This window comes from Clytia hemisphaerica, unplaced genomic scaffold (assembly GCF_902728285.1).
Source record: "Clytia hemisphaerica strain Z4C2 unplaced genomic scaffold, Clytia hemisphaerica genome assembly, whole genome shotgun sequence".
Taxonomy (NCBI): domain Eukaryota; kingdom Metazoa; phylum Cnidaria; class Hydrozoa; order Leptothecata; family Clytiidae; genus Clytia; species Clytia hemisphaerica.
The window spans coordinates 425,912-496,649 of NW_027104477.1; the positions used below are offsets into that span (position 1 = coordinate 425,912).

Here is a 70,738-nt window from a genome sequence, read left to right on the forward strand (position 1 = left end):
TTTTTAACTGTAAATATTTGACCCAAACATTTTTAACTCTGTAAATTTGTATTATATAGTTAGCCTTATTACACCAGTTTAAAACGATGTACTGGTAAATATATTCTTGAAACAAATATATGAAGGGTGGGATTTGATAAACAGCTGCAAAGGAGCGCTGGGAAGCAATCAGTAGAAGAGACCACTTTCGTTTTTGTTGCAGATTTCTATAAGAACTTCTCTCAGGGATTACTTTATCAATGTACATGTACATATGTGATGTGTCAACTTGTCAGCATTGTATGTAAAGGAAAAAATAAAAGAGGTAAGACTAACCTAGTTTCTAATCCTGATATAGGAGTTTAAGTTTAGACTGTCAGGGGCCCTCATTTTTAACAATGTAGATTCTTCTTCACTAGCCCTACAAGCTTGCAAAATATGAAATCCCAACAAAGTCGGGAGCTTAGGCTATCTAGTTAGCTAGCAGCTACTTTTTCCCACGCTTTTTATCAAAAAAAAAATATGGGTCACCAGAGAAGAAAAAAATTTCGCTACCATGTTTGTTTACATCTAAAAGTCGTTGGAACTTGGCCATGGACGTGTAAAACAAAGATCAACATGTTTTTGATCATTTTCATGATTTTATCATTCAAATTTACAATATAATTTTGTTTTATAAAAGCAAATATATCATAAAGTTTTGAGTAATATTTTTGTCTTTCTTCTGAAGATTTCATTATTTCACATGGTCTTTTACACGCTCTATAGTTCAAACGCGTTAAATTTAGAAAGATAAACCCGTTTCACACGCGCTTTGATAAACAAAAGAAATGTCCTAATTTGCTGATTCGGCGTTCGTCCGACGTAATTTTTAAATTTTAGCTCAGCAAAGATGGTTGTAATAACACACTTTCAATGGAAGTGTAAAGTTCAGAAACCGTTGACGCACCAATCTAAAGATACTTACACTTTAATTTTGTTGTCCCTTAATTTAGGGACAGTGTCCTTTAGTTTAGGGACTGTCCCTTAATTTAGTATAATCCTAGACTGACTGGTTCCTCGTTCGCGGACTGGGTACGAATAGCGCTCGCTTTAACGACTTATTATTCCAAGAAGAAGCTTTCAAATAAAGTGAAAATAAAGTGAAAGAAGGACTTCAAGCTCATCTACGACGAGATGGTCTAAAAGGATTTATGTAAAAACCAAAACCAAGTGAGAAAAGTGAAAAATGAGTTTGGCGTTCATGCACAGGACCCTGCCGACGCACCGGACTGTCCGGTGTATTTGTCTGGTGGCAAAAAGTATACTTTCAATACACCGGACGCAATAAGTCCGGTGTCAGTCCGGTGTTGCATACAGGGAATTTTGGACGCCGGACATTTATGAAACAAAAAATTAAGTAACACCGCATGGTGTTTTGATTGTCCGGTGGAAAAAAATTACCTTCTCCGACACCGGACATCCGACTTCCTTAAGTCCGGTGTAGAGATTGTCCGATGGTAAAAAAAATTCTCATTTTACACCGGAATTTCGTCTGTCCGGTGTTCGTTAAGTCCGGTGCGTCGACAGGGTCCTTCATGCACAGACAATCGAACCAGTCGAACCAAATCAAACACAGTTGACCGATTGAAATTCGATTGTCGAACGCAATCGAATCTCAATCGAACGTCAAAATTCTGGGTAATATTCGATTGGTTCGATTGTTGTTCGACTAGTTTGATCGTTCATTCCGTTCAATTGAGATCATCTGGCTTTATTCTTGCAGCTTCCCAACATCCAAGCTCTCAAACACCAGGCGGTGTCAATCGAACTGTTCGATTATCGAACTAATCGAACTTAATCGAACCCTAGCGAACGATAGCTGTTCGATTACCGAACCCAATCGAACACCTATCGAACCGGGAAAACTTTCGTAAAGTTCGTTGACTGTTCGATTATACGATTTATAGTTCCATCGCAGTTTGATGAATACCCAGTGGCGTAGCCAGGATTTTCAAGGGGTGTCGCAAATTTCAATTTTCAAATGGGCGGTTAGAGGGCGCTTGTTAATTTCATTAGGGCGGTGTTAAAATATAACGCCCAAATACTTCCAAACAACCGGGGGACGTTATGGGCTGCAGATCCCAATACCTGTGAACCCCAAACACAGGCCACGTTGCACGTGGTTAACCGGCAACTCACCATTAAACGAGTTTACCATTTGTTGAATGGGTGGCAGAGCCACACATTGGATCGAAAATATTCAAAGAGTGAGTGTCTCGTTCGTAATAATAGATTGTGGTTTCTAAAAGAATGATATTGCCCTTTGGGAAATTCCTTTTGTCCTAGGGAAATTCCCGGATAAACAAACTCTCCGTCTTACAGTTTATGCGCTCCTTTTGTAAAATATAAAATGAAATTCTATTGTAAAGTGTGCCGATGGAGAGTGAAGAAAAAATTTGTTCATTTTTTTCAAAAAGTTATGTTATGTTCGTGTTATATAGAAAAGTCAACAAGAGAAAAATTCGTTTCTTGAGTGATAATTTTGTGATTTGACATAAAAGTATTTTGTATGATTTTTACAACGCTCATCATAAAAATAACCTTCAACAAAATAAATAAAAATTACTTTAGACTAGCAGGCTAAAATACCGTATACAAAACAATGTAATCAATCCCCCCCCCAAAAAAAACATTTTCTTGAGTCTTGAGTCTTGATCTCGTATAGCTGTCACTGAAAATAAGCTCCGACAATTTTATATTCTTCGAAAACGAAAGATGTCATTGTCTGTAAAATCGAGCATAAAGTCTCAAATTCATAAAACAACAAGAAACCACAACCAGTCAAAAACCAAGAACTGTCTATATTCTATCCATTACAGTATAATACAATATCATGTCATGCAATCCAATCAGAATACAGAACTACAGCATAGGATATGTACAAGTACTCTCTCTTATATATTGCCACATACGATAGTCAATGTTCAATCACAAATCTTTACTTTATTATTTGCCATTCTGGAAACAAGCAACTTTTGCTGTCTTTACGACGAATAGCATTCTTTTTTCTTCATCAGTACAATTCTTCCCAAAAACAAGAGAAGCACTATCAGTTCGGGATCAGGTCTTGAAAACTTTTTTCTGATACAGTATTCCAAATATATCTCTCGGCTCTCTCATGGTAATAGTCTCACATCATAATATAATCGAAGAAAGATCTTGCTTTCAATGAGTCCCCTCCTCTTCTACTCGTTTTCTGATAAAATAATTATAATTTACGGTCACCGACGAGACCTTTTTTGTTCTGCTAACAATTTAACAAAGAGGATAACAATAAATATTAAAGTCGGTAGCCGTGTCATTGTTTTTGTGCAGACGATGAAGGCCAAAGTGAAGAAAAATTTCTTATTTTACGGTCCCGGAGCTGTCTTCATTTCTACCGAGCTCTACTAAGCTAAGGAATCGCAATACTGAATTTTGATTCGGTGCCGTAAATTTATTAAAATCTAAATATCCCCGCCAATTTAAAACATCGCCGCCAATTGAAAACCGCCCATTGAAGGCGACGTGATTTTCTAAAAAAGCCGCACGCCGCGCGTGTCCGTACGAGCGCTAGTCGCCGCGCGTCGTCCTCTTACCAGCGCTTTTTATTTCTTGTCTTTCAAAAACTTTTGTTTGTCAAAAAAGGGCGTCGCTGAGTCTTCAGGAGCGACACCCTAGTGACGCCACTGAATACCGTAGAGTCGTTTAATATCGACATGCGTCTTGTTATTTCGACATAAAAAATCAAACATAAACAAATACATACCAAAGAAATGTAAGAAACGTGAAGTAGGTTTTTTTCGAAAAGAAAACTTTAACGATGTAGTCACTAAAAACTAATTAGCATGCTTTTATTCAACAGAACGAAGATATCCAAATCAAAACAACATTTTGCACGCAAGGAATTTTTTAGTAGACCTATTTACCGTGAATAATAAAAAGAACCTGGTTTCCTTTTGAATTTAATGTTTACTGCCGGCCGTGATGGTCTCTTAGCACCTAGAGCGTGTGTTTTTAATAAATAAGGAAGGGGAAACCAGGCTAAGCGCGCAAATTATTTTTATCACGTGACTTGAAGCATAATAAAGTTGTAAAATTTTAATGATGAACACGAGAAAGTTACGAGGAAGTTTGCATGCGTTTCGTGTGCTGTGTAAAACTGCTTATAATTTGGCTGTTGTTTAATTGAAAGGATTGCAACGTTTATTGAACTTTTAGTTTGATGGATTCTACGGTACGATTGAGGTTTGATCAGTTTGATTAAGATCGATGAAGTTCGATTGGTTCGATTAAATCGATTTATCGACCTTGCCGCCCAATTTTTTATTTAAATTCAGAGGGCGTATTGGCGGCCGCCCACAGACCATTCTCGCGGGCCATCCTATATCCATCCCATCGGATGGGACAAGCTGGAGCCTTTACAAGCTCTTTGGTCGTTTAATTTGTAAGAAAAAGATTTTAATCTCTATTACTTTCTTTAAAGAAAGAAGAATTCGGTGCCTGTGTTTTGATTAAACAACCTCGTAATTTTCTGAAAGGTAAAGAAAAGTAGAATTAATCCGACACAACCATCGAACTTAAATCAAACTCATCGAACATCAATCAAACTTCATCGAACAAAGAAAACTCATCGAACTAAATCGAACTTATCAAGAAATTTTCGTAAAGTTCGATAGCTGTTCGATCGGGTTCGGTAATTGAACAGCTATCGTTCGATTTTGTTTGATAAAGTTCGATGGTTTGATAACGAAAATCGGTTCGATAGGGTTTGGTTGACACCGCCTGGCAAACATCACAAGCCGAATGAAATTACTTTCAATTTCCCATAGAAATTATGCGATGAACAATCCGGGGGTCAATGAATCGACAATCGAACATCAATCGAAAGCAATCGAACATCAATTGAACGCAATCGAACATAAGCGAGCAAAGCGAGCAAAAGCAAATTTAGCCAAATGAAAGCTAAAAATCAATGGATGGATTACGGAGTCATTCACGCCGAGCTGGAATTATTACTTTAAGCCATCTAAAAATCAAACTATCTTTGTAAGTACCCTTACGCCAATGCGCCACAAACGTTTCAGTTGTACGCCGAAGATCTTCGGCGTTAGTTACACAAAATCCATACTGGTGAGATCGTCCTGACCTGGTCATCATGGCACTGGGGCACTGGGCACCCCCCTCTACACGGTTTAACAATAGTCAGCCAGTTTTGTCTCTCTAAAAGTTATATTACAAAAAGAATCACTAGATAAGTTCGGCATTCCAAAACATATATTCAGGATAAGATACTGTTGCTAAAAAGAGAAACAGAAGAAATACAAAAGAAAACAAAAGTACCCTCATAAAAGTCCAAAAAGTTTTTGTTTTGATTTTTGCTGGGTGTCGGTTAAATTGTAAATGACTACCAAGGCGAAAAATTTTTCAAACTGCGGAAACGTTTAGACGGGGGTATGGTGGTTCCATTTAGACGGGGGTTCTGTTATTATCAGTTAGGTAGGGTCAGGGTTGCTAGTAACGGCTTGTCACTGTGCCGGGTGCATACTCGGCGCCTTGGGCCCCGCAGGGTTGCTAGTAACGGCTCGAATTTCAGTCAGGTTAAAAAAGGGGTACTTTTACCCATATTATAATAACATTACCCCCGTCCTTTTTGTCATTCTATAAGTATTTACAAATTTTGTTTTCTGCTGTGCGAGTGTGGCTCAACGGATAGCGCGCTGGGTTTCTGATCAGAGATACTTTCATTTGGTGGGTTCGAAACCCGGTCGGGTCGATATTTGGAGAAAGTTTGAAATATAGAAAAGTTAGTAGAAATCAGCAGAAAACAAGTCTCAGAAAGTCAGAAAATGGAAAAGACTAGGAGATAGAATGGAAGATAGGAAGTAGAGAAAGTAGAAAAAATCCTGGAGAGTCATTTACAATCTACACACGACCATCAATTTGCTGTGACTCGCTGCCGAGATTCCTCGTAACTAAAGACGCTTTCGTTCGGTAAATTACACAATTCATATAAATAAAAATACAGACTAAAATTTAATTTCTTAAACTTTGTAATAACTCAATAAAAATAATTAAAGGGGATTTTTAAGTATTTTCTGAAAATAAAAAGTATATCCTAAACAGTTACATTGAATTTCATTACAAAAGTTCTTTTACAAAAAATTAAATCAAAAGTATGGTCATTATTTTTAAATGAGCGCTGCACGGATATTTTTTAACATCTTTGGATCGAGCATCTTTTTTACTATTAAAAATATGTACTCTAGTGAAAAAATAGAGCAGGACTTTGAGTAGGCTACGTCATATCTCCCTCGCTCCGTGCGTTAAACCTTCTTCTCTTCGGGATATGAGCTTTTGTTACAACTCCAATATTTCGAGAAATCTTTTCCCGCACATGCGCACTGAGTACACGCATAATCAAGAAAACATAACAAACGGCCTGCTAACAAAATCAAAACAAGATGGCTACTTTTACTCGTGATGAAACTGTTAAATTTTTGGAAGAATATGTGTTTGGAATTGAGAAGTTTCACCCAAAACAAATCGAATTGATAGAGGAATTTTGTTTGGGTAAAAACATATATCTTAGTGCACACACAGGCTTTGGAAAGTCCATAATTTATCAAGGCATTCCTTGGTTTTTTGATTGTGTCAATGAGCAATGTCTTGGGGTCTCGACACTCATTGTTGTTTCCCCATTAATCTCCTTAATGGAAGACCAGGTCAAATACCTTAAAGAGAAAACCCCTATAACAGCTGTAGCCATCCACCAGAAAACCGAGAATCTTGGCTCTGTCCTGGATGATGTTGAACAAGGATTTTATTCTTTAGTCTTCACCTCGCCAGAAAGTATGCTATCGAAGGTAAAACTGAGACAGCTACTTTCCTCGTCTTCTTTCCAAGAACACTGCATTGGTGTTGCAATAGACGAGGCCCATGTAATGGCAGAGTGGTTAGTGTCAAGTATTAATTAAATTCACTGCAGCATTGATTCAAATTTTGAAAAGTGCTGGCAATTTTCTCTTTAAAGTTTTCCATTATTTATGTGTTTGCTATATATACTCTGAGTAGACCTTTTTCAGATCACGATGTCATGTTGAATTAATTAAAAACTCCAGCATCAAAACAATGACAAGAAGAAATTTCTTATGATATTTTGTTAACTTGTTGCTGTTTTGTCAATGTTTTTAAAAGTGAAAAGATTGTTAATAGTATATATTTTCAAAAAAACTTATATATATTTTCATACTATATATATAAGGGCAAAATGCATATGCTGCTCTGTCACCCAAATCTCCTGAATGAATTATATAACTCATGTTTAGCAAAATCATCTTCCATTTTCCTACCTTTTTGTCCTTGTTCTCTTCAGGGGATTTGCTGATTTCAAAAAGAAAGTTTTCCGGAAGTATTATGCCAATCTTGTTCAATTGAGGACCTTGCTAGGTGACAACATTTCGTTTGCGCTTTTCACTGCAACTGCTTCACGGTTAATGGAGTTGAAAATTTTTGAGTCACTTGGGCTGACACCAGATGATTTTACAAGAGTCCTTCTTGATCCTGACCGAAAGAACATTTATTATCAGGTACAAATGGTCCCTAAAGTCAGTCTGTCCATTATTTTTGCCTTCGTAATTCAAGATATTGTGAACAATGGTGATTCCTCCAAACGTCGCTTGATCTACTGTCAAACACGTAAACGTTGTGCACTTTTGTTCAACATGTTTACCTTAAATCTTGGCCAAAATTTGTACAGTGGTGCTGTTCCAGATCCAAGATTGAGAAGGGTAGACATGTTCCATGGGGGGACACCTGATTCCGTGAAGAGTCATATTCTTGATCAGGTGACCAAGCAGGATACACACTTGCGTGTTGTGATCTGCACCATAGCTTTTGGTATGGGTGTGAATTGCAGAGGTGTGAATGAGTCTATCCATTTTGGTCCTTCAAAGTCAATTACCTCATTTGTGCAGGAAAGTGGGCGTATCGGTAGAAATGGTGAGCCAAGTATAAGTCGCCTATTTTATACCAGTGCGCTTACAAGCAAAGTTGATGCTAAAATGAGAGACTTTGTACAAGAATCATCTAAATGCCGAAGAAATATGATCTTATCAAATTTTTCAGCATCCAATCAGTCTGAGTTTGCATGTGGTTGTGAGTGCTGCGATGTCTGTGCCCTTAAGTGTGAATGTCCTGAAAAGAAGTGGAACCCTATTGAGTTTGCACTACAGAGCCAGAATAGCAGCCCAACCAAACAACGTGTGATTTTAGATTCTAACCTCGATCTATTAAGGGAGAGACTTATAACTTACAAAAACACTTTTTTAGAGGTTGATATCAAACCTGTTGGTATTCCTTCCCCATACATGGAATTTGATGATTTCCAAATTAGGTCAATCATTAAGAATGCCACTAAAGTTTTTACTGTTGCAGATGTGTATTTTTTTGGATTTGTTTGGAGAAGAGAACAAGCCATTCAAATATTAAAAATTTTTGGGGAGTTATTTGAGGACATTGAGATGGACTCATTGTTTTTAAACAATACAACAGATTTTTATACCTCAACAAGTGTCATTGGTGATGAGTGGTATGAAATTGCAAACGATCCATCATTGGCTGACACACTTAGTGACTCTATCATGTTAAAGCAACTGGATGATTCACAAGATTCTGATTGACCCTTTTTTAAATTTTTCTACAATATATAATATATATATATATATACATTGACAAAACAAAGTATAACAAAATTAAATTGAAATTTAATGAGTAATTTTTTTTTGTAAACTGGGAAATTTACTCAATTGCTAACAAAAGAAGTCTGAAGAAATGCTTTATAACATAACAAGATGTGTTACAAAATTAGTTTAAAAAATATTTTCAACATAGAATGTTTCTACTAACGTACAGTTTTTTGAGTTGCAATCTGGTTTTTATGATCACTTATCCATTTGTAGTAGTCACTGATATCAAAGTTTTTCAGGAGACTGTCTTGGCATTTGCGGAAGTTGGAATATTTTCTCTCTTTTTTTTTCTTGAGTGCTTCTTGTCTCAATAGTTCATCTACAATTTTGAGCTTGTCCTTTAAGTTCGAAGCTTTCTTGTGCTCTCCAGATCTTTTATAAATTCCTGACTGTTTATCAAAGTTTTCCAACAGCGCTTTGTTGTAGGGTAGTGCTTTGAGATATTTGTCCAATATTTTCTCGTCCTTTTGATGGGGTCCAAGCCTTTTTTTCAGCATTTTCACAACTTTAATCAGGTGTTCTAGGCCCATGTCTAATGCAACATTACCACCTGAAGTAACAAAAGAAATCTCATTAAATCTTTCAGTTGCCTTTAGGGTCATCCATATAGTACGTCTATACATCTGTACGCAAGAATTTTCCAAATATTTGACACTCCTCCCCCCTTGTACGCAGAGAACAATAGAAATGACGTCATTCCAACAATAGACACTTTGGCTAAACCTCATCTCCCCCTTCACTACGTACGTACTATATGGACGGCCCCTTATTATATCTTAATAGGCCTGTATCTTAAGTTAACAAGATCTTGTTATTTTTTATAGGGTTAGATTTTAGAAGTTTTTACTTCCAATATAATTTTATCATCAATAATAATTTCCTACCGTGTCCATCTTTCTTCTTGAGGGTTCGGTTCCAAATCAGTCTGTAAGCATCTTGCTCGGACAGCAAACAAGTCACCTGGCAAAGTAGGTGAAATCCTTCCACTGCATACTTCCTGCTTCCTGCCCCGTCAACCTTCAAATAGGGAAGCATGAATTTCCATGTACGAATAATACGATCACCATCACCTTCACTTATTGCATCTTTGAAGTTTCTGATGAGCATCATAAACTCCATAACGTTGCATTGATAATTAAACATATCATCATCAGTTTTGTTGTCACTTATTTTTGAATTTGGGCATTTTGATTCAATTGGCTCTAAACCATGTTTCTTAAAATGAGAAAAAGGCATTGTTTGATAAACAAGACTGTTTAAAGTTTGATTCGCAATTTTATCCATTCGATAGCAAAAATTGACTTGTAAAGATCTTCATTTGTGATTCGTGAGGGAGTCACAAGTCATTTAAAAATTCAAACCCTGTTACAACTATCCAACTTTGATTGAAATTTCAAAAGAACAACCAAGCCATGAATTCAAAATTTTTCCTATTTCAAAAAGAAATACTAGTAACATTTTCTGGCACTCCTTACCTTCAACTCATGGTCCCTCTTCAATTTTCCATTATGCTGGTAAGTCTGTTTGCATCCGGGTAAACGACACTTGAAACGTCCATTCTCTGTTTGCTCGTCTGATGTGTCACTTTGCTGAAAAATGCAGAGATATTTTTTATTTTATAGAATTTCTCAATATTTAGTTTTGTAAGTTTTTACTTCACTCTACTTTTCAAAAATGTTATGCTCTTAAAATAATAAATTTATCACTTAATCAATAATACAATTTTGAAATTATTACTTGTGATTGTGATTGTGAATTTTTCATCTTCAGAAATTCAGCCAACTGGTCCGACTTAAGAAAATATTTATCCACAATTCTTTCCGACAGTATTTTGAGAAATTTTTTCTTTGACTGGTTTGACTCCAAGGCATCAGGTGGAAGGTTTTTATCATCAGGAATATCATTTACACTTTTGATTGACAATTCAACCAGTGCAGCTGCTATTATTCTTGCTTCTAATTCAACATCAAGAAATTGACGACAAGCAGCATAATTTCTCTTGACTTCAGTCACAACGTTTCTCCGATTTATGAGGACTTTATCACTTCCAAGAGTACACTTGTCAGAAGTGTCAGTAAGGTAGAAGTTGTTGAAGCATAGCTTAAATGACAAAATAAAATATTTATTTTTGCAAGTGTTCTGCAACAGAATATTTCCTCAATTATTTGGGTTGATTGAAAGAAAATTTTGCTTTTACTTTCACATCTGATTTTTCAGGATTTTTCAAAATTAAAACTTTTAGAAGAAAAGTAAAAATTACCTGCATGAATTTCATCTCAGTATGGAAATCAGCAATTTCAAAATGCATTCCATCCAACCTTTCTTCTGGAGTGAAACCATTAGCTGATTGGAACTGAGAATTGATAGCACGTTCAACAGACAGTTGGTCCCCAACAACAGCTAGCGTACCAAGGTATGTTTCGTTATTTATGACACTTTTTGGTTGATACTGTTGAAAGTCTTCTAATATTCGTGCAATTCCATCATTATCATTCTCATTTTCAAAAATCATACCAAGGAGGTTCTAAATATGATTAAAAAGAAAATATATTTGTGCCATTCAATCCATTGATATTGAGACTAGTTTCTATTTTAGGAACTACTTTGAGAAACTTTTGCTGAAAAGTTTTATGAAAATTAATTTAGGGATAACCACAATAAACTTACCATTTGACTTTTTTTAGACATTTCCTTCGAGTGTTTATGTGGAATATGCTGAACAACGCAATCCTTCATTTTTGTTAAGCATTGGATATCTTCAACAATGACTCGTTGAACCAAAGTGATATAATCAGATCGTTGTTTCTTGTGATCATCTTTATCAAAAAGGAACTCTCCATTTGGAACATCATTCAGCTTTCTTCTTGGAGAATCAGTGCTCAAATCATTACCACCAACTCTATTCATCACATACGCCTTAACACAATCATGTGAGTCAACATTTTGATTTTCTTCAGTCATATCACTGACTTTGATGACAACATCAACATTGTCAAATATCACCTGAAATATATTGCAAGATCATTCAATATTATAGGGTTTAAGAATTTTATGCTCTAATAATACTAAATAAATACTAAATGTGAAATTTTGTAATGTGATTTTGGTCACTATAGACTAATAGATTAGTTTGCACATAAAAGCAGACTGGTATTTTACCAAGCACAGAATTTTATGTTTTTGGCAAAACCAAACAATCTTATAGAAAATTTTAGGCAATTTTAACCTTGGCACCATTCTTATGTTCTTCACTGTCTTCATCTTCATCCTCATCTTCTCCATCTTCATCGTTGACTTGATTGTCGTGATTTCCCTTAATCGGACTCAGTGGATCTAAAAAAGCAAATAATGTGTTGATTTTTTTCTCTTTTTTACTTGTTCTTTTGTAAAATAGTTGCTATAATTTTTGAAATATAGTTGATTGTCTTTTCTGAATAAAAACAATTATTACCGTCTCCAGAGATCACATCATCCTGATTTCGTCTTCCTTGCTTTTTTGTTGGACTAGAACCTAGTTATGAAAAAAATTTAAGTATTAATATTATCAGTAATTGTTGGATTGCTGGTTAGGTAAAGACTGTTATTGGAAAGCATTTTGAAAAATGACACTTCAAGAATTCAGCAGGCAATTTTTGGTTGATAAGAAATAATCTTTATCTTACATTTGACATCATCAAAATCTTTCTTTCCGCTCTTCTCTTGACCTTCCAATAGTGATTTCTAAACAAATTAAACAAATGGCATATATAATTTGATATTTCCCCTTCAGTTAGTGTAGTTAAACCTCCCCCTGCAAAAAAAATTATCAATTCGCCAAATACTGATTTAATTATTATGATTTTGTTATAGATTTACCTCGTCACCAGTTAGTGTACATTCTTCAAGATGTTTCTGATGGAGCTTCTTGCTTTCAAAATTGATGCTCCTCTTTAATGGACTATCGTGACCTTTACCATACTCAACAAGTTTACGATAATGTGTACGATGAGAAACAGCAAGCCGAAGTGTCTTCAGTCTGATTATCGAGCTCTTAAAAAGAAAGGTGAGTTAATTTTTGAATTTATGTACCTTTAAAAATTATTGATATTGAGTGTCTATTTGCAGCACCAGGTAGCACCCACCTGCATCCACATCAATTGTCAAGATAATTATTGGTATAGCAAAAGTGAACTAAGCAATGTTGGTTTTATGAAAGCACATTTTAGTTTTGTTCACACTGTTTACCCCTTTAAATTATTTGTTTACCGTGTAAGAGGAATGTTGCACCATCGAAGTTATAATTTGTTGTAGTGCAGTCATTCTATTGCTCCTGTTTTTGAAACAGACTGCCGCAGCGGTAACAATTGTAGATTGCCAATACAAATCCTTTTCCTCTGATCTCCCTGTTCGGAGTGATACTGTTTTCAAGATTTCTCGAAATAGAGGACACCTTTGTTTCATTTCCTCATCAGCACCATTAAATGTAAAATTTAATAGATCTTCCTTTGAAGTTTTCTTGAAAATGCTCTTATTCTCCACTTTTTCCATTTTTTCTACTGAAAATGTTCGATTTTGGCACATTGTTGTAGATTCTTTTTCAATTTCTTTTAAAAAATGAGGGATGAGTTGTTCACGGACATTCTTGTTGCTCCAAGCTGATTTGGCAATTGATTTGGGATTTTCCTTAAGTAAAGCAAGAGCAATCGGGTTCAAAGAAGAGTCAATTTTACGGTCCTTTATCTGTCCAGAAGGCCAAAAAACTTTTAAATTGATTTCAGTGGATGCTTGATTGTCTAATTTCACTTTTTTGTTATTAGGAACCTCAGGAGGGGGTGAGATGAGATGCATTCTTGATAATGGAGTGGATGGTGGAGACATTAAACAGATGGTTGTTTCATTTCCACTGGTTGCATTTTCCATCGGTCGTGGCGATGTTATGGAGGATAATGTTACATCAGATGGTGATAGTGGAATCTTTGATAATGGAGTTGATTGAGGTGACATTAAGCTGGTAGCTGTTTTTCCATTTGCATTGGTACCATTTCTCAACGGTGGTGGTGATGCTATCGGTGATGGTGATTTCAAAGGCAAAAATGATCCGTCAGAAGGTGATTGTGATACTGAAAGTGATTGTGATGGGAAAACTGGCATTGGTGGCAAATGATGATTGGGGATGACTTTACTATTTGCTTTAATGAGTTCATCAAGTTTTTTGTTAGCATCTGCTAGTGTAAATCTACATTGTTGTCTTTTTTGAAGCAATTTTTTGCAAGTTAGGCAGATATAAGGACTTGAATTGATAATTTTGATTCCCAGAGAATTAAGTTCCTCACGTGGCGAGAATTTCTTTGAGTCTGAATCTATATAATTGAAATCTTGTTTTGATGTAATATTCTTTCGACAAATGTGACAAGATTTTAACATTTTGGACATTTTTCATCTAAAATAAATAATGTAAAAGAAATTGTTATTGGCTATATATAAATAACACAGAGATTCATCATTAAATAGGTACATATAATATTCACACCTTTCAAGGGTATCAATTTTAACCATTCCAACAAACTTCCACCAAAATCGCCAAAATCTACCTTTAAGAATCTAAGTTTCTTGGGAATTTAAAAATCTTAATTTATTTCATTTTTTCTTTCTGTTGTATATACCATAAAACACCCTAGAAAAGAATAATCTGATATTTGAATTTTTTATATTTTATATTTTAATTGATCAGATTATAGACTCTGAGTAAAACCGCTTTGTAATCTGACTGCATATTTCAAATTTTCCTCTCATGGACAATAAAGACAGATACCCATTTTATCCTCAAAATATTTCCTTTTTGTTTTTACTTTATTTGGCGGTAATTTGTCAAATTGAAATTTTTTATCATGAAAATAGTTTGATTCCTTTTTTCATTCAAGGCTATTACTATTTTAGAGACTTTCTGCTGCTGCATTCTATGACAATTTATATTTTGCATGTATATTCAATTTTTGATAATTTAGGGGGAAAATTAAAAAATTGAATTTTTGCATTGGGTTTGGATCTTTGGATTTCAGTTCTAATTTTCCTTTGAAGTGAATAAATCTGACTGTGTTCCTTCTCTCGCAATTTAAAGGTTTTCCACCATAAAGGCATACTAGCACTTAAATTGCAAATCATTGAAGGAGTGGTGCGCCCAGTCACGCAAGGATTTGATCCATAGCTCGTGCTGCACACTTTACCTATAGAAACTGGTTTGATTTAAGGGTTGATTATTGTTTTATTTGAGTAATTTATTATAAAGATAACATGTACAGTAAAATCTTTATGTGAACAAGCAATAACCAAATCCAAATTGTGTCATTAATTAGAAATACTTACTGAACGCTAATTTTAGCATACTTTAAGTAATACTGATGTTTTTTGTTTGTCAAAATATTCTGTCTTTAAAAAGTTATCACACAACACAACAGCAGACAGAGAGAGCAGCATAAACAGGGGATAAACAGCCTCTTGCATTTTGGTTGCAGTATTTGTCTCATAATAAGAAAAGCCCACAAATTATTTTTTTTGTAAACCCTGGCTTCTTAACACATATAAATAAACTACATATGCAGGAATGTAATAAACGTATAAACAAAAAAAAAGCATAACATAACCAGCAAAACATCACACATGTTTCTTCTTCTCTCACTTCTTTTTTTGCGCACTGCCTATCTACCATTATTAAAAAGCAAGAACGGCCTTTGCAATGAAATAAATTACGTAATTTATGAAAATTTATGCGTACACCATATTTTGATTTCCGGGGTAACTAATATTAGTAAACCATACAAATGCTCATAGACCAAGAGGAGAGCCTAAAGCTCGGAGCGGTCTGATACAGTAGACTAGACTTTGAGCTCAAAGCCGGACCAAGTGGACCGACCTAAACAATCGAGGTAGCAGCAGTCAGTCAGGAGTAATATAATACCTTAAACAAGGGGTATACCTTGTTCAAGTGAGAATTCCAAATTTCTATTGTTTGATACTTCCTATTTAGGAAGTAGTGGGAATATTTTCCAAACTAGGAAAAAGGGCACTCTCTCGTCTATACCATTGGAAAGAGCACGAGAAACTGAATTCCCATGGTGATTTTTAGTCTAGAAAATTCCACAGCCGGAATTGATCACAATCTTCAATTTTAAAACAACCTTAAAGTCTAGTCTACATGAAACGAAATCGGCTTTTTTAAAGGGTGTAGAAAGAGCTTTACACAAAAAATACAAAACAATTTAAAATGGTACCCGACGTTTTTTCAAGAAATCTTAAAAAATACCTTGAACAAGGTACCCCTACCTTAAACAAGGTATATACATACCTTGTTTAAGGTACATCCTAAACAAGGTATACACCTTGTTTAAGATATTATTAACTATTCTTCTTTGCTTCCTGTCTTCTTCCCCTGAATTTATGGTTCCAAACCTACCTTATTGGAACTAATTTTCGCGGGATTTAATTTTAGCGTTTTTCGCGGTTTTTCGTCAAAATCGCGAAAATTTGATCCCGCGAAAAACTTTGAGAGTTGAAAACCGCGAAAATTAATTCCCGCGAAATGCAATTTTTTTCCAATTTTATCGAAAATCTTGAAAAATCCCTAGGAAAATGAAAGAAATTTGTCCAAAAAAGGGCAAAAACCGCGAAAATTAAAACCCGCGAAAATTCCAGAATGGAAAAACCGCCAAAATTAGAACCCGTGAAATGCAATTTTTCGGATATTTTTTTTCGACCGCGAAAATTAGTTCCCGCGAAAATTAGTTCCAATAAGGTAGTTCCAAAGTGCAAAGATAAAACAAAGATGAAAAAGATTCCGTCTGTAGATTTTGATAATTTTTTCACTACTTGGTCAATCTAGGACTCCTCTTTCCTTTGTGCTAAAATTCAACATGCCCTTTTTCCTTAACACATTTAAAATCTATGTTTTTTGAGGAAATCTTAAAAAATACCTTGAACAAGGTACCCCTACCTTAAACAAGGTATATACATGTACCTTGTTTAAGGTACATCCTAAACAAGGTATACGCCTTGTTTAAGGTATTACTCCTGACTGGCAGTGTTGAATGAAGATCAGACAGTCAGAGATATAAATTAACTAAGATTTTCATCACTTTCGTTTCATAAATTCTGTTATTATCTTTGGTAAAGTAAGTATTTCTATTAGCTACATTTTAAACAGTCATGAACTTAGCCAAAAATTTGACTCTTTGGTTTATATATACCGTAACGCGTAAGTTGGTCTATGATAAGATAAGATAAGATAAGTCTCTTCTCGTTTTTAAGATATGTACAGTGAATAAAAAACTAAGAACGATTAGCTAATAAATACTAAGCTTTCAAAGCCGTTCATTAGTACAAAGGAAAATCAATCTAGATAGCTATAATATATGGATCATATAAATCGACATCCCTCGTCTAATTTCGACACCCCTCTTTAGGGACAGGAATAATATGAAAGCTTGAATCACTGATTGAAAAAGGATTATTCCTCTCTGACCACCAAGCAAAGAAAAACAGTTTCAACCTTTTTATCAATTTTAGCTGATAAAAAGGGTGTCAGAATTAGAGGAGGGATGTCGACATTAGACCAAGTTACGGTAGTTGTTATGGAGAACAGCCAGTTTTCAAAGTATGGCAGAAATCATCGAGATCTCGAGGGCAGAGATTGCTCACTTTCTGCACTTTTCAAAGGGGCAAAATTCTGATAATATCTACAGTTTCAGGGGCAAAATCATTGAAAACTGGCTATATCCAGGCGGTGTCAACCGAACCCTATCGAACCGATTTTCGTTATCGAACCATCGAACTTTATCGAACAAAATCGAACGATAGCTGTTTGATTACCGAACCCGATCGAACAGCTATCGAACTTTACGAAAATTTCTTGATAAGTTCGATTTAGTTCGATGAGTTCGATTTAAGTTCGATGTGGTTCGATGGTTGTGTCGGATTGATTCTACCAACCTTTCAGAAAATAAATTACGAGGTTGTTTAATCAAAACACAGGCACCGAATGCTTCTATGGCCCGCGAGAATGGCCCGTGGGCGGCCGCCAATACGCCCTCGGAATATAAATAAAAAATTGGGCGGCAAGGTATAAATCGATTTAATCGAACCAATCGAACTTCATCGATCTTAATCGAACTGATCGAAGCTCAATCGTATTCATCGAACTGCGATCAAACTATAATCGTATAATCGAACAGTCATCGAACTTTACGAAAGTTTTCCCGGTTCGATAGGTGTTCGATTGGGTTCGGTAATCGAACAGCTATCGTTCGATAGGGTTCGATTAAGTTCGATTAGTTCGATAATCGAACAGTTCGATTGACACCGCCTGGCTATATTTACCTGTTTTTTTGGCTTTTTTTGTGGGGGAAGCAGATCTTAGTAGTGCATCACAAAGTGGGATATACACAAAACTCAACATCCTTACAAAAGTTGTCTTTTTGATTTCCCAAACATTCGTTTCAAGCGTTCACTTCCACAATTTATGTAAGTAAGTACTCTTTTGGTCATTCAGGTTCAACATAATACCAGTCAGGACCTCCTTTCACTTTATCAATATTACGCAAACGGCAGTGTGTGCTAAATAATCTTGGTTTCGCTTTCGATTTCAAGCAAAGGTCTTAGCAACAGGGCGCGCTTACATAGCAACGGGACTGGGTAAAAAAATCTAAACATAGAATTCAAAAAAAATAGCGATCATCGTATAATGCACTAAAAAATACTCCCTTTCTATGTTTAGTTTGTTCTACCTTGGATTATAACTGAAAATATCTTCAAAAAAACCTTCGTCCGCTATCAGCCGCGCGGTAATCTTTGCCCGCTTCAATTCTTAGATAATGAATAAGAGATGTGCGCTTAGCTAAGCCGTGCTCGCGGGCGATAAATTTATGTTTACTTATCTTGTATATTTTAGTGGTATTTATCCAATGAAAAGGATGTTGACAAAATATGCACGGCGCTGCTGACAAAATATGCACGGCATTGATTATGACATCATTAAATATGTCAATGTCGATTCAACGGCCGTTAAAGAAAATAATTCGTAGATAGTTCTTTTTATCTTGAAATTTAGAAATACGAGCAAAAAAAGATAAAATTTAATATTTGTTTCCTATCTAGATTATATTAGCGTTAGAATATGGTAAATTTTCACGAAAAATATTTCGCGATGGCGGTACGCCCAATCGCGCCCACGGGAAAGTTCCAATTTTTAATTATCGGGAAAACGGGGAAACCGGTTCACCACGTGGATAAAAAACGTACGGAATGAAACCTGGTTTTCAACCAGATTTATTCAGATAAAGCTATAAGAGGTTCATTACTTGTGGATTTTAAAACCTACATAAGCAAAAACGAAAGTTGTTGTGAAGGAAAGAGTAAACGCGCAAGACAGAAGGTTTGGTTGTGTTGATCAGGTATGTTTTTATTCTATCCGAACTAATGTTAAAAAAGTCCAAAGAGGTCCTGACTGCATAATACCGTCAACTGCTCCTCCGACTTGGGACTATCTGACACAACATGGGACGGCAATTCGGCCACCATTTCACCGAACCTCCAAAGTCATTTGATTTGAGTTAATGAACAGCGTATTAAAAAATACACGATTTCTCTTTCGCACCGAGTACCGTAGGTTTGTCTAATGTCGACATCCCTCTTCTAATTTCGTCACCCTTTGAAGATATGAATGATAGGAAGGTCGGAATCGCTGATTGAAACTTATTTTTTTTTGCTGAGCAATCAGTTGAGGAGTCCAACAGTGATTCCGACCTTCCTATTATTCCTATCTCTAAAGAAGGATGTCGAAATTAGAAGAGGGATGTCGACATTAGACCAAGTTACGGTAGGCTTTTAAATCAAAATATGAAAACAATCCATAGTGGACCAGACGGTACTAATCGAACGTTCGATTGTGATCGAAGTAATCATTTCTATTTCTATTATTTCTATTATTTGATTAGCAAAAACTTTATACAAAGTTATTCTCGCCAATGTAACAAAAAATATGATTAATAAAATGAAAAATATTAAGAATGTAGCCTAAATTTATAACATATAAAATATAGAAATAATAAAATAATGAGTAATAAATAGTAAAAATCAATTTATTATGTACATATAAAGATCTAGATAAAAATATTAGCCACTAATCTAAAAACATTACCTCCGTGGCTCAGTATATTGGAAAGGGTGTAATCTGGCATTGATAGTTAGTCGAAGGAAAGTAAACTCGAGAAGTTGAGAAAAGCTGAAGTGAGTTGTGAATTTGTTAGAGCTTGACAAAGGTTTATATTCGCAAATGTGGGTAAAAATAAATAAGATAATGTTTAAAATTTTGAATATTTTAATAGGATTAAAAATCGCTAATTGATATTTTATCCATTTCTTTCTAAAAACATCCAGGTCTTTTATGTTTGTCAATTTTGTTGGTATTTGTTCCAGAGCCCACCGTATTTGGTGTAAAAGAGTTTGCGTATATCTTTATCCTGCTTTGGATAGGGTTAAACTTTGTATTAGCACATCTTTGCTTTATTGGTATCATTTCTCTATTTACTTGTTTTGTTGAATGATATATTTCGTGTAGCATTTTTACCCGAGCTCTGCATCTACGTTCGTCTAGAGTTTCAAGGTCAGCTTTTCTTCTTAACATTGTTGGGCTTACAGTCTGTTGCCACGAGCTGTAGATCCAGCGCAAACTCTTTCTCTGAACCATTTCAATTTTAGCTTTTAAAGTTTCATTTCCAGCTGGGTCCCAAACAGTTGATGCATACTCTAATGTTGGTCTTACGAAGATTTTAAAGCATTTAAGCCGCATTTCTGGGTTACTCTTGACAAGATTTCGCTGTAGGAAGAACCTGGTATTGTTTGCTTTTGCACAGATATTTGATTCTTTTAAGATCCTTGTTGATATTCCATCTGGTCCGCTCGCTTTATTTGGATCAAGGTCTTTTAAGAGTTTGGTGATGCCATTTTTGGTAAAGGTAATTTTTCCAATTGGAGGGCCTTGTGGATCGTTAATTTCGGGTGATATTCCATCATCGACAGAGAAAACACTAGAAAACTGTTTATTCAGTGTCTCTGCAATGCTAAGATCTTCTGTTTGAATTTGCCCGTTATTGTCTAGCAGCGGACTGACTCCAACAATGTTTGTCTTTTTTGCTTTTATAAAGGAGAAGAATCTTTTAGTGTTCTTTTTATCGCTGAGTACTTTGTCTCGGATGTAATTGTTGTAGGCGTTGTCGCATGTCTTTCTAGCTTCCTTTTCTGCAAGAATGTATTTATCATAGTCCTTATCAAGTTTTGTACGTTTTGTACGTTTGTCAATAATGATCGATAACAATTGAAGGTGATTAGTGACCACTTATCGATTCTATCGGTGATCGAATACTCACTCAACTCCAAATTATGGCATTTTTATCGACCATTTTCGATTCGTTCGATCGTTTCGATTACTGTTCGATTACTTTCAATCACTTTCGATCATATTGAATACCTTCAATTTTATCAAATATGTTTCCAGAAGCAGCGCGTCAAAATAATCTGAAACCAAGTTTATTTTGACTAATTAAAACATGCGATTCACAAGCGAAAACCACTTTCGTTTTCTCCGACCAATCAGAACGCGCGAAAACCACTTTTGTTTTCTCCGACCAATCAGATCGCGCGATATGAGTCACTTGAGGAAACCCAGGGCGAAGGCACACAAAATGGCTCACAATTTTTGTGAAATTTTGGTATTCAAATTCAATTTTTAATCATTAAATGGTCGTTCAATTACTTCGATCATTTTCGATTACTTCGATAATCGAATTTATCGATTAGTACCGTCTGGAGTGGAACACACGCGAGTGTCTGGAACGAAGAAGAGCAAATTAGTGGCAAAACGATGGAGCGTTTGACATCACTCGCGCGGCAAGTTACACACTCGCTATTTGTTAATCCCATCAGGCGGTAGGTGGTTAGGCGGCGAGCGTTCTCTAATTCTCCATTTGGCATCCGGTCATTTTGAATGAAAACAAAAGTTAAAAAGGGCGCGTTATAAGTGAAAGTTGTTGTCAAAGAGATTTAACAGTAAGTGAAAATACAGGCCAGATATCAACAAGTCCCATGTTGCGACCACTCGTCCCAAGTTGGAGAAGTTGACGGTACACAGTTTTTAGTCACGTGACTTAAGTGCCACTAAAACAATCCGGGGGTAAGTGTCGAAGCTAACACCAGGTTATCAGAAATGTCGTATGGCATTGACAATCGAATATAATATATTACATTATATTTCCTTAATTGTCCTTTGACCTTCAAAATATAGTATTTAAAAAAACTATGAATTTATGATAATTACAAAAAACAAAACGTTTGATGCTTTATTAGTGAAATATTCAATAAATTCCTAGTTTCAATTTTCAGTGGGTGTTTTTCTAGCGCTGCGTTTATGGCCCAATCTTTGCGTCACACAAATTTTCTCGGCCGTTCGTAATAATTATGCATTGCCAAATTTGGTTCTCCATTGTTCTTACTGTCAATTCAGGGTCGATGGTGACGTCACCTAAGAATGAAAAAGAAAGGGATTTGTCAGTTTTATGCATATATTAATTTGCGAGATATTCTATTCGCTGCGCGCGAGCACATTTTCGTAGACTAGTCGAAATACCTCCTTTTACTTGCTGGATCAATGGTAACTTTTCAGCTTCGTTATTTTTAAAATGAAGCACGACCGAAAAAAAAATTGAATTTCCGAAAGTTGCGTATTTCCAGTGAGTAAACGATTATGATATTTAACGAAATTGATGATGATGATTTTTTTTTCGGTCAGGCAAATGTCTCTTTTTGGGGGTTCTAGTCTTGACCCCTAAGCCTACGCGATATTGAAGCGTTTGGGTAATCGAGACAAAACTCCAAAAAAGCTGGTGTTTTGAAGCGCTTCCGTGCGATCGAAATATCGCTCTTTGTGACGCACTGCTTAGGGGCAGAGTTTTATGTTGACAATTTTCCTTGGGGGCAACCTCAGTTTAGACTATAAAAACTCCTATCAAGATAAGATTACGGGAATTGGAGTGCGGGCCAATTTCACTTTCGTTTTCAGTGGTTTCATTTTCGTTCTTCCGAGACAATGATTCTGATGATTCACCATCAGGACAGTGTCTACCTATTGCTATATTATGCTGATATAAGCATGCTTTTTCTTTTTCTCTTTCTGGCCAATCTTGCTCCACATCCATGTCAATCCGATGTGAAAAAGCTTGTGTGAATTAAAATTGATGAGTAAGCAAACAATATCACTCTTATATAAAAACAAAACCTTTAAATTTCGTTTCGATTTTCGACATCAACACAGGTATTAAAAACTAACTCTATCTGGGTCAAATGAAATAGACAAAATTCAAATGGGGCAATCACGAGATGAAAAAGATGGCAGCATGAGTAAAAGAAAATTGTGTTTAAAGTAAGACTTTGTTTGAAGAATTTTGCCCGTTAAGAGCAAAGGGGGAGGGGGTTTGAAACTTATTGGCAAAATGCCCAGGGGGGCACTCATATGATGTGGCCTACGTCATCTGCCGCGCTTAAGGGTGGGGTTTTTCATCACCCCAACATGCACTGTAAGGGTGTGTTTCTGTGAGATTGCACTGCAAGGGTTGAATTTCAAAACAAATTAAAAATAATTGAAAAAAAGAAAGGTTTTTACTTCTCGTTTGTTTGGAAAAATTTTAAATGTCTAAAATTGATATTGAACTGCACTGTAAGCAGGGGGTACAGACACAGGGTACTGACCCATAGCCAGGTGGTGGTGTCTATTTTGGCATTTCAAAAAATTTAGTACCCCACGGTATTACTTTGGGGGTGGGGTGTGTATTTTTCACTCTTCAAGCAAGTGCAGGATACTATTTGGGTACTTTTTCACAGAATTTTGCTGTTTTTCAATAAAAAAAGTAGTTTGTTGTAATATTTTGACTTTTTTCAAATTAAATATTAATTTTTTTGATTTGAAATTTTTTTAATCGATAAATTTTTTTTACTCTTTTGAGAAAGTTTTTGATTTTTTTGAAGACGAAACTTCCAAAATGGTCAAGAAGGGTGTGATGAAAATCAAAGGACAAAAGCTTCTGACTCCATCATTGATAGTTTGCTTGAATTATCTGTCAATTTTTAGTCTGAAAAACTAACAATAGTACCCCTCTCTTGGTCTTATCTGTAAAATTTAAAATTTCAGGGGTGGTGTCCCTATTATTTAAAGCAAAAGTGAAGTAGTACCCACTACTAAATATGGGTGGGTGGTACTAAACAAAAGTTTAGTAAAAAATCAAGTTAGTACCCTATGGGTTAGTACCCTGCCTCTGTACCCCCCCCCTTGCTGTAAGGGTACGATTTTGAAATGCAGATTTTGCCCATCGTTTCGAAATCGAGTTACCCCTCCGTGGCCAAATGCTGATAAAAAATTCGAAAATCTTTTGTCTATGACCCCTAATTGTTGTGATCAAAGTAATCACCTATCTATTTTATGGCGGATCAAAATACTCACTCATTCAACAAATTATTGAGTTTCAACTTTTCCGGAATATTTGGTCTAATTTTCAACTACCCATATTCTTTGTCTTTGCCAAAAGAAAACTGTCAGTGGAATCTTAGTCAAGGAATTGTTTCAATTGTTTGGATAGGCCCCTGGGTATTGGCACTTTTTTGTTTATTTCATCTATCCTTATCTTACCTGTTATCAATGTTATTCTATTCCTATGTGCATTTATTGCTCATTAAGCTTTTTAGTTATCATTTTGCTGCTGTACAGTTTTTTATAATAAAAGTTGATTTCAAAATGTATTTTTATAATTGATAAACTTGATAAACCAGTTGCGATTTTCATTTTAGGATTTCTGTGCCAATTGTAAGCCTTATTAAAAGAAGGAAATTTTGTAAATTTTCTAATGTTGTAGACAGTAATTATCATAAATACTTTTTTAACAAAAACCTATTTTGTACCATTTCCAAAATTTTCTATTTATTTCCTTTGCTTGAATTTCTAATCACATCAAACTCGTGTAAATTCTCAAACTTATTTTTGGACCTACCTGGAGGTCCTATGTATCCTTTGTTCGTCCATCTGTTACCAACTTTTCTCGGGATTGAACATAGGAATCTTTTGATTTTTGGTACAAAGGTGCAAAATGGTAGTGGTCAAAATGTGACGGAGCCCGATTTTCGAAAAAAAAATTTTTTGGGCAAATTTGGGCCAAAAAACAGCTAAAAAACAGGTTTTTTTTTGGACTTTGTGTAAAATTGGATCATTAATTTTTTCTGATTTTTTGCATGAAAGTAGGGTACCATCATAGGTAAAAGCGGAAAAGATGGCTCAAGCATATTTTTGCAAAAAAATTTTGTTGGCTCAAAAAATGCATGTTTATCTATAAGAACCACTGTTAATAAGCATACATCAATGTTCTTAGTCAAATAACTCACTTTTTTTGCTCACAAAGTCTTTAATATGAAAGAATATTTCAAGAACATGCACGTTATTTTTATAAGAAACAAACGACTAATTTTAATAGATCGTCACTATTTGTGTTTTGAATTATTGTTTAATGGTCACGTCACGTAGATTTCAATTATAAATGTGTTAAATGCATAACCAGGTAGGTCCATAAAAGTATCACTTGTTTTGTGTTAGTTCATTCATCATCCCTTTAAAAAAGTATTGGGAAAATTGTGGCTGGGTATTTTTGTCAATGTATAATCTTTTCATTGGGTTTTAGAATTTGACAACCCTGTTAATTGCTATGCTGTAATTGTTGTCATTTTAACTTTACATGGTCTTTTGTCATTCTAATGAATCTTTCATAAAAATTTCAGAAAAGAAAGATTATAATCTAGCTGAATATTTTTATAAACTGTTACATTCAAATTTATAATCTATTTTTATGAAAGGTCTTAATGTGATTTATAATCACTTTTTAATCAGTTTTCAATTTTTTTCTCTCTGTCAGACTGTTTTCTCCAGATGTTATAGACAGAAGATTATTATAAACACTTTTTTGACAAAACGAGTTTTTTTTGCTGTTATCTTTTTTGGACATAATAGGTTCAGAGTAACAAATTAAATCCATCCTTGTTGGTATCCAGGTTAGAACTTATGTTTGAGTTTTTCAATCGGCTTTCACTAAATCGATTATGGTTTCTTTGAAATGGTGCATGATTGATTATGATCATTGCAGAGAGATGATTATTGATTATATTGTAGTATATCCTGTTACCTTGCAAATTGTATGGTGTAAATTTCAAATCTTTTTTTGGGTAACACATCTCTTTTATTTAACCTCATCCTTGATGAATATATTATTTTTAAGATGTCATGAAAATGAAATTAAAAAATAGTAGAATGGACACAAATCATACCTGTGGTATATTACTGCTGTTGTTTTTCTTGGCATGTTTCAACATAGATCAGGGTAAGTAACATTTCAAATATACACATTATTACCTTTTTTGAGTCCCTTTTCGACTCAATCTAGCTTAGTTTCTGAACTTCAAGCGGGAATCCCTTCGCGGGGAGTTTCCCGCTCTAGCCTAGTTTCGCAGCATCGGGCAATCAAGCCTACTCACTGCTAGACTAGGCTCCTATTTTTTTATAAGTACTCTTTAACATTTAAAAAGAAAAATAGTATTATATAATATTTTTAACTGTAAATATCAAAAAGACGGTTTGGATTTATATACCATTTTTATTGGTGATAAAAGAGATGTCATTAAGAAAAAATCTTTTCTCTAAGAATGATTCTATAAAGATTTTCGAAAATGAAGCTCAATAGCCCTGTTCACGGTCGAAAGGAACTATGGGTAATCAGGGCTACTGCTCTCTCTCATGACAACTTTCTGTTGGTCTAAATTATTTTGTCTTCTTTCCCGCTTTTTCTCATCTATATCTCATCCCTTGCATTGAAATATGACATAACCTATTTGGATTTTTTCACATAGCTTGCTGGGTTCGATATTTATCTTGGTCGCAAAAAGATCTTTTCCCTTTGTACTCCGACAGCATAACATTTTGCGAAAGTACGTGGATTTTCATCGAAATTTCCCACCATCACTGGAGAAAAATATATATTTTCCGAGGCTAGAAACAAATTTAAATTTAATTTTAAAAAAAATTTTCTGGAATGGCCCATTCCTTGATAAAGTATATAAATTTCATTTCATTACATAGGCGTGAAAGCTGTAAAATGCAATGGTGCAACTTGTCCCATTTACAGTTATTGTGACATGCAAACAAAGAATTGTACGTGCATCGACGTGGTGACGCCCCAACGCCCGCAGTGTGGTAGTGACGGACAGACGTATTCCAGTTTGCAAGCGTTACAGAAACATGCTTGTGAAATGAATAAGACCATCACGCCAAGTAAAGAAGGACCTTGTTACAGTAAGTATGTGGTTTTCTACCGAATTCGGGCCCTGGTTAAAAGAGGGTTGAGTTTAGTAAATTAATAACCCTTTAACTGCCGATCCTTTTTTTCCACACCTCGACCTAATTGTCGAGGCATATGCCGACATGGGCAAAAGGTAGCGATTTTGACTTCATTTTCTGAGTAAGATAGGAAGTATCAGCTAAAGGACTATAATTTTGAGTTGAACATTGTAGAATAGTTATTTTTCAACATCAAAAAGTTTGTAACTATTCATTTTTTTACATTTCAAACCATTTAATGCAAAATCTTTGTAGAAAATGATACGATAAAGTTCTAGCAAATATGTCAGCGAGATTTCGCATGTCGGAATATGGCGACATCGGCAAAGAAATCGAAAATGCTCAATGTATATACCGACATTGGCACGGAAAGGGATAATTTACCATCTTGAATTTACATCGATTTAAAGTGAACGCTTCCATGTGACAGAATATGCCCTACCCAAGGCAGCTATCTTAAAATCTATCTTCAAAGGACTTGCTAGACTCTAACATTCTTCCATTTTTTCTGAATTCGGGCAGCCCCAGTTGAAGGAGGTTTGGGTTCAAGCTGGTTTACAATGTTTTAAAGAGGCTGGTTAACAATGTTTCGAAAACTTTCTGTTCACATCCTTTGACGAAAAGTCTCAAAATTCTTTCTGCATTCGAACGAATCACCTTCTATTGCGTTCCACGAAAGATGTTATAGAACCTATGGGTTGTCCCCTTGTTTTTCTACGACGCAGATGGTAAGCTTCTATTTTGTCTACATCCTTACTGACTGAGAACGTCGGTAAATCAACATTTTTATTGTCCTCGATTTTGTGGGTCAGAACTGCGGGTTTTTTCCTAATCGCTTCAGAAACTCCGTTGTCCTCAAAAGTGAAAAAACATAAACTCGCTAATGATTCTCATTTTATTTTTTTCAAGATTGCACTGACACAAGATGTCATCCATACACGACCTGTGACGCTAAAACAAATGTCTGCGTCTGCAAACCAGTACTGGAATTATATGCCCCTGTCTGTGGGAGTGATGGGCAGTCCTTGCAAACTTATGATAGTATATACCACCTGAACCACACAGCTTGTATGGAAGAACGAAATATTTTGAAATTATACGATGGATTCTGTAAAGGTATGCATTCGTGTCTTTGCTTAAACTGTTAAAGGTTTTATTTTTACTAAGTGATTCCGTTTCATATCCGACACATATTTCATATCAGGACAGCGTCATACTATATAAGATATGATATAAGCAAAAAAAAATGTTTTTCTTATTCTCTTTCTGACCAATCTTGCTCCACATCCGTGTCAATCCATTGTGAAAAAGCTTGTGAATTAAAATTGACGAGTAAGCAAACGATATCACTCTTATTTAAAAACAAAACTTTTAAAGAAATCCGATTGCTTTTGAGATAGCCACCATTAAAAGTTTCATGTGTCAATCGCTGAGCTTTATATAAACACTAGAAGCATTCTCTCAATCACAATTAAAATGGCGATGTTGAGGAGTTAAAAGTCAAAAATATTCGCAAATTTTATGTGTTTTATCAAACCCTAACCGTTTTATACCCCGACAAGGAGGTTTAGCGAACCCAAAACTTGGAAACAAATCTTCAAATCAGACCCCATAACATTCATATTTAAGCGCTTAGCAACGCTAATGTGTCAACTAAAAAAACATTAATATATTTTTATTTTTTTAGGGCCTGGTACATGCGGTCATTCATCATGTCCGATTTATAGTGAGTGTGACCGCGTCACGAATAAATGTGAATGTCGAAAGATGGTGAATTTGACCATAGCTGAGGTTTGTGGGTCAGATAATGTGACTTACCAGAATGAAGATGCGCTGAAAGGTACTGCATGTCATCAAAATGAAACAATAACAATTCAACACCGTGGTGCATGCTCTATAGGTGAGTCCTTTGACGTTGCATTTTTCAGCGTTGTATAACATAAGATATATCTTATATCGTTCGGATAGATACTTCAAGTGAACATAAAAAACACAGTTGTGTATGGGACGTTTTGACGGTTTTTCTTTATCAATTTTAGATACCTCATGTACTACGCCTGTACCACTTTTAAATATTTTGATATGGCCCAGTCAGGGATTGAACCCATGATTTTGTGCACCATAGCCGAACGCACTACCTCTGCATTGCGTACTGAGTCTGACCAATGAGAAGAGACACTTGTTTTACACAGAAAAAGTCGAGATCGAACATGCGTTTCTTTTTATAAATACAAACTTAAGGCTTCGATAGCTAAAGTATTAAGAATAAGTTAAGAATATTTTAAGGCTTCGTGGACTCTAACACACCCATCGTCCTAAGGAAAATGGAGTAAAATACTCACAGAATGGTAAAATCAAGAACATTTTAAAAACATTTTTAGGCTTAAAACTCAAAAAAGTTAAGAACATCTGAAGGCTCCAAAATTTTTAGATGCTCTTATAAAAAACGTGTAACATTATTTTATATCTTTCAGTTTTCACAAATTGTGCCGGTGAAACGTGTTTACAGTACCAACAATGTGACATCACAACCGACACGTGCAAGTGTGTCCAAGGGAACAACGTGACGTCGGAGGTGTGCGGAGATGACGGCGTGACGTATAAGAATGAAGACCATTTGATATACGCTATGTGTAAAGGCGAAACTCACGGTACCGGGCAGAAACACGAAGGGAAGTGTAAACAAGGTATTACTTGTTATAATTTATGGCACCGTTTACACATTACGGTTTCGAATTATGCCGAAACAAAATGAAACTACTGTTGGAAAAGACCGACATTCCTAACGGGTAAAACGGCTCGTAGAGAACCGTAATATATGTAAACGTAGTCTTAAAAAGGGTCATTTTACATTGAATACAAAGCCAGCATACCGGGTGACCCACGAAAAAGTTCAGATGTTTCCCGAGGTCTTGAGGCCGAACAAATTTCCCAAAGTGCTTGGAGTTTTGATATTTAGAAAGTAGATATCCTAACTTTAAATTTGAGCCATCCCTTTTTAAATTTGACGAACTTGTTCTCTACTTATGAGCTTTTAAAGTCAAAATTCACCTTTCGAAAAGTGTAAAAAACACGTAAAAAGAGGTATTAAATTCATGCAATCAATTAGAAAATCACTTACAAATTGACTTATTTAACGAGTTTAATGACATTAATAGTTAATAAAAACACCTTTGAAAGTAATTTTTGTTTAAAACAAGACAAGTTTTTATAAAAATTGGCGCTTTCATAGATTTTTTTCAAAAACTGTATATCAAAAACGCGGTTAGTGTAAAACGCAGGTCACAGGTCGCAGGTCACAGGTCACAGGTCGCAGGTCACAGGTCGCAGGTCACAGGTCAACAAAGTGCTGACCGGAAAAAAAAATAAGATCATTACAGATACATAACATAACATCAATACATAGCGCATTAAATTACAAAAAAGTAATACATGCTATTTAGATATTATAAAATGACAATTGAATAGAATAACAACCTATTTTGACATAGTGACACTTACTTACAAAAATAATGACAAAATCATAAAATATGATGCTAGCAAGACAAAAGCACGAAAAATATTTATTATACAAAATGTGATGTGGATGGTGTGAAGGATATAAAATGGCACCAACAGAAGCTTGCCAGGACCCTAAGAGAGTGGTTTTAGAAGGGATGGAAATAATTAATTATTCAGTTATTATTTTAATGTCTTAATGACAATTTTTGACAAAAATATTAACAGAATCATAAAATATGATGCAAGAACAGACAAAAAAACGAAAAATATTTATAATACAGAATGTGATGTAGATAGTGTGAATGGATATAAAACGGCACCAATCAGAAGCTTGTGAGGTCCCTAAGAGAGTGGTTTTAGAAGGATGAAACTAATTAATTATTCAATTGTCATTTTAATGACTTAATGACAATTTTTGACAAAAATATTGACAGAATTACAAAATATCATGTCTTACAAGAGAAAAACACCAAAAATATTCAGCATGCCGAATGTGATGATAACTGGATATAAAATTACACCAATCAGAAGCTCGTGAGTTCTCTGAGAAGGTAGTTTTAGAGCGATTTGTTTTATTATATGTAGCCATCACATAACATTACAAACATTACAATATGTAATATACCTGTTATACGTATAATATGGTTTCAGATATTTTCTGGTCTGCGTTATACACGGCGCAAACCGCGAAAGATCGATAAAAGCACATGGTTAAATTTTGATGTTTGAAATGGTTTTATATGGATGAAATTGCTTGAGAATTATGTTTTTGATAATTCTTTGTGTTTTCCAAACATTTTCCTCTGCAATGACATTGATTAGAGTTAACCTGTCATCACTGACCTGTGACCTGTGACCTGCGACCTGTGACCTGTGACCTGCGTTTTACACTAACCGTCAAAAACGTCTAAAAATACCAAATTTGATACCTCTTTTTTACGTGTTTTTTACACTTTTCGAAAAGTGAATTTTGACTTTAAAAGCTCATAAGTAGAGAATAAGTTGGTCAAATTTAAAAAGTGATGGCTCAAATTTTATGTTAGGATATCTACTTTCTAAATATCTATTTGGGACATTTGTTCGGCCCAGAGACGTCGGGAAACGTCTGAACTTTTTCGTGGGTCACCCGGTATTATATATTTTTATTGGATTCCTGGCCAAGTCATGTACCAAGTTTCTAGTATACAATCGGCGCCGAAATATTTCGTAAAAAAGAGGAATTCCCTCAAAACTTTAAAACCGCAAGTGATTTTTAAGTGCTTTGAAGTACAGTTCGGAAGTACAGTTTTAAACTTAAGACTTAGGGCCTTAGGATCTCAGGATCTCAGGATCTAAAAGCTCAAAAACGTTCCAATAAAGCAGAAAATATAGCCTGGAAGCCACTTAACCCCTCCTAAATCGAAAAATCCGATTAAGCAAAGTGGAAATACTGAAACTGCAATTTGCGAAAATTTGACCTTTGAATTCTGAAAAACGTTAAATTACCCAAAATTGTCAATATATTTCGGTGCTGATTGTAGTTCAATCAATTCTTATTTTCTTTTTTCTCGAATGGACAAGTGGCATAGATAGCATGTAAACATAAGTTTGTTCAAACAGAACAAAATGGACTTTCCCAAATTTGAATAAGGACAGCGTAGTGGCAAACATTGTTTACTCTTCTCATAAATATTTCTATTTGAACAACATCATTTATAGCATTTATTGAACGATATGGGCTTTCCATTATGAAAAATAAGTCTCTTTATAAGAAACGCAGCCAAAAGAACATCCTCCGAAATTGAATCTTGATTGCATTTTTTTGTGCCATTTTATAAGCTAATTTTTTAAAAGATTCCTTTTGGAGACTTGTCACTCGGTGATTGGTTAAATTTGTGAAAATGTCAAATGTTTCTATACTGTCATAATTTCTAGCGCAAACTTAATGATTCTTATAAGACACGCGATAGTCTTCTAAACGACAATCTTTTTTGGGTCAATATACTTTTGTTAGAGCGATTAGACTAGTCAACCCAATGTTTTCTTTTAAGTCATAAAAGCAAAACAAAAAAACAAAACTAGGTTGGAAATAAAACTGATTGCACCCAGTACATTCTATCTAATTTGGATGATTTGTAAAGTTGTATTTATCTTGGAAAATTAAAAGTTGTCTTACAGTATTTGTTTTCTGGGAAAACTAAACTGACTTCCAGGGACTTGATTCACATATGTAAACCGTTGATTTATTGCTTTGTAACCATGCAGGACAATCAAAATAACGTTGTCATTGCACCTCTCTCTCCTTTAAAAAAGTACCTCTTTGTGCTGTAGAATGTTCAAAAACAAGTGCAGTTTCGAAAGCATTCAGCTGGTACACAAAGCTCTTACAACGTTCGTTTGACATTCGTCATGGGTGTTAGATAAACGTTGACTTTGTCTGCCGGCAGGAATTATAAGTACTGACAATGCTTCAATTTTCCTATGAATATTGTGTAGGGTAATGTTGTTTTTTGGTTTTAAAAACCTTATGCATTCAGATATATTGTATAATTTCTAACACATTGAAACAGGTGGCGATAGATTGATGATATATATCTTGGTAGGCGTTGGGGCGTTCGTGTTGATCATGGTGATTGTGCTGACCATCATTTGTTGTGTGCGAAGGCGGAGAGATGTAAGTGTCATCCATTATCAGGGCCAATGCTATCGGCGGGGGGGGGCAAGAGGCCTCACTGTCTTACTTTTTTCCATTTTTTCAATAAAAAGTGATTTTAAAATTACACGATTCTTACTTTCAATAGCTTCTTTTCGCAACAAAAACTTTCTGAAATAGGGCCATTTTGAGGCGCATTAGGTTATCAAAATCGATATTTCCACCTGTTGGTGCAAACCATGATTGTACCTCCTTAGTCGCTATATTTTTTACCATTCCATTTTCCAGATCACGACGTGAGCCTTGAATAGTTAACTTATTTATTTTGATCTCCTTGGTAACAAAGTTTAGGTCACTTTAGTCTATGGTCTCAAAATTGATGGAAGGAGAGGCTTGCTACGGCTTTCCAAATTTAATCCCTCCAGAAAATTAAACCTCTTTTTGCTGAACCTTGACATATCCTCACTTAGTGAACGTTTATTTGGGAAGGCTCTCTCTCTCTTGGATGATATTGCACAAATACTCCCTTTATATATTTGTAGATACCAAGGCCCGTGTTATTAGTCAGCAGTACATGTTATTTGTTTTGTGTTAAAGATTACTGTCATACCTTTTACGTGCCTCTCACACTTTTTGTGCTAGACACAGCACATTCCAGCTCAGTTTCTCTTCAATGTTTATTTCTTTTTATAGAAGAGGGCGCCATCAAAATCAACATACAGCGCAAATGATTACGAAGTCCCACTTATGTAGCTCGGTAGAGTTTTAGTAGATATTCCTAATTTTAGAATTTCTTAATTTGTTTTGACACAGTTTGTGTACAACCCTTGCAACCCTTGCCTACACATAGCTTTTTGTCGTCTTGATTTTGTTTGTTTGTAACGTGTATTAAACTAACATGTAGCATCTAACAATGTGTTGTTGTCTTTTTACGTTACAATGGGTAGTCTTTGTTTTATAAGAACGTCCTCAACTTTTCAGTTTTAAGCCTAAAAATGTTCTTGAAATGTTTTTATTTTCACCATTTTGTGAAGTCTTTCTTTGCAATTCTTGAGAAATTGGGTGTTTTTAAGGTCCGCAAAGCTTAAAGTGTTCTTAACTTGTTCATAATATTTTGGCCATCGAAGACCTATCTTCTTATATAGTTTGTTCTTATAAAAATCGTGCGTACTCTGTTTAAAACAAAACGAATTTACATTGTACATTTTTGTTTACATGTCTGTCGCTATTTATGATGGTACAATGATGCCTTTTTGCAATCTCAATCCAATTAATACCGTTACAAGGTGACCGGGTTAACTTTTCTTTAATGCCTTTTTTATTTTGATGAAATATTGACAAATTTTGTAGATAGCTGGATTATTTTGCTTTATTTTTAAGGACAATTTTTCTTTTTTTTTTGTATCTTTTAATATTTATACACGGCATTCTATACATATGATATTTTTATAATCAATTCACCTAGAGCTTGTAAAATATGTTTTTTTTGTTTAAGAGAGTGAAATATTTTTGAAATTTTCAATCAAGACTGAAAATTTTGTGTTTTAGATGATCAGTAATTTTGAATACGCATTAAAGACTACTACGTAAGTCCGGCTCAACTTTTCAGTTCGTACTTGCAAAATTATCAAGAATTCGGGAAAAACCTTTTTTTAGGTTTTTAAATTTCTCGAAAATTAATTTTTGTATTCTTCTTTTTTCCTTTCAGAATCAAAAAAATTAAAACGATTATGTGTTGGGTGCTCAAACTGGCAATCACAATGTTTGTGTCTGCATCTTTTGTATCAGGTAAACAAGCAATGAGTCTACTGTTGTTTGATTACCCAGGGTTAGAGCTTAATGCTGTTGCATTACAATTCAAACCATCTATTTTGGTAGCTTTCCCAACAATTCATGTTATGCACCACTGGAGAGTCTTCTGAGAACTTTTAAATTTTTCCACCCACAATAGAAAAGGTGACGTATTGGGTGAAAAAAACACATAAAAGTTGCATAATTTCGTGAAGTCATTGCAGTGGTCAGGCATAAACTCGGATATCCTATTAAATAAGACTTGTTACACAAACATATGTTATCCAAAGAAATTTATCCTTTCGCCTGACTAAGCTATGACGCTTGACTGTGAAATCTTGTTCAAGTAATCTATTGATAATCTCTTAATTCGCCTAAATAGCCTTTACTCATTGAAAATTGACACCACACTTAATAGTATGATATTAAATAAGGACGGCCTCCTTTGAGTTGGTTTTAAACGGGTTTTCTTTCGAAAGGTCAGAATTTATCGGGCTAGCTTTTTGAACATTAAAAAAGCTGTATTTTTCCAACCCATACATCGTGACCGAAGAAGAAAACTTTTCAGAATAAAAATCCTCGCTTTTGATAATGACTTTCTATTCCCACATCTTTGCGTCTATAAAAATAATTAAGTATTTGGTAATTGTAGTACTCAGCTGGTACAATTTTAAGGACTAAGAAACTTTTCCTAGAAAATTAAGCTTGATTAAAGTTTTGATTGTAATTATGTTTCAGCAACAAAATGTGGCTTCAGGAAATGTCCTTTATACGCTGAATGTCAACCAACAACACGTCAATGTATTTGTCCTAGTGTGGATGACCATGACAAGGTATATGAACCAGTATGTGGAAGTAATGGCTTCACTTACAATAATGAAATCGAATTAAAAGAATATGCTTGCCATAATGGAATGAACATTTACATTGTTAGAGCTGGAAAATGTCCAAGTGAGTCTTTCGTGTTTGTTATTTTGATTACCTTCTTAAAATTTCCACATACGTTTTTAATCGATATATTATTAATCGATATATTGCTTATCAATATACTTCATCAGCATCAGTAAAATCAAATAACAAATAACGGGCTGAGTTCGTGCTATAGAACAATAACCCCACAAAATCTTCTTCGAGTATAGTCTAGTTTGATTCAGTCGCTAGGATAAATCTGATGGTAAGTTGTGACTGAATAACAGTATTCCAAAACTTAAAATCCGTAAATATAAAAAATCTTTGAAGCGCCGAAATTGCTATATTGTCATAAGCTGTGTGTCATAGCCTTGTGAATACGGACCTAGTTAACTAGGTTACTTTGAGTAAAGATAAAGTGTCCTGTTAACATACTAATATGAAGTGATTATATTACACTTTCCAAGGTTAGCAGGCTGCTCTAGAAGAGGATAATAGCCCCTTCCTAACTAGGCTGTTGGCATCCTCTAACGGTCTAGTGCTCCTATTTTACTAGTGGAATCAGCCACTAACGGATTCGTGCTTCTTTATACTACATGGGGTTTTGTAGAGGTCTGCGATTCAGACTACTATTCTACCTGCTACGGTTTTGTAGAGGGTAGCGATTTAGAAAACGCCCGAATTACTCTATTTTAACAGTGAATGATTTAGGTGCAGTATACAGGTGTTGAAAGCTCTTCCCTCTCATCGAAGATTAAAATTAGAAGAGTCTAGCCTAAATTCGCGTTGTATGAAGTCCATTTTCAGTGTGAACAACAACTGGCATAAATCATAGCATTTGTCATTTTTCATTTGATAGCTGACGATTCGATAAAGATGAAGTACTATAATTCAAATTTTGTTTTTTCTTGTACGCTGCAACAACTGGTATATAAATTCAGTTACCTAGCAGAATCGTTCATGTACTCATTCTTTTCTTTCTTCTAGAACAATATCGCTGTTATAGTCCGAATTGTCATCCTGAATCAATATGTAACGTAACAACCGGTAAATGTCAGTGTCCGGGTTTTGATGCGTCCGTATACCAACCAGCATGCGGAACAGATGGAAAAGATTACCGGAATAAAGAAGAATTGAGATATGAAGCTTGTGTGAGTGGAAGTGACGTCAAAATAGCTGTTTATAATACATGTCAAGCACGTAAGTATCGTTACCTTGGTAACATCTCTTAGTTAGTGAGATAGTTTTAATCTTACACCGATTTCATCTCTTTAAGTAAGTAGTCGGAGGCGACCCGAAGGCTCCTCTTTCGATAGCTATCTACCAGACGGTAAGAGAGGGCGCCACTCTTTCTCCCTGGATTGCTCCACTTACCCTTGATCCTTCTCTTAATTGCTGAGCATCAAGCAGAGAGGTATCAAGTACCATTTTGGAAATCTTTGGTATGACCCGGCTGGGGGCTGAACTCACAACCTTGCGCACCGTAGCCGGGTGCTCTACCACTGACTACGGTCGCTAATCTCTTTACCCACTGATGAGAACGAATAATATTGGACAAGTTTTTTTTTAAATCACACTTTGATAAGACACGTTTTTTATAAATTTTTTATAAACCCAAGACTGTTTTGGACTCCGAAAAGTTAAAGGTTCAAAGTATCGATCGTACTATCCGACAAAAAATCTGTGGAGAGAGTTTGATTTCCATGTGGGACAAAAACGGATACGTATCAAAAGTTTTTCATCTTTTTATCCAGTTGTATCAGCGAGTCGCAACAAAAAGACAAGCAACGAGGATGAAAGTTCAGTGAATGTCGCAGTACCTGTCACCATCTGTGTCCTAGTGATCGCGATCACTCTCGGAATCGCCTGGTTTTTTTATCATAAGCGTACCAGGAACACTGTAAGACTAAAATCTTTATTCGGAAAATATGGAAATCTTTTTGCCTAGCTATCTTTCCCATAGTTGAAATAAAAGTTTCTATCGATATCCAAATGGGGATAGAAATTCTAATGTATGTTCCCAGCTCAAAATAATACAATGGAATGGTTTTGGAGGGCAATTTTTTCCATTGATTTCAAATTTTCCATTTCCTCTCAAAGGGGGATGAAATCAAAGTCAATTTGTTAGTGGGGCTGAAATTGTAGGGTATTTTTCCCTTCGGGGACGAAATTTTTGCCAAATATTCCAGTGAGGTGAGAGTACCCTGCCGACCCAGTGACACAGGGGTGTAATTGCTGACCAGCCATGTGAATACCTTTATCGGCCCTTTTTACACCGGCCCTTATTGGCGTTATTTTTAGACTCGTGGCGTAATAAGGACCGGCGTAAAAGGGGTCAGCGTTAAATTAGGGCCGGCGTAAAAAGGGCCGATAAGGTAATAGCGCGTTGTTTTCTTCTTTTCTTATAGTTCAACGTTTCCAAGAGAAGTAACGATGTCTTGTTGAGTTGAGTCCTTTAGACATGTAAATTATTTTTTAACACTTACACATTTTACTAGAGATTTTTTAATAATTTTATATGTGTACATTATTTGAATTCCATGATCTCTTACTTACTTACAGTTAACCAATGGATTTTTGTTGAGATTGTTTTTCACTTTTTTGCGGCCTCGCTTTCTTTTGGGTTCCACTAAGTAAAGAACAACAGACGTCATAATTCCTGATGAAAGTTGCTATACAAAATTTTGTAGAATTACTTGAACTTATCAATCTATGCCTCAAAAATACATGTCTTCACAAAATTTGAGCAAAAAAATTAAAGTGAAAAAAGCTAGATGTATTTTCGGTATTTTGAAAGAATGATGACATCAAGGTGGCGATGTTGTCATCAATGATGTTAAAATTCTTTGGAGAATTTACAACGACTTTGGGGGTTTTCAAAAAGACTCCATTTTGCTTCTTTTTTAATATTTCCCCACACAAATAAATTGAAAAGATGAACTAAATTGCTGATAGTTGAAAAAATAACATAAGATAATATATAGATTATATCCTTATGCAAATATTCAAATATTTAAAACATTTTGCTTAAAGTGCTGTGCAGATTTTACATATCTGTCCATCAATGTGCAAAAAATCACTAGCCGCACGGTGTTCGGGTTGGTACAGGCTATGCTGTTATTGTCACTAGCCTTAGTGTTAGTGAAGTCCTTACAGGCTGTGGATTATTGTGACCATTGTACTGATCGCATGACTTGTTAGTGGGTCATCTCTCCCTGGTACGTCATGCCATTTTGGCGTTCCGATATGCGATGAATTGGGTCCAGCCACGCTCCCGTAGTGTGACACTAAATCAGTGTTGACAAGATGTATTTCAAACGGGACTCCCCTGTACTTATCACCCACCGCACAGTTATTTAACGGATTAGCCGCCCACGGTCCAGGAGCGTTAAATGCCGCCCCAGGAATACCCGTAGCTGCACATACACATTCAGCAATAAATGCACCTAGACTGTGACCTGTGATAAAGTCGGGTTTGTGGTCATTAGCCCGCTGGACAGCATGCTGGTTTGTTGTATGAATGAGGGAACCAAAGGGTGACATAGCGGGATTAATGAGAGAAGCATCTTGGAGTATTCCCATCAGGGAAGCAGTACCTCGGTATGCTAATACCCTTTTCCCTTTATGTTTTCCACTTGTGATTTCGTATACACCATACTGTAACAGATTATTGATGTTTTCACTTGTTTCATTTTGCTCCTGCTTATATGTTAACTTCAAGGGAAGAGCTTTGAGGTCATTTTCGTTAAAAGAATAACAATTACTTGCACATTGTACTAACAGCTTCAGTAACTCCGTATCATGCAAATCTTTGGTATAGCTTAAATTTAAGGCTTTTCCAGCTTCATGGAATACTGCCCCTGCTGCATCTTCTGTCCCCTTGACAACAGTTTTGACTACACCGCTGGTAATTTTATTTGCCTCGTCAGCTGCTTGTTGTAATCCTTTCCCAATGTCTTCAAAGAAACCAGCCATTTTGCCTAAAATGATATTTGTATAAGATTATTGATTACTACTACTTCAAACGCTCAAAATTGTTCAAATTAATGGGAATAGAGCCTGAATCTACTGAACCCCGAAATAAATCCCCCCCCCCCCAATAAAGTGGAAGTACTAATTAATTACAATTCTCGCCCGAACTTGAAATTTCGGAAAAGTTAAAATACACAAAATTCTCAATATTTCGAACATGGTTGTAGTACCTCCCAATGGGCACAAACGTCTTTTGGACGTCTAATGTACATAAGACGTTGCGTGCCCATAGGGCTAGTCTCCTTTTTAAACTATTCATATAATCGAACTTAAATGCAATGATCATACCTTTTCAAAGAAATGGTCCAGATGTTGTTAATAAACTCAACAATTGCAAATATTTTTTCAAATATAATAGACACACACAATTTTGACTGGACTGTTGACAAATTCTGACAGTGATTGAATTTTTATAAATTTATATCTTGATAAAATGCCAAAATGATGAGAAAGAAACAGCTAGAAAATAGAATTATGTGGTTTGATGAATTCTGTTAGTGATTAAAATGAAATTGTATTTTTATATATATTTAACGGTTTGACAAAATGAGAAGTAGCAGGAATCCGCTTAAAATAAAAGTACATGGTTATTCAAGGCGATCTAATTATGATGAAGTTAAATTTCCAAACTCAAACCCAGACCCTTTGTTCACTTTTTATACTGATAGCGCTCGGGATTATATCATGTACATCTGTAAAGTGAAAAAAGGTGATTTAAGGGGGTCTGGGTATGAGATTGGTGTATTTTGAAACTCGTACCCAAAGCAACTTCCTTTTTACACCAAAATCGTATACAAATAAGTGAACTAAGGGACTAAGAACGATTTTGTTATTTTGAATTCAGAGCAAATATAAGAAAACAAAAGGGGACTATCTAAAATGACATTAAATTTTCTCAGCAGGATTAATACTCTTATAGTGCATACGTGACTATATTGCAAATGGAAAAGGCCATAGGCATAGTAGGCCGGCAGTGATTTAATATATAAACTTGATCATAAAAAATAAATTGGTTTATCCTCTTTTATGGAAACCGTAGAAACTTTCATTCCCGGAAAAAATGTCAATAATATCACAAATTTCACTGTGAAGTGGTAACGAAAAAGGTTTCCCGGGAATGGAAAATTGAATCAGTTTACGTTGTCCTGAATATCATGAATGGAATTGTCTTAAAACACCCCTGTATCAGCGAGCCATTCGGATCTACCCCGATGGATTTAACCGGTTAAAAAAATGCCAAAAATGACCTAAGTGCTTTAACGAGCCAGGAAATGATTTTCAATTATTGTGTTGGTATAATTATATTTCCTTACATTTTGTTAAATGGATACTTTTTTTTTCGGGACACCCTGTATAAGTGTAACAAGGGAAAACAGACAACGAAGAACATTTTTAACATAATTCCTTTATGGAGTGGAGAAATATCTCAATTAGTTAAAACCCTATTTACACATTATAAACAAAAAGAGGAAACAATAAGAATAATTCGATTTAGCGAAACATAAAATTCAATATTAACAGCAGTACTAAAGGAAAAACAACGATACTAAAGTCGATCCGAAGTCTTTTTCGGCGAGTGTAATGTGTACGGTACTTTATGGTAATAAACTTAAATAAGAGTCAGAGCACACTACACTTTGATTTTTCAGCCCATGGATTTGCTTTGCGAGCGCTGTTGTTGATCAGGGGGTCGTTAGGTCCATGTTGCAAGCAGTAAGTCTTTAATCTGAAATAAAAAAAATCAATTTCAAACAAATATTTGAAAAGACCTCTATAAGTTATTACCCTTATTCATGATATTCATGACGTAATGTTTTCTAGAGAAATACCCCGGTTTTAGCCACTAGTGGCAAATTTAAACTAGACAAAAATTGGATAAAATTTGCCACTACTGGCAAAAACCGGGGTCTTTCCGTAGAAAACTTTACGTCATGAATATCATGAATTCCTGCCTGGTACAACCAACGAGGCAAAAGGTCCAATCTCAAATTAGTGTTTAAGTAAAACAAGAATTTTGGCTTACCTTAAATTTTGAGATGACCCTTTTTCCATAAAGTGAAGAGCCTCTTTTCTACATGAAAAACGGTTCAATCTCAGAATTCAAGGTTAGTCTAGCATAACCATTTTTAGATTTATCAGAATCTATTTTTGAGATTTGACCTTTTGCTTTGACAGTAGCTAAATGTCAGAGTCCAGCTAACGTCCATAATATTCAGCCTGAAGATCTTTAAAAAAACCTAAAATGAGCAAATTTAGCCCTGTTACCGGACCAGAAAGGACGGTATTTTTGAAATTCAAGAATTATTCAATTTAGAGGCACCTCTTAAAGGTGTTGTTTTTAAAAAGAGTAATATCGTTTGCTTACTCCTTACTCATCAATTTTAATTCACAAGCTTTTTCACATTGGATTGACACGTTGTATGTGGAACAAGATTGGGCAGAAAGAGGAAAATATCATTTTTTCGCTTATAATATCAGAACAAAAGGCAGATACTGCCCTGATATGAAATATGTGTTTGATATCAAACGGGAACACTTATGTAAGAATACTTTAACGTTCGGTATTTTAGAAATCATACCAGGTATATATTGTATGAGAGCTTTGCCATCAAGATAACGGATAAGATAAAACTTCCAAAAATGTAACAAGGTTTATGTTATGGTCAACGTAGAAAATATATAACCTGTTTTTGAAGAAGGCTCTGACCAGTTTTACAGCCAAAAGCTCATTTGAGAAAATTCGAGTAAAAAAAAACTCGTAAACGTAGAAAATATATAGCCTGTTTTTGAAGAGGACTATGGCCAGTTCTAGAGCAAAAAGTTCATTTGATAAAATTTAATTCAAGAAGAAACTCACTCGATTCAATGAAAAAGTTATGTTAGAAATGACATCCCTGTCTCGTTAGGGTGTGGGATCACTCTAGTAGATATTTTCATCTGTCTTACAAAAGAAATTCTTGTATTCAAGGCATGGCGTTTTAAATCTAGTATATTTAGAACGCCATGATTCAAGGTTCCTGGCTATGATTCAAGGCTGTTTTCATAGTCAAGTAGTACTGTTAGGGCCTTATTTGAGGTATGTCTGAGATCTCACAACTACGACAAGTGACTCTTAAAGTAGAAGTATTAACTGGCATGTTTTGTGGCCTTTGCATTTGATTTCATTTTAGGACATCTGATTGGCTCATCATTCTAATAATAAATACAATTACGGACTAAAGGTTGTAGACTTTTCAAAAATGCATGAAAAATTTCTAATTAAGCTCTGAAAACCCATTTTTACCAGGCCTTTTTTTGGTCTGAGATTGAAGATTAAAGGTTCAATGAGTTTTGCTCTTCAACTTTTTCGAGAAGACATCTAATTAGACTATATTCGAGATGGTTTAATCAATTATAAACAACTTTTCAGAGCTCTGGTGCACCCACCACCTGTGTAGCTGAAGTTCACCCATTTTCAGTCATTTTCAGTCACGTTCAGTCATTTTCTTCAGTCTTTGGAAGTCAAAAGATCAAATGGACTGCTAGCATACCAAATACTTGTGGTTAATTTGGGGAATTTCCCAAGTGTCAAAAAGGCTTTTCTTGGTACCTTTGAGGAATTTTTGAAAAGTCTACAGACCTTAATGTCCATGCTTGTAGCTCAAAAGCAAAACATGGCAACAGACCTGTGCTTCATGAAAGTTCAGGTTTTGTGTGTAACTTCAGATATAAAATTGGGAAGGGTTATTATTATTATAATGTAACAAAGTTCTAGGCGCACGAGGGCCTCTGGAACTGATCGTGATTATACAACGTATTTTACAATTGTCTTGTGTTGAATCTTTTCGGGTGTTTACTCCATGCAGTGTTGAGTCTTTCTTTGAAGACTTTGACTGTCTTTGCTTCAATTCTTTTGGGTTGTTATTACATGAGAAATTAGAGGTGATTTTCCCGAAAAAAAGGCTAATATCATTCGAAATATTATTCGAAATCGTGTTTTTAAAAGTGGGTGTGTTGTAAGGTTGAAGCTAAAGCGGTGATTTTGTACCGAAAGTTGGACCACTTTACAGTTAAGTTATTACAGCCAAACTGAGCCAGACCTTAATACACCCCCTTCTCACAGACCCGGTAGGATTCTTTCAGCAAGTTGGGATAAAAATAACGGCCTGAAACTCGATGGGGATTAATATTCCCATATTTTAAAGGCTGGGGATTTCAATTCTTTTGTTTTCAAGTCAGAAAATTCAGTGAGGATAGGAAAAAAAAACATTATATTTTGTAGTGAGGATTGGCTTATTTGATTATTTTCAGTGGACAAAAATTTGAGGATAATTTTCCACAGGGGACGATATTTTGGCCAATTTTTCCAGTGGGTCTGTAAGAAGGGAGTGTGTTATAAATGTAGGCTTCTGCTCATCCTCTAGCGAAAATAGTTTCTTATAGGAAGTATATCTATAGAGTCATAGAGGTCTGCGATTCAGACTATTATAAATGAAGCTATCGTATACGTAGTATTTCGAAATTTTATAAAATCAATAAAATTCTAACAAAATGTGATCTGAGGGAATCTGTGGTAAGTGAATTCAATATTGTTTCAACGTCAAATGGATATTGTGGTCATGGACGTTAGATGAACGTTAATCAAACGTTAAAATGACGTTATGTATGTCAGTTGATGACATTCTATGATGATTATGCATTGGACGTTAAAGTGTTTTGTTTATTAGAACCCAGATTATAAGAACATTTAGGCTGAATAGGGAAAATTAGGGAAAATAAAAATATCGTAAGAACATGACCAGAATTAAATTGAATAAATTAACCAAACTTGCTCAAAATTATGTGAACTCGTAAGAACATTCGTAATTGCAGTAATTCTTTTAATTCAAAACTTCAATTAAAAGGTGATTAAAATTAATTTGAGGACTAATTTTTAAGACCCAATGAAAAGAAAACATGTACATAGCAGGGGAACGACAAAAATGGATGTTATTTTTACGTTTTGTGACATACAATAATGATAATCACTTACTCGTTGGCTGCTTTCGAAACCGGCATTCTTGGCATATTCAATTGCATTCGAAGACTTTTGACATTCTGAAGATGGAGAGTTTTCTCAACGGATGACATCTTGAGTTGTTCTGAGTGTTTGATTACCCTTTAAATGAAACAATAACAGAAATTGAACAAATCTTTGTTCTTGAAACTTTGACTATCACCAAGAAAATCGATCAAGCGAAATTTGGAAAGTAAACCTCTTCCAAATTAGAACTGTTTGATGACTAAGAAATTCGCTTCTTTAATTTCAAATCGAAGTACTCCAGAGCCTTTGATTCTTCAATTTTCACACACAAAACAAAAAAAAGCGGGCGTATGAGAACTGTCTTTCCAAAAGTTCTCCTCAAAGAACACAACAAAAAAAAACGAAGATGAATATTTTTTTTTCATTTTGTTCAATATCATTATACGAAGTTCTATTGTTTGCTTTTTGAGCTTGTATGAATAAAATAAAGAAAAAGAAGAAATTTTTATGATAAATATAAAAATTTAAACTTTTTATAAGCAAGCACAAATCAAAAGTTCATTTTTATATAAATTTGCATTATTATACCTGAAGAGAATGACAGGTCGAAGTACAAAAGATATTGCCCTGAGAGTGTTGAAGTCCTGACAGTACTGAGACTATAGCTCAATTATCGTTTCTTAAAAAAAAACTCATTTATATTCTTATAAAAAGTAACATGATTAAAACCAGCTGCCCCTCAAAAATTCATGAAAGAACAAAAAACAAGAATATTGAAGAAGAACAAAAGAAGGAAGATAATTAAAAACACACCTCGGAGGAGATCATTGTTAACACCAATCAAAAACCATCTGCCTCAGTTGGAAAACACTCCATTGCGGAGGTTCTGATTGCATGATTTATCATAAATTAAAGGCTCCTGACATAATTTGAAATATTTGACATATTTTAAAATTATTGGCGCACCCTTTGATATTTTTTTCTGTAAGGTGAGAAAAAACATAGAAAATATTTTAATCATTACAACAAGAGCCATCAGGAACAGATATAGAAGCAAAACAAAATTAATCGATTGAGTGCATTGAGCAGGTTTGAAGATATGAATACCTTAACTTCATTTGTTACTTTAAGATTTTCAAAAATTTGCAAATCATTTCTACTCAAGTAACGACAGCAGTACTACTGTTGGTTGGGAAATTGAAATAAAGTGAAAAATATTTTTCAAAAAGCACTTTTTCTTTTTCAGTTTTCAAAACGTTTGCATTCTGATTTCGAGCATCATAAAGTGCTCAATTTTATAATTGAAAAATTCTTATTTATAAAGTTTTAATAGTTTTTTAAAAAAGTTACAAGGCCATAGATATATAGATCAGAACCTAACGTTTTAAATATATCTATTAAAAGTAAATACAAAATAGAGTAAGATTTGACCTCTATCCCACCCAAAATAAAAAAAGTTTTACACTTAAAAATGTTCTTAAAGTATTCTTATTTTCACCATTTTGTGCAAGTTCCTAAGAAATTGGGTGTTTTAGAGTCCGCAAAGTCTAAAAATGTTCGTAGCTTGTTCTTAGAACTTTGGCCATCGAAGCCTTGCTCTCTCTTCTAGTACCACCTCTGCCACCAAGCTTCTCCTTCACTTCTTTTAGGCAATTTTTCCTCTACTATAACCATTTGTGTTATGTTTATTAAATTAGCTTAAGGTACTTCACTCAAAAGCTTTTGATCGTTAAAGTATTACGCGTTTTTTTTATAAGAACAAACAATATAGAACATAACGCTACGATGGCCAAAATGTTAAGAGCAAGTTAAGAACATTTTAAAGCTTTGCAGACCTTAAAACACCCAATTTCTTAGGAAAATGGACAAAAATACTCAATAAATTGCGAAATTAAGAAAATGTTAAGAATCTCAAAAAGTTAGGAAAATCCGAAGGCTTTAAATATTTTGGATGTTCTTATAAAAAAACGTGTAATATAAGTAATAAGAAATGGCCTGGCAACAGCAATATTAAAGCTCTTGTTCACCAAAAAACCTTTCACCGGCATTTTCTGTCCAACCAAAACGACATTTTCATTCATTTAGGGTCGTATAATAATCCTGTAATTAAGTGAGGTCCTGTGACCAGGGGAGCCAGTCTTTCTTGATCGTTTACTTCCGTCTCCTTCGGAAAGCTTCTTTCGATTCCAGTAGACCTTGTAGATTGTTTTCGGGAAAATTATTCTTTTATTCTTTTATCTTCAACAGAAGTACACTCCATACGTTATCCAATGCACGATAATCTCATTCAATTGAATCAGTCGAATAACAAAACAAATGCAGGTTTATCCAGGTTTATCCATCTTGGAAGTCGAATGAAATTCGTACCCAAGCATTGAAAATCACCCTTCTTGTATCGTAATTCCACATCCACCACTGAATATAAAACCTCCCAATAGATAACTAATGATATCTGTTCTACACACAAAAACACAAACAAACTAGCAACAACATCGCTCAATAATCTTCCGCCCATCCGTTATGTTCAAGGAATTCATCGATGACTTCTTTCATCGCTAAGTTTGGTATCAGTTGTGTTGCTTTGAGCTCGGAACGAGTGATAGGATCAAAATGTCCAACACGCTGTAAAGAAAACAAACAAAAGAAAAACGTTTAATTTTGCCGTGTATTGTAAAAAGATTTAGGTGTACTTCCAAGAAATTTCTTTCAAATCAATCAAAATCTAATCACTTTTAACCATTTAGAATTTCAAAAGTTTTGTTTCCTAGTCATAGAATTTTAATCATCAATCTGTTACTTTAAAAATTAAAAGCGAGCAGGCATAATTTGGCGTTCTTTTAATCAAGTAGTTAAACTCCGCGATATACAATGCAATCAAAATATTTGCAGGTGATGTCACTTTCTTTCATGGTCAGGGATCAGGATGGTAAAAATTTCTTGCTCTGTTTGTCAATTTCTAGTAAATGTAGGATTCTTAAAGATTCACTTCCTCCATTGTCATGGAAAAAAATATATACCGGGTGCGCCACAAAAAAGTTTCTCTCTTTGAAAATAATTTTCTCGAAAGCTAAAAATTTTAAAAGAACCATTCCTCTTTCATTGGAAAGAAGAAAGATAAACTTAAATTCTGATGGGTCATTTATCAAATTCGATTCATTAGATCAAAACTTATGCTCAATTGAATAAAAAAGTTACTTTTGGAAAGTGCTCAAATACGTTAAAAATCGACCTATCAAATTAAACAGAAGCATAATTACATGATACATCAGTATTTTCACTTCAGTCATTAAAAATCATAACCAGCTGTCTAAATGACCTTTTGTTATATAAAGGAAGATTGAATTTCAATGAAAAGAAGAAAATTCGTCGAAAAAGCCCAAAAATTTGGTAAAATTCATAAAAATACATCAAATATAGGTTTCGAGGTAGATCCAGTCCTACATAGACTTTATCCAGTCAAGCACCAAGAAAATTTCGGTAAAAGTAGATTAAATTGATTTTGATGAAGATTTTAAACCCTTTTGACCCTTCAGTTTCAAAATTTATGTGTTTAGTTACTGAAAACGCTCTTAATCATGTAAAGGCTAATGGGATTGCCAAATTTAAAATAAAAATTTGATAGGTCGATTTTTAACGTTTTCGAGCACTTTCTGAAAATGACTTTTTCATTCAATTGAGCATAACTTTTGATCTAATGAATCGAATTTAATAAATGACCCATCAAAATTTAAGTTTATCTTTCTTCTTTCCAATGGAAAAATAATGGTTCTTTTGAAATTTTTAGATTTCGAGAAAATTAGTTTCAAAGAGAGAAACTTTTTTGTGGCGCACCCGGTAGAGGTTAAGATGAATTAACCTGTAGATGTTCTTCGATATCTTTCTTGTCATATGTGATACCGCTCGGTGCGATAACAGGTTCTCTCATCACCTCAAAACTGATCTTCCCACATAACTGGTCTGGCACTTCTCGTTTCTATGGTAACAAAAATGGTAGACAAAAACTCAGTGAAATTTATTATGTACAAGTTCTTGCACTCCTTGGTAAGTTTCATCTATTTTACACATTGTCAAAATCTTACAGCCATCGACTAATAACAAACTGATATCATTTCTTAAAAATTATTGTTAAGAAATCGAAAATATACTTTTCTTCTGTCATCTAGTTGTTGAAACAAATCTGTGACTTCCGCAATCCGTTTATTCTAAATTGGGGGAAAGAAAATGAAAAAATAACAAAACCATTGGTGAAAGTCAGAAACAACATTCGAAAGAGCGAAAGCAAGAAGACTTTATTGGTGAAATGGTCCTTTCTTAGTACCTACGCAGTGAAGGGGGAGGGGATTAGCAAAAGCGTACGTCTATTGTTTGAATGACTTCGTTGCTATTGTTCTCTGCGTACAAAGGGGGAGGGGTGTCAAACATTCTTTTGAGTATATACTATATGAATGATCCCAGAAGGTCCATATAAAATATATAAGAAACATACCGCAGCTTCGTCGACCATTTTGACTCCTTCCTCAGATGCAGTGTCGTCATCTTTTATTAAGGCATCCAATTTTCTGAAAAATAAAAATGAAAAGTAAAATAAAAGAATGTAGTGGGTTTGAAAGGATCGCGATTCATATTTCAAGGGATTTGATGCAAACACTGACCTTTATATATCCCTGGACCAAGTATCTCAATCCCGGCAAAGCAAAATCTTTGATCGGAGTTTTTGGAAAAGTGGTACCCTAATGGCGGCACTACTCAATAGCGGTGTAAATGCATCGAGAGCGCAAGGTCTACTTTTCCTCAAATACTTTTGATGATGTAGCGCCGTTAGACGTTAATTTCTAACATTGCAATGGCTTCATCTCGGATACCAATTCCAAAAAAACTCCAATCAAAGATGGTGGATATAGCTTGGTCCAGGGATATATAAAGGTCAGTGAATGCAAACCAAGCCATACATAAACCTTATAGTAAAGACAGCGGAGAAATGACAAGACGGGAAAAATGGTGAGATACGCAAAAATTGTATTTTTTAACCTTGTAAACTCAATTCCCTTTCGTGTGCCTTTTGTCGCCAAATGTTGATAGATGTATATTGAAACAAAAATTTTATGAAGCTTACTTTTCTTTGTCAGCTATAATGAGCTCTTTCAAATATTTCTCTAAACTGACTTCTTGTTCAATACGCTTTTCTTCAAGTTGGTTCCACCTCTGGAAAAAGGAGAAGTGACACATAGTGTTATTATTATAGCCAATCTATATTCACGAAGCAATCATTTATTGCACCATCAAAAATGTAGAACGTAATACAGAAAGAAGACATTCCACTGCAAAATAAGAGCTATTACCTAATCTGATTGCGAAAAAAAGTTGAACTGGTCTTCTCAGCTGGAAAATAGTTGGAGTTACTGTCTGTAACTCGAATCTAATTCGAAGTTAATTTTTTTTGCCCCCCCCCCCGTTTAAATCGAATTAGAGAGAGTCAACTGTATACATACCTTTTTCTTTGCAGTTCTTAAAGCAGCAGTAATGTCATCACCAAAGTTCAATTTCTGATCTTTTGCCAACTCATGTGCTAGGAAGGAATATAGAATAAATATTGCATTCAAAGCTTTTCGTATCTTATGTGCCTCTCCAATATTCATTAGAATTCTTATCGAAAAAGAGATATAAATTCTGGTTAAAAAAAACTTATGAGAAGTCAAGGTCTTCCAAGATAAAATCATTGCAGAATTTTGTGCCTTGCTAAGTTTTTCTTTGGTTCTAGGCTGTATTATCAGCCTTATAAGACAAATTTTAAGCTGTTGAGTGCTGAGATCCTAAGGTCTTAAAACTTTAGTGTAATGTTAAAACTCTACGGAACTCTACGTTCCAGAAGTAGATTATAGCACAGAAAAATCCTTCACTTTCTTACCTTGTTTGAAATTAGCGATAGCCTCATCATACAACTGATGTTCTAAATATGCCTGTGCTAAAAAGAAATGTCCTTTCACACTCTTTGATTCGATTTCAATGGCGTGTTGACAATCTGCGATTGCTTGCTGCCATTTCTTCTGCTTGAGGTAACATAATGCACGATTGGTGTAGAAAGTACTTGAACTTGGATTCTTGATCTAGAGGATTCAATTAGAAAAATGTATGTACACATGAATAATAAATGTTTTTTGCTATAAAATTTTCACAAAAAGTCAAAGGTTGACTTATGTACAGAGGCGATTATATAGCCTCTGTACTAGGCCCAGAAACCACCCTTTACGTCAGTAACGCCCTCGTTACGGTTGAGTGAACTTGAAAGTGTTTTGCTTTGCTCAGATTGTCTGATCTGGGAGTCTAGTTTCGAACCTAACATGGAACGGCGGTTTCTGGGTGTAAGGTAAGAATTCATTCGAATGTAAGATAGTATATAGCAGGCACAGAAATACGTACAGTTTCCCCTTCTCTGTTTGATGTTTGGACTAGTCCTCCACCCGTTAATAGTGTGGTGTCAACCTACGCCTGGGCCGGCATCACATTATTACACTGATACAAATAACTTTTTTGAAAGATTGATTGAAAGCAGATTGGATAAAGCTTTAAAAGAGCGGACCAATTCCATCGGAAAGGAATGATACTCGTTAGGTTAGGGTTAGCCTTTGCTGGTCTATGATGTGCTTCATTCCCAGTCGGGTTCAACTATCATTGAACGTAAGCCTGAAAATATTTAGGTTGGACCCGCGCTAATCCTCGAAAACGAGGGCTAAGGTCCATGCCTCCACCTAAAAAAATTCTTAACGCCGTCTGGTATAATTCTGTAGTCTCAAGCTTCCAATCCAAATGTTGAAAATTGTACCGACTTTCAGAGCTTAAGCGTGTCAGAAGAAAATTTCGAAATCGCAGTTTTGCTACAATCTTGCGTTACAGAAATTTTTCATAAACTCATTTAGTATAGTAAGATTCAGCCAAATTTCAAAGTCACACTCAAGCGTCATAACCCTTCCCATCTTATCGCCCTTAGAATTCTCGATCCAATGAGGGGCCAACGACCTCCCAACTCCTTTTCAAACTCAAGATATCGCATTTTAAAGTTTTTCCCAAATCTGTGACGTCGTTGGGTCCCTTTACCCCTAATATTGTCAACGGTAAATTCGCGAATTTTTGAACTTTTGTGGTCAACGGGTAGCTCATGCCCCAAGGGTCCCAAAAAACCAAAAAAACGTCAATTATTTCCAAGGGAAAACGGGTTTTAAAATTTGCGAAAGATTTGCACTGCAACAACTTCTCCCCCAAAACGCTAATTTTCAAACTTACATTCGTTACGTGATAGATTACCTATATCCGTATACTCTTACGGCTATGCGAAGCCCGTGATAGACGGAGATGTCTCTTAATGCTGGGCTAGCGTTACAGAAATTTTTCATAAACTCATTTAGTATAGTAAGATAAACAGGGGGGATTGGAAAATTTTCGAGATTTTAATAAACGGGGGGGACGTAATATTGCCGGGGGGTTTAGAAATTGTACTTCTGAAAATCCAAAAATAAGTAAATATAAGCTAAAATCAGGAAATTAATAAACGGGGGGGGCATAGTGTCCCCCCCCTTTATAAAGGGGGGGAAACCAATTTTCCAATTTTGAATGGGTGAGGGGAAAAATGAAAATTTGAATAGTAAAGGGGGGAAAAAAGAGGGGGGAAAACATCGATAGTTGGCAAATTTGGTGGGGGGGGGGGGGAGTGTGAAATCACTTCAATTTTATCTCAGCAACCAAGGTCAGTCCACATGATATCATGTGATTAGATCATGATTGAAAATTAACCAATTTTACCCATTTTCGTTATATTTTGTCTAGTATTCCTTTGGCAGCAAAATTTTACGTTTGTGTCAGGTTGAAATTTGAAAGATTTATACGGGTATATGGGGGGAACTGATATTTTCAGAATTTTCTGGGGGGAAAGCTAAAAAGAGGGGGGAAACTAAAAAACTGAAAAGTCATAGCGGGAAAACAAAGAGGGGGTAAATTTTAAAAAATCAAGAATTTGGTGGGGGGAACAAACCCTGGAGGACACTATGGGGGGAGTTCTAATAAGGTCCGGAGGGGGCTGGAAAATTTTCGAAAAATAACAAGCGGGTCGGGGGTGTTTATTTGGAACCTAAAAGTCTTCCATTTTTTTTGAAGCTCCAATAAGGAGAATTGGAAATCTCATAAAAATGACACTGAAATAACAGTTTTAAAAAACATTGTTAAACTTACAATGGCTTTAGTGTAACATCCAATAGCGTCATCATAATTTCTGGCTGCGAACAAGCGGTTACCTTGTTCTTTCAATTCTGCAGCACTGGTTCGACTCATTGTTTTTGTATTTTTACTTCATTTGGCTTATAGGTCTGATATCTTATATCTAGTTCACACCATCTTTGTAGTGTTTTGTATTTCATTCATTTCTTTTTTTTTGTTAAACTATGTGAAAGAAACAAATATATAATAAAGTTTAAAACTTTTAAAATTGTAAAGAACAGTACATTGCATCTCTTGGAGACTACAGTATCTTGATAATTCAATAAGGGTCAAAGATTATTGTACAGCTAAAGCTATGTTGTTGAAAAAAATATTGAAAGAATCAAAAAGGAATAAAGACAGATAATGTAGATACCATAAAGATTTTCTGAAACATCCAATGAAAAGAGACTTCAGTCGTGTAAAAGGTTTTTTAATTGGTGCGAAAATTAAATAATTCTACATACAATAGGTGTGTGTATTAAATTAAAACATCTAATTCCTGCCAATTCCTAAGATTCTCAGGCCTGGCGGACTGGGGAGATCTAAGCCTCCCCACTTTTGAGCAAAAAATTTTTCTCAAACCCCTAGCGAATTTTATCTCATTTTGAGTCTTCAGCCTCCCCATATTTACGGTTGTTCTGCCAGGCCTGATTCTTGATAGGTAAGGCTCAAAGGTACTGTATATTATCGTTCAATCCAGGAATGCATACTGAAGCTTACTATGTGCAAGTATAAATAACCTTCTCTTTTGAACTCAGCTTTAAATCAATTGAGAAAATCCAAAATTTACGCAAAAGAAAAGCATAATTGTTTAAATTTCGATCAGGAACAAAATAAGCTGTTTATATCAGCAAGGATTTTATGTGGAATTTTGCTACTAAGTTTGGCAAAATTTTCTAAAAGGAAATAAAATCATTTGAAGGATTGAGATTTTGGTTCAACTGTTGCTTTTTTGCTGCATTAGTTCAAATCTAATTTCTAATCAAATTTTTAATCACTTTTTCATTTTGACATAGCAAGACACCAGCCGCAGCCAGCCGTAGAAACTACAACTTAAATTGACCTTTTCTATGCTTACTAATAACTAAAAGTAATATTATTTTTAAAAATGCTATAATAAAATCTAAAACTATATATTTGTACAATTCAATAATAAATTCAATTTCATCAATTTCAAAATCACAGGAAAATATTTATATCAATATCAATATATTATCATTATTTTTTTTCATATTTTTAAAATCGTTATCAAAATCTAATATACTTTAAAAATAAAATAAAGAAGGCTAAAGCAAAAAAAATATTTTTGATAAAAATAAAAGGCAGTTGATGATTGAACAAGCCGCTAAAAATTTAACCATAAAAATGATGGTCAAAACCATATGCCACAGTAACCATGTTATGACTTTTTATATACCTATGTTAAAATGAAAAGCATGGTTTGAGCTATCAGTTTAAAGTTTATAAGACAGTTAGTCAATGTTATTATATCCAAGCTTTTTTGACTGCAACTTAGTCACTATTCGTTTGATTTAGCAAGAATTATTTTCATTGCCAGATTACTGGCTGTGGTGCTGATACTATTTGAAAAGTTTGCTGGTTAAGTAGACTTTAAATGGCTATTATACTAGATTCAAAAAAAAAGTTCTATGCAAAATAAATAAAAAACTACAGTAATACAGGTTTGAGAAAAATAATATCAAATAAAAAAATTGAAAAAAAGAAATAATGTACAGTAGAAAACATAAAACTATTAAGATAAATCTAAAATAAATAAAAATTGGCTTTTTTTTCAAAATATGCAAAAAATTGCCAAAGTGATTTGAAGATCCATTCAATACAATATTGTACCAACGTATACCTTGTATATTGATTTCCAAAGTTTGAGCAAAAGGAAACAGAAAATGATAACTCAGACTTTCCGATAAATTGTTTTTGAAAACTATTTTATAGAGCATTTTCACCATGGTCTAGTTGGAAATATTTAGGTGAATCTGGTGAATTTGGATCCTTTTGATGCAAGGGGTTATCTTTTTTATCTTCCAAAGTCAATGCTTGATAATCTGCAGTAGAAGTGACACTACCTGGTTGGTTGGAATCTACACCATGCAAGACGGCATATCCCATACTTTTACGGCTTTCAGGACAGGGTAATGACTCAGGGTTATCGTAAGGATGATCAGGATCAATATCAGCATACTCGTGCTTTGTAGGTAATGGTGGCAACTCATCATGTTGACTGTATGCATAATCATAATTTGGATTTTTCACTTTTTGCTTTTGTTTGCCGTTGTCATCAAAGACGTAATTAGGATCAACATAAACACTGTGTCTTTCTAATTCATCTTCACGTGATACATACATGGAAACATGATCATGTATAGAGTTGCGATTACTATCTTCACCTTGCTTTGATATCAAATTATTTTTACTTTTGTCTGTTTTTTTACGGTATTTCACCTTATCTGCCCTTTTGGTTGCTCCCTTTTTCTTATTGTGACGAACACAATAAACAATTATAATGATGACTGTAACCAAAAACAGCACGGCGATACCAGCTATCAAAGCGATAAGCCAGGTCTTTGAATCAGAGTCTGGAGTATTTGTTGTTGATGGTCTCCTAGATGTTCTTGGTGAACTGTTGTCCAAAGTCCCATTGTATTGTTGATCAAAACCAATTTCCTCCTTCATATTTCCCTTAAATTTCAACATGACACATGATTCTAATCCATCACAAGAGATGGTTAATCTGACAAGTTTGCCTTGGTATTCTGAAGATGGATTAGCTTTCAGATAGAGTAACTGATGTTGTTTATGTTTTTTCAAAATGAAATCAGTAGTTGCTCCAACATCCCAATTTGGTCCACTGTGAAAGTGAAGTGTAATAAAACCACAGGAGTGAAGTTTTTCTTTTTTAACATTAGAAGTTGGTGAAAATGTCAATGCTCCCAATTCTGTATCGACTCCTTCTTGAGAAGTGATATCAAAATAAAAATTTCCCTGTAATGTTTGTTTGTTGACCACTTGATACTGGCATTCTTTTAGGATATCTGATTTCAAAAAACATGATTCTTTTCCTTTTTTATTGGTATAATATGTCCTGTTGTATTCACATTGGCAAAGCTTTGACGTCCCTGTACAGAATGCTTGGTAGTTCCCACAACATACATTACAACACTCTTTGAAAAATTGATCTGAATTTAAATCTCTTTTGATCTTAATTTCTTCTCCATATACAAAACTTACAACAAAAACATGAGCCAAGACAAACAAACAAGACAAACAAAAAAGTTTGACCATTTTCGAATTTTCACATTTTTTATCTAACTATCTATATATTGAAAGAAATTTGAAATAATAATAAAAATGACGCATAAATAGCACAAAAGATAAATAAAGACAATTTGAAAAAGCAGAAGGACCAAAAAATATATTTTTTTATTCAAGTGTTGAGCTATAAATGTTTGGAAGACTGCCAAGGAAATTGACGTACTGTTTTGAATTTGACTAATCATCATTGCTACTTAAAATTTTGTACGTGAAAGTGGAATAAGACAACACAGTTGTGACAAGTGTTTTTCAAAAGAAAATCAGTTTATTAACTCACAGCGGCTGTTATTTACTAATTTTAAGTCTAGCCTTTCCTTTATCCTCATAATTCCCCTATAAAATAGGCACATTTTTTCATAAAATTCTATCCAGCTTAAAATTTCAAATTCTAGATCTTTTTTTTGCTTTTTCTTTGCCTTTTGATGGTTGATGACAACTAGAATTTTGCATCTCTAGGATAGGATAGGCACTACAGAATGAACTTCTTTCTCAGAACCTGCCATTTTTATGTGATTTTCATCACAGAGACCTTTTGCTATCTAGTCAGGATGTCATATTGAATACCTTAAGGGAATAAATTAATGCAAGAATGAATTAATGCAGATTAAATGAATTGAAAAGTTTCTAATAATAGTTTGTCCCCTCTTTCTTAAGGGGGGATGACACCTTCCAAAAAATGAAGAAGGGGGATCAGAAATTTTCATGAAAAAGAGGTAGCAAGTAGCAAGGAAGGGGGATAGTTTAAGAAGGGGGTAGCAAGGAAGGGGGATAGTTTAAGAAGGGGGGGCTTACATATTGTATAGTATTTTCAAGCACCGTTATAAAGAAATTTGGTCTTCATGATAGGAAGTTTTCTGTTAGAGTAGTCAGAGTCAAAAAGAAGAAAGAAGTTTATTATTTCCCCCCGTTTTGTCTCTTGTCAGTTCTGAACAATTTTTGTGCCTGTTTTCTTTTTATCTTAGCACTACTGGCCTAATCATCCTGGAATCATCGACATGGCTAACTTAATATTTTAACTTATTATATATTTTCAACTTACATTCTGATACAAAAATATCTATTTAATAGTTTTTGATTTCCAAATTACAAATATTTTTCCCAATTCCTACAAATCTCTACTTATTAAGCTAGGCATTGCCTTGTCTTAGCTCTTTGATGGGCTCTGATATTTTGAGTCCACACCTACTTTTATGCTTTCAACCTTTTCACCAGCGCCTATACAACATCTGCGCTAATTTTTTTAACTTGTTTATTTTATTTTTATCCTTTATGTTTAAAATCACGAAAATGTACTTAATGTATTACAGTATGTGATAATTCAATAAAACTAGAACTAGAACTAGAACTAGAGCTTTTTTGTCCAAAATCCTTAAGCTAAAGATTTGGGTTAGCAAGGCAAAAATCGCTAAAAAGCTGCTAAAATCATAATCCTCACATATTGAAGTTCCAGCCGCACTGCCTTTGGACTATGTACTGTTCACAACTCTGGTCACCCTGGAAGTGTGTTGTTCAACAACTCGAAGAAGTTCAAAAATGGTTGCTACATGGTACCGTCAACTCTAACTTGGGACAATTGGTCGAAACATGGGACTGTTGATATCTGGTCTGTATTTTCACTTACTGTTAAATCTCTTTGACAACAACTTTGTTTTGATAACTCCACCAAGTTTATCAATCATACTTTCTGTCACAAACATGTCACGATAACTTTCACTGATAGCGCGCTCTTTTTAACTTTTTTTTTCATTCAAAATGAATGGACACCGATTGTTGAGAATTAGAGAACGCCCGCCGCCTTACCACCTATCGACCGATGGGATTAACAAATAACGAGTGCGAAACTTGCCGCGCAATATATGATGTCAAACGTTCCATCATTTTGCCACTAATATGGTCTTCTTTGTTCCAGAATTCGTGTTGTGTTCCACTATATACAGATTTTTTTCATATTTTGATTATTTAAAAGCCTACTCGGTGCGATAGAAATCCATAGCTGTCAACTTCGCCACACAAAAATGCGGGAGAGTGCCATGTCGGAAAGGTTTTCCACGATAATCCAATTTTTCCAAATCGGAAAATCGGGAAATAGGGGGAATTTTCCCGTGAAATGTGATTTTGTCAGAATTTTTTTTCAGGAAATCGGGGAAATCAGGAAATTTTTCGTCTCAATTTTCCAAAATCTAAAATTTTGCCATTTCGTTTTTTCAAAATCTAATTTTTTAGAATAATAGAGCAGCTGACGGTATTTCATCCCTCAGACATCTCAATCAAAAACTAAAATCATTGAAATTGTACTGCCTCGAAAGACAGAGAGAGCGTTATCAAATGATTTACACCTGGAATGTCATTGAAGGCAATGTTCCTGAAACACCCTTGGAAGTTACGAAGAAAGCAAGTTGATAAAAGTTAACTTAGAAACACTCTTAAAAGTTAAGAAGAAAGCGAGTTGATAAAAGGTAACTTAGAAACACTCTTGAAAGTTATGAAGTAAGCAAGTTGATGAAAATGGTCGTAAAAAAACCCTTGAAAGTTACGAAGAAAGCGAGTTGATAAAAGTTAACTTTGAAACACCCTTGAAAAATACGAAGAAAGCGAATTGATAAAAGTGATCTTAGAAACACTCTTGAAAGTTACGAAGAAAGCGAGTCGATAAAAGTTAACTTTGAAACACCCTTGAAAGTTAAAAAGAAAGCAAATTGATAAAATTGATCTTAGAAACAAAGAAGGTTACGGAGAAAGCAGGTTGACAAAAGTAATTTAGAAACACCCTTAAAAGAGTTACAAAGAAAGCGGGTTGATAAAAGTGATCTTAGAAACAAAGAAAGTAACGAAGAAAGCAAGTCGATAAAAGTTAACTTAGAAACACCCTGAAAGCTACAAAGGCAGCGAGTATTAAAAGAATAGGCTAAGTAAGAGACAGGGGTGTAAGAGATTTATTTTTAACTCTCAAGTTAATGGTTTATTCCTTTTTTCATTCGGACATCATGACCGACACAAATAATTTTCAGTCGGTCAAATAGCTTTTTCAGTCGGACATTGACCGATGACCGACGCTTATTTGCAGCCCTGTGCTAAAGTAAAAACAAGCAACATGCTGAATGGACCTACCTGATGATGAAAGCTAGATAATAAAGCAAAAAGGAGAAAAATGAAAACAATCACTCAGACGATATAGCGTTTTGCAAAAATGCATAAAACATTAAATCTTATCATTGATTGTTGATGGGGGAAGAGGGAAGGGGAGTAGGGAAAATAGAAATAGAAAGTTCCGGTTGCAAAAATCAGTTTTATTGACAATTGAATCATGCTTAATGGTGGGATTTGTTATCAATAATGTTTTTGTGTGAAAAAAACAAAGAAATAAGGAAAAAGCCAAATGAAAATCTGCAAAAACGGCGATTACCGGCATATTTCCGGCATTTTCAGCCGGAAAAGAATTTTTTGCAAAAAGCAAACTCGGTCATGTTTTGAGCATTGCGAATACGCATCTTTCTGCAAAAAATCAGAAAAAACTAAGTGGATGAAAATTTGAGGAATGTCAAAAAACTTGTTTTACCGGCATATTTCTGGCATTTTCAGCCGGAAAAAAATGTTTCTTCGAAAATCAGGCTCCGTCACATTATTTTTAGGTATTGTCATCTTGCATCAGTGTGCAAAATTTCATAAAAAAATATCAAGTACAGCTCGAGAAATTCAAGAAATACTGTCTTTCCGGCGAAAATAGGTTGTTCCGGCAATTTTTGAATAGTTCCGGCTTTTTTTGAAAATTGAAACATGCTTGATGGTGGGCATTGCTATTAATAATATTTTTGAATGAAAAAACAACCAATTATAAGAAAAAAATCCAGAAAAACGGCGAATTCCGGCATATTTCCGGCATTTTCCACCGAAAAAAAAAATTTTCTCAAAAAAAGGACTTGGCCATGTTTTGGGCATTGTTAATACGCATCTTTGAGCAAAAAAATCAAAAGAAAAAACTAGTTTATCCGGCATATTTCCGGTATATTTTCGGCCGTAAAAAAATGTTTTTTGAAAATCGGGCTCTGTCACATTTTGGGCATTGCCATTTTGCATCTTTATGCCAAAAATCAGAAAAAACTAATGAGCCAATCCTGAGAAACTGCTCTATTCACATGTATACTGAATTTGAAAGATCTTCTATGTGGCGTTTTTTTGCAAACTTCAAAAAACTGATTTTTGTCCCGCCTTTGCGGGACTTTGGCTTTAGTGCTTGAGTGCAGCATAGGGTACAAAGTCCAAAAATGTGTTTCCCGTAATTTTTGTGTGAAGACAGAAGAGTTAGGTCAACACTGTCCTTATTTCCCAGACCAAAATAAGAAACTTGGCAAACTGCCCCAAAGTGGTATTAAAAAAACACCACGAACCACTTCTTGCACGACCCTGCCGACGCACCGGATTTAACGAACACCCGGACACGTGAAAGTCTGGTGTAAAATGAGAATTTTTTTTACCACCCGAAATCTCTACACCGGACTTAAGGAAGTCGGATGTCCGGGTGTCGGAGAAGGATATTTTTTTCCACCGGACAATCAAAACACCGGACATGACCAGTCCGGTGCGTCCAGTGTTTCTTAATTTTTTGTTTCGTAAATGTCCGGCATCCAAAATTTCCTGTATGCAACACCAGACTGACACCGGACTTATTGCATCCGGTGTAGAGAAAGGATACTTGTACTTTTTGCCACCGGACAAATACACTGGACAGTCCGGTGCATCGGCAGGGTCCTCTTCTTGCCCACTTTTTCACTCTCAGTCAAGCTGACTCCAACTGTCCAACAGCTTCAACGTTCAAGGAAATGTTAAATGGTATCGGACTCAACACTGCAACAGACTGACAGACACTCAATGCTCAACCTGTCAACGTCGACGACAAACGAGTTGGATGAGCTGTGTTCAAGCAGAAGCCACAAATAGGTAGATACAAGCCCTAAAGCTGTGGTTATAGATACATTAAATCACAAAAGTAGAGTAAAAGAAGGCAGTATAAAAAAAGCTACTCAGAGACAATCCAACGATTTTAGCCAGTCTTCTCTTGAGTCTTCCGTTCGGTCTTCTCTCAAATTCTGGTAATTTTATCTAATAGCTAACACTGACTAACTTTGTAATTAACAGACTTATAAGCAGCGGTACCAGACTAAGTCTTCAAAATACACTAGAAAATATTTGAAGCATCATATCGATTTCGTGAATAGGAAAATTTACAGACCAAAATAGAGGAAAGTTCGGGAATTTTCGCTTCTAAATGTACCATTATTGAGGTATTTTACCTGGTAAAATATACTCATTGGGGGTACATTTCTTTTTCTTTTCATTCACTGTGAGAGGAAGCAAACACACCACACAACAACTTTCGTGAAATAGGTATAAAAAATAGAAGAGGTAAAGTTGTAAGTATGTACTGATATATACTGTATGATTTTGTAATTCTTTTTTTTATCAACAAGCCGTATATATATAAAAGTTGCAAAGCGATCGAGGCAGGTCACTAAATTCGCAAGTTGCAAGCAAAAAGATAGAAAGTATTGAATGAGCCCGATAAGTTCTTTTTTCTAACGTTATAAGGGTCTCACCAAACAAAAAAATGATTTATACCTTATTACATGAATATAAAAATGGAATTTAACGGCCTTGAAATTAACATGAAATTTCTCAATTCGTGTTAATTCACTTAATTACACGTCTCCTAATACTCATGTAAAGGTAAGTAAAAAATATTCGAAGAAAATTTTAAAATCGCGTCTTTTGTTCGGGAAAGCTTTTCCACCTAAACCTAAAAAGTAAATTATTTTTAATTTTTGGTTTTTATTTTTCTCGACTCATTTTACTTCCGGTTTTAAATTCCTCGTGTTCGAAAATCGAACTTTCGAATCTTTCGAATTTCGAATGTTTCAATAAAAACAAACATTCGAATCCCCCCTGCCATAAATAGTTTTTTATTTGTTAGAATTCCAGGGTAGACAGACTTTCCTCAGTAAATGATTGGTGACTCGATGATAGTATTCATGGTTTCGAAGATTTTTACATGTAAATGTTGATATCAAATCTCGTCTTTATTTTAGAGTCCCTTGCATACAACCAAAACCGAATCAAAACAAAAGAATCCTCGGGGTCAAGCACTATATCCGGTTTAAACACCAGTCGGTCTATTGAGACAGGGATGTGAAATACTGTACTGAGGAATCTAATCTTTAATAACCATACCCAGTTACAGTGTAGACCTAACTCTTCACACAAAAATTACGGGAAATGCATGTTTGGACTTTGTACCCTATGCTGCACTCAAGCACTTAAGCCAAAGTCCCGCAAAGGCGGGACAAAAATCAGTGTTTTGAAGTTTGCAAAAAAACGCCACATAGAAGATCTTTCAAATTCAGTATGTGAATAGAGCAGTAAAAAATACAACTTTTCTATTTTTCCTTTTTTTTGCAAAAGTTCTAGGAATGAAAATAAAGGGATAATGATAATTGAATACTATCCATTGATGACCCGCGGCACTATCGTAAAGCTAGAATCGCTTCGCGTACTCTTCGCTTGAGAAAATGATTGACAGATTGAAGTTTTTCATCCGCGCAGGAGTTCGCGGAGCGTTCTCGGCTCAATCCTCGGACCGTGCTAAAAATGGTAGACTGAGCTGTGGTAGATCATTTCGATGGAAGTTGTTGGAATGTTTACAAGGTTCTTCACAGAAAATCGTTTGTTTTATTGTAAATGATGACAGTGCGGTTATTAATTTTGTTAGATCTGACAAATTGATGTTTGCAATGTTTGTAAGTGCACTTTATAGTTTTGATTCCCATTGAAGAATCATATTCTGGTTTTCATGTTATTAGGTGCTGGTTTAGAGCTTTAGGTCCACACTGAGTTATGAGTTAGAAATATTGTATCAAGTTACATCATTATCTATACACAAAAATTTAAAAAATAATTAGTTAAATATTTTAAAGAAGTGGTCAACCAAAACACAAAATCAAAAATCTTACAAACAAAATAAGCAACTGTGATTTTTTTTTAAATAACCCTTAAATTTTCCAATTTCAACTTTTAAATCAACCGAGTCGCACTTTTAGACTCTGTAATCAGGTGATTAAATATCGAAACACAACTAGTGAGGTTTGTCACGGAAGGACAACATTACTGTTAAAATATTATGGACCTTCTTTTGAAAAATAAAATGATTATCAAAAATGAAATGTTGTTTTAAAAGATGAACTTAAACCTTTAAATGTACCATTATTGAGGTATTTTACCTGGTAAAATATACTCATTGGGGGTACATTTCTTTTTCTTTTCATTCACTGTGAGAGGAAGCAAACACACCACACACAACAACTTTCGTGAAATAGGTATAAAAAATAGAAGAGGTAAAGTTGTAAGTATGTACTGATATATACTGTATGATTTTGTAATTCTTTTTTTTTATCAATAAAGTTTCAAGTTTTACGTTTTATGAGCTAGACTATGTACATTTAAAAATTCCTATTAAAACACAAAATAACCCTACAGTCTACTACACCATCTATCTGGCCAGATAGATGGATTACTCAACGCAACAATCCGGATAGGAGATCAATGGAAGATTCAGCCATTAAAAAGTCTTGAGTATCGATTCTTCGTTGATCCATTATCGAGCTAATATTTCAATAGACCTTTTTTCTAAGAGGCCACCCTGTTGAATAATTATGTAGTCCAGCAGAAAAACAATGATAAAACCATACATAATTATTACAATATGCATGATACAGTAATTATGCATGGCTCTATCATTGTTTTTATGGCTGGACTACATAATTATTCAACAGGACGTCCTCTTTGAAAAAAGGTCTATCGAGTATACCGATTCGTCATCGATCGTTAATTGATTCGTTATCGATTGTTAATCGATTCGTTATCGATTGTTAATCGATTCGTTATCGATTGTTAATCGATTCGTTATCGATTGTTAATCGATTTGTTATCGATCGTAAATCGAATATGAGTGGATAGGGTCGATAAGATCGATAAAAGATCGATGATAGATCGATAAATAATAATCGATAACTAATCATAAGCTTAAAAAAATCTTGAGTATCGATCCTCTATTGATCTCCTATCCGGATCGTTAAGTAATCCATCGATCACATATTGATATCAGTCATCGAGCCGTTCCGATGATCCATCCTATCGAGCGCGAACGTCTGGACTACACCACTAAAATGGGAAAAAAAAAACCCAGATCGGGTAGATTCTTCTGAATGGGAAAGAAACTTCCTTTCAAAAATATCTTGGCACCCAAGCCAAACAGATCAGAGGAAGATTAGAAGAATACACTTTTCCCGTTCTTGGAAATAGCCCTGGAAAATGTGCGCTCAACCCTTGCGTATTATGGAATTGTTTGGGAGGTAAACAAACACGTTTTTGCCTGCAAGGGGTTAGGGAACGTGGGTTTTAAGCTGCCAACTTTTGAAAGGGATCTTTTTTTGGCAAAACAGGCAGTCTAAACTTAAACTCATATATCAAAATTAGAAACTAGGCTAGTCTTACCTCTTTCCCTGAGGCCAATGGAATTTAATGTTATGTTTACCGTAAGCCGCCCGCGTGTTCAAAAACCTGCCGCATCAAGTTGTCATTATTTGCCATTTTCTCGAAAAGTTGTCATTATTTTTCCTCCCACTTGAGGAGAGAACAAAAATTTTCGAAGTTGATATCAAACTAAACGGCCCGTGGCTTTTTTAGATTATTAACAACCCGAACGGCCCTCTAGTAGTCTTTACCGTGTGAATTTAATTTTGTCATATTGTGGAGATAACATTATATAATTCTCTAGCGGGAAGAAAAAGATTTATCTCTTTAAGCTCGTACAAACGGGAACCAAAAGAATCAATAAAAACACGAGAGTTCCGGAGACACAAGAGGAGATTGTGTATCTATAAGGAAAAACGAAAAATCTGGTAAAAATAAATGTTTCATGGTATGCAGAGGGGTTCTAGGTCCCCCCAGAAAATTTAGCCCCCCCCCCTAAAAATTAGGTACCCCCTGACATAAAACCTCTCAGCCCCCAGTAGAATAACCTAAGGTAAGAAGGATCAACAGATAAAATAAAGTTGGACTAAAACAATGAATCTGTGGATTGAAAGCAGAAAAAGATTACTCCCAATTTTAAACAAAGCCAGCCCCAGATCTTTCACATGCAGTTGTAGGTCCCCCCAGCAATATAGGTACCCCCTAAAAAATTAAATTTTGCCAGCCCCCAGCCAGAATATGGTAAAAAAAAAATTAGGTCCCCCCTAATCTCTGGGGGGGGTTCATACCATGTGTTTATGGGAAAATAATGAATAATGAATAATTAAAACTTGGCCGCATCGAATTCTGAAAATCGTCATTACGGTAAACATATCATTAATTTCCATCAGCCTAATATCGACATCCCTCGTCTAATTCCGACACCCTTCTTTAGAGACAGGAATAATATGAAAGCTTGAATCACTGATTGAAAAAGGATTATTCCTCTGCTCTGTGACCACTAAGCCAAGAAAAACAGTTTCAACCTTTCTATCAATTTCAGCTGATAAAAAGGGTGTTGGAATTAGAGGAGGGATGTCGACATTAGACCAAGTTACGGTAAAATCCCACCCTTCATATAATTGTTTCAATCCGTGATCCATGGATTATGTTTTTTCTCATCTTCAATTTACTGAAAAAAGCGAGAATTTTATGCGAGAGTTAGATTGTCAACAAAGTGCCGAAAAAATCATTGAATAAAAGAAGAACTTAAAATCTTGAATATTTTCATTTTCAAGAATAGGTGCAAAAAAGTGAAACATAGAAAAGTTTCATTTTTCATTGCATTAATCGAAATGAGGGATTTGGAAAATTTTCTATGTTTAGTTTTTTGCACAAACCCCTGTAACTATGAGCAAGCACCCCGTTGCTAAGATGTTGGCTTGAAATTGAAAATTAAACCACTCAACTCAAAACAAAAGTAAAATCAGCCCGTACTCAAATTCCCGTAATCTTGATTTACAAGTTTAATTCTATACTAGCAGGGACCAAATGCGTATCGCATTTTGTAATTCGCGATGCACTTTCTATTCTATCCCTTATTTCGATGCCTGCAAAAACTTTTCAGGGTAATCTAATATAATATCATGAATAGATAAAGAACATAGCTACTAAAGTTTGAGGGAATTTTCAGAATAAAGTTAAAAATTACCGTAAAATGTAAAAGGATGCAACATTTGTGTATTGGTGTATGGTCTTTGAACTCCATTCTTTTCTCTGCTCATTATCTTTGCTTTGTCCTGCTTTGTCAGCAAATAAAACAATATCAGCTGCAGCAACTATGTGCTTTTTTGTACCCTAAATAAGTGTTCAGAGATGTTAGCAAAGAATCACAGCTATCAGGCGAGTCGAAGGTGTCATTTTGGGCAGTGGAAGCGAGGCCATAGATTTTATCCTTTTTGGGTACAACTCCTTCACTGGCAAGTTTTTCCTTGCCAAAAAATGAACTATATATTTGAATGAAACCTGCTTTCATGGTGCACATTTTGAAGTAGATTTCTTTGAAATACATGACTCTTTTGAGCCAGACTAGGGCTACTTTTAAAGGAGATCTAACGGCAAAAATTTCTTTATCCTTATTTTTTGACAGAGTACAGGCCTAATTAAATAAAAAACATTGCAAAAAGAACGAGTGCAAAATCTTTCATATTGATTGAATTATCATTGTTTAAAATATCTCTTTATTTGAAAGTAATAGGGTTTCGTGACGTCAGCGCTGAACTTTCATTTCGATAGAGAAACTGTTTGTAGACAAAAATTATGGAAAGAAGATGTTTTATAGCAAAAAAATGCCTCTGATTCTGATGTGTTTAACTCCGTTTCTTCATCAGTAGAATGGTTAAAAATGTCTGAGAAATCATTTTCTTCACTTGAAGATTCACTCAACGACATTTTGCTCTGAATTTAGAAGTCTAAATGAATGTGCTAAATTAAATGATTTTATCAAGAAATTTTTCTTTATAAAACTCACTAAAAGTTTAGAGAAAAAGAGAGAAAATCTTTTGTTCAGCAATGACGTCACATGCTTAAATCTTTAAAGGGATATAATTTCCTATTGAGTTAAAATTTTTCAACATAATATAGCTCATCTTAATCCCCACAATATAAAGTTTCCATAATTTCCAAAAAAAATGTAGCAAAATTTTTGCCGTTAGATCTCCTTTAAGCAAAAAATAGTACAGGGTATGGATAAGGATCGGTTTTTTGACCAAGTCTCTCTAAGAGTTACAAGCATGGTTCGGTAAAAAATTCATTTTTTTTTTGTTATTATCTGTCCTATCAGATTCTCCTTTTAAAAAGACACACAGAGATATAAACTTTTAAACTAATTGATTATTCGTTTCCTTTAAAACGCTACTCACTTTTGTATGACTTTGAAACGAGACCTTTTGCTTACGTCACAGAGGCTGTTAAAAACTGTAGCTGTGTTTACTGAAGTGAATTATAAACCTTTTTCTGGGTATAAAAGTGGTTATTTCTGCTAGAAACTGAAGTAAAGAGGGTTTAATTATGATAAATTTGTACTATAATCTTATTGAATACTTGGGTAAATGTATTCTGACTCGGACAGCGATATATTCAAGCTACGAAGAATATGATATCAGTGGAAATGAGGCAGATTCTGAGAGAGAGGATGATTCTGAGAGAAAGAATGGAGTAAGCAAGAGAGATTAACAATTAAAGATTAACAAGCTGAAGATATTTAATCCCTGTCTCTATGACTATGAGCCTGAACGAGAAGTATCGAGTACAATCGAGAGTGACACTTCTTCATCCGGAGACAAAAGTGACTATGAAACTTGTTCTAAAGGTAGAAGTGGGAGTTTAGATTGGTGTGAGTCCGAGTGCTGCCAACCCGAAACAAGAGAAATTGATTGTTTCAATTAAAAATTTGATCAGGGAGATTTTCAGTGCATTATTAATAGGCAACAATTCCCAAAAATGTGCCTTGACAAGGAAATTCTGTCGAATAGATCCCTAAGATACGCAGCATACAGGCCCTGAAGAATAAATGAAATCGAAAAAAAACTAGGGCGAATTTGATTGATGGGTCTGTCAATTCATTCGTTAGTGCAGTGCATTAATAAGTTCATTTTCCAGTTTGCATTGGATTAACATCCCAGGTTTCAGTATCATCGATTCCATTTGGGTTTACTATTTATTGAATTGACACTGAAAGCTTTGTACTAATTGATGATGTTGGATGGGTCCTTCATGGACCTGACATGTTTAGCCTTTTATTGTGCTCTCCTTTCATTCGACTTTCTTTTAGTTGGTTGTTTGTTTGTCTTTGTTGTGATCGAACAAGTTTTGGATAGCGTCTTCCTTTCAGTAGTCTATGCGGCGCAAGTCATAGGATGAGTTTGTGCTAAAAAATAAACCAGCTTTTGGTGGGCTTTTTTTTCGCTTTGTATTTTGCCATCACCTTCTTTTGAGTGTTTCGTCCTTAGGTAGCTTGTACAAAGATACTTTCACTCTTCCTGGCACGTGAGTTGTTAGTACAGTTCACTACTCCAAAGCATAGTGACACCCCCTTCTCACGCGATGGGATTTTTCAACCAGTGGGGATGGAAAAATAACGGACATAAATTCGATGAGGATTGATATTTCCATATTTTATATGGCTGGGGATTTCAATTCTTTTGTTTTCAAGTCAGAAAATTTAGTGGGAATTGGAAAAATAGCATAACATTTTGCAGCAAGGATTGGTTTATTTGATTATCTCAAAGAATTCTTTGATTATCCTCAGTGTGGACAAAAATTGAGAGATGATGTTCCACTGGGGACGATATTCTGGCCAATTTTTCCAGTGGAAAGGGGTCCTAGTGGATCTGTGAGAAGGTGGTGTATGGTGGGAATAAAAGTAAATATCACGTGTCTGAATCCTACATCAACTTCACTTGAAAACCACGGTAATTGTGAACCGCAGGTTACAGGTCACAGGTTACAGGTCACAGGTTACAGGTCACAGGTCAGTGTTGACAATTACTGTAAAACACAAAGAAAATGTTTGAAAAACAGTTGTTAATGTCAAAAATATAATTCCAAAGGTATTTTATTGATCTAGAACTATTTTAAAGCTAAAAATCTACCCACATGCTTACCATGTGATTTCGCGTTTTATGCCGTGTATAACACGAACCTGTAATACTTATTATATATTACATCTATATCACACATGTAAAAAAATTATCCTTTAAATGTTATACGCATGTTACGTATGTTATATACAAAGAATAAAGAAATATTCGAATATCGATCTCACCTTTGCTTTAAACAGCCCCCTAACAGGAAAATAGCTATTTTACAATCACTATGTCATATCTCATTTTATCTCCTGCATCACCTTGGGTCTGATAACAAAAATTGATGAAAATAGCGTCAATGGGATTATATTTTATAAATGTTTCAATATTTTTATCCCCTGCTTTGTATTTTTGATAAAATGACGTCACCTTTTTCATCTCTCTAAAACAGCTCTCTTGGAGTATTTATTGTTTTCAAAACCAGTCAATCTATATCCACTTGCAGCATCAGCATCCTATTATGCATGAAGAATATTTTATTATTAATTGGCGTACAAAACCTCATACTTTAAGATAACATCTTTATTTACATAATTTAAGTGTTATTTGTTGTCAATATTTGGGGTTGATGATTTGTCGTTTAAGTCTCCTAAATAACATTATTAACATATTTTGATATAACATTTCCATTACATATAATATTTTCAGGAACTTATGTTATGAGTTGTATGTTATGAGTTGTATATTACGAGTGCGTTACAGTTTTCCGGTCTGTGTTTTGTTAACTTGTAACCTGTGACCTGTAACCTGCAACCTGTAACCTGCAGTTTACACTTACCGTGAAAAACAGACCAAACTAACTATAAAATTGGGATAAAACTAACTCAATCTTGTATAATCTTTTTTCTCAATTTTCTCTGAACAGCCTCCGTGACGTCACATACACAAAGTTGCTTTTTAAAAAGGCTAAACTTTCTGTAAACAAAAAAATTTAACTACATTAAATAAAAATCA

General features: G+C 34.8%; 6 protein-coding genes and 2 long non-coding RNA genes across 8 annotated transcripts; 5 read left to right on the forward strand and 3 right to left on the reverse strand.

Moving 5' to 3' along the window:
- The first annotated feature begins 6,299 nt into the window (after nucleotides 1-6,299).
- LOC136821477 (probable ATP-dependent DNA helicase RecS) lies at nucleotides 6,300-10,156 on the forward strand. Its single transcript, XM_067077710.1, has 2 exons — nucleotides 6,300-6,955; nucleotides 7,376-10,156. Exons 1-2 carry the CDS (start codon nucleotides 6,465-6,467, stop codon nucleotides 8,679-8,681), a joined length of 1,797 nt encoding a protein of 598 aa, XP_066933811.1. The 5' UTR covers nucleotides 6,300-6,464; the 3' UTR covers nucleotides 8,682-10,156.
- An 812-nt stretch (nucleotides 10,157-10,968) lies between these two features.
- Nucleotides 10,969-14,149, forward strand: LOC136821475 (uncharacterized). Its single transcript, XR_010848747.1, has 4 exons — nucleotides 10,969-11,160; nucleotides 11,432-11,677; nucleotides 12,597-12,789; nucleotides 13,544-14,149. It is a non-coding gene; the product is annotated as an uncharacterized lncRNA (long non-coding RNA).
- An 11,931-nt stretch (nucleotides 14,150-26,080) lies between these two features.
- On the forward strand, nucleotides 26,081-29,305 carry LOC136821494 (ovomucoid-like). Its single transcript, XM_067077725.1, has 5 exons — nucleotides 26,081-26,182; nucleotides 26,938-27,150; nucleotides 28,105-28,311; nucleotides 28,883-29,095; nucleotides 29,235-29,305. Exons 1-5 carry the CDS (start codon nucleotides 26,086-26,088, stop codon nucleotides 29,303-29,305), a joined length of 801 nt encoding a protein of 266 aa, XP_066933826.1. The 5' UTR covers nucleotides 26,081-26,085.
- Nucleotides 29,306-29,673: 368 nt separating this feature from the next.
- On the forward strand, nucleotides 29,674-34,854 carry LOC136821473 (uncharacterized). The gene is made up of 3 exons (XR_010848746.1): nucleotides 29,674-29,882; nucleotides 33,246-33,349; nucleotides 34,022-34,854. It is a non-coding gene; the product is annotated as an uncharacterized lncRNA (long non-coding RNA).
- A 186-nt stretch (nucleotides 34,855-35,040) lies between these two features.
- LOC136821457 (agrin-like) lies at nucleotides 35,041-38,564 on the forward strand. The gene is made up of 5 exons (XM_067077693.1): nucleotides 35,041-35,116; nucleotides 35,858-36,070; nucleotides 37,016-37,228; nucleotides 37,783-37,928; nucleotides 38,437-38,564. Exons 1-5 carry the CDS (start codon nucleotides 35,059-35,061, stop codon nucleotides 38,476-38,478), a joined length of 672 nt encoding a protein of 223 aa, XP_066933794.1. The 5' UTR covers nucleotides 35,041-35,058; the 3' UTR covers nucleotides 38,479-38,564.
- Nucleotides 38,565-38,983: 419 nt separating this feature from the next.
- On the reverse strand, nucleotides 38,984-40,514 carry LOC136821456 (uncharacterized). The gene is made up of 2 exons (XM_067077692.1): nucleotides 40,349-40,514; nucleotides 38,984-40,008 (listed from the first exon to the last, which is right to left on the reverse strand). Exon 2 carries the CDS (start codon nucleotides 40,001-40,003, stop codon nucleotides 39,179-39,181), a length of 825 nt encoding a protein of 274 aa, XP_066933793.1. The 5' UTR covers nucleotides 40,004-40,008; nucleotides 40,349-40,514; the 3' UTR covers nucleotides 38,984-39,178.
- Nucleotides 40,515-41,449: 935 nt separating this feature from the next.
- LOC136821458 (guanine nucleotide-binding protein subunit gamma-e-like) lies at nucleotides 41,450-45,316 on the reverse strand. Its single transcript, XM_067077694.1, has 2 exons — nucleotides 45,072-45,316; nucleotides 41,450-41,786 (listed from the first exon to the last, which is right to left on the reverse strand). The coding sequence occupies exons 1-2, from the start codon at nucleotides 45,167-45,169 to the stop codon at nucleotides 41,681-41,683; spliced, it is 204 nt and encodes a 67-aa protein (XP_066933795.1). The 5' UTR covers nucleotides 45,170-45,316; the 3' UTR covers nucleotides 41,450-41,680.
- Nucleotides 45,317-47,292: 1,976 nt separating this feature from the next.
- LOC136821466 (E3 ubiquitin-protein ligase CHIP-like) lies at nucleotides 47,293-53,475 on the reverse strand. Its single transcript, XM_067077702.1, has 8 exons — nucleotides 53,283-53,475; nucleotides 50,968-51,166; nucleotides 50,552-50,628; nucleotides 50,176-50,264; nucleotides 49,549-49,621; nucleotides 49,208-49,264; nucleotides 48,919-49,035; nucleotides 47,293-47,684 (listed from the first exon to the last, which is right to left on the reverse strand). The coding sequence occupies exons 1-8, from the start codon at nucleotides 53,379-53,381 to the stop codon at nucleotides 47,559-47,561; spliced, it is 837 nt and encodes a 278-aa protein (XP_066933803.1). The 5' UTR covers nucleotides 53,382-53,475; the 3' UTR covers nucleotides 47,293-47,558.
- Between the last annotated feature and the right edge of the window lie 17,263 nt (nucleotides 53,476-70,738).

What these genes read in the sequence shown, in the direction of transcription:
- LOC136821477 (XM_067077710.1), top strand. Translation starts at nt 6,465, where the DNA reads ATGGCTACTTTTACTCGTGATGAAACTGTTAAATTTTTGGAAGAATAT. An exon ending in GCCCATGTAATGGCAGAGTG is followed by an intron (nt 6,956 to 7,375) that starts GTTAGTGTCAAG and finishes TGTTCTCTTCAG; the next exon opens with GGGATTTGCTGATTTCAAAA.
- LOC136821494 (XM_067077725.1), top strand. Translation starts at nt 26,086, where the DNA reads ATGAAAATGAAATTAAAAAATAGTAGAATGGACACAAATCATACCTGT. An exon ending in ATGTTTCAACATAGATCAGG is followed by an intron (nt 26,183 to 26,937) that starts GTAAGTAACATT and finishes TTCATTACATAG; the next exon opens with GCGTGAAAGCTGTAAAATGC. An exon ending in TAAAGAAGGACCTTGTTACA is followed by an intron (nt 27,151 to 28,104) that starts GTAAGTATGTGG and finishes ATTTTTTTCAAG; the next exon opens with ATTGCACTGACACAAGATGT.
- LOC136821457 (XM_067077693.1), top strand. Translation starts at nt 35,059, where the DNA reads ATGTGTTGGGTGCTCAAACTGGCAATCACAATGTTTGTGTCTGCATCT. An exon ending in TAGAGCTGGAAAATGTCCAA is followed by an intron (nt 36,071 to 37,015) that starts GTGAGTCTTTCG and finishes TCTTTCTTCTAG; the next exon opens with AACAATATCGCTGTTATAGT. An exon ending in ATAAGCGTACCAGGAACACT is followed by an intron (nt 37,929 to 38,436) that starts GTAAGACTAAAA and finishes CTTTTCTTATAG; the next exon opens with TTCAACGTTTCCAAGAGAAG.
- LOC136821456 (XM_067077692.1), bottom strand. Translation starts at nt 40,003, where the DNA reads ATGGCTGGTTTCTTTGAAGACATTGGGAAAGGATTACAACAAGCAGCT.
- LOC136821458 (XM_067077694.1), bottom strand. Translation starts at nt 45,169, where the DNA reads ATGTCATCCGTTGAGAAAACTCTCCATCTTCAGAATGTCAAAAGTCTT. An exon ending in GTTTCGAAAGCAGCCAACGA is followed by an intron (nt 41,787 to 45,071) that starts GTAAGTGATTAT and finishes TTTTTATTTCAG; the next exon opens with ATTAAAGACTTACTGCTTGC.
- LOC136821466 (XM_067077702.1), bottom strand. Translation starts at nt 53,381, where the DNA reads ATGAGTCGAACCAGTGCTGCAGAATTGAAAGAACAAGGTAACCGCTTG. An exon ending in TAAGAACTGCAAAGAAAAAG is followed by an intron (nt 50,265 to 50,551) that starts GTATGTATACAG and finishes TCCTTTTTCCAG; the next exon opens with AGGTGGAACCAACTTGAAGA. An exon ending in ATATCGAAGAACATCTACAG is followed by an intron (nt 47,685 to 48,918) that starts GTTAATTCATCT and finishes TTTTCTTTACAG; the next exon opens with CGTGTTGGACATTTTGATCC.